The 72,089-nt window shown below is 44.1% G+C and overlaps 1 protein-coding gene across 1 annotated transcript; it reads left to right on the top strand.

The window, feature by feature from the left end:
- The first annotated feature begins 36,637 nt into the window (after positions 1-36,637).
- TNFAIP8L3 (TNF alpha induced protein 8 like 3) lies at positions 36,638-70,907 on the top strand. The gene is made up of 2 exons (XM_040969258.1): positions 36,638-36,695; positions 69,446-70,907. Exons 1-2 carry the CDS (start codon positions 36,644-36,646, stop codon positions 70,006-70,008), a joined length of 615 nt encoding a protein of 204 aa, XP_040825192.1. The 5' UTR covers positions 36,638-36,643; the 3' UTR covers positions 70,009-70,907.
- The last annotated feature ends 1,182 nt before the right edge of the window (positions 70,908-72,089 follow it).

The raw sequence follows: 72,089 nt of genomic DNA, 5'->3' as shown, positions 1-72,089 counted from the left end.
TGAAGCATTCCAGGACTTGTGCAACATAGAAAGACTGGAGCACAGAGGTTAGAGTGGGATGGAACAGCTTAGCCTGAAAAGAGAAGCTGATGTTTATAATGAAGTACTTGGAGACAGGAGAAGAAAGAAGTACCTGGCATAAAATAAATGCAAGGCTATGGGGTAGTGTGTTTGAAGCAGGCTCTGGAGACTTCCAGCCTTAAGGCCCTGTTAATGCTGTGAAACCATTTGGTCTGGCCCAACTGCAAGCAGAACTGAGAATTCAATGCATCTATAGCAGGCTGATTTTTTAATCTGATAATTTGTATGACCCATCAATGCCATTAAAAATATCCAGAGGCTCTCAGTAGGAAGAAAAACCCTTGGCAGGAAGACAAAGGGATTTGGGAAGAAGGATTGCTGGGAGTTGTGAATTGAAGAGATGGAATTAAAAATTTGCACTTCTTTTGTGCTTGTTAATTTCGACTGTTTAGACAATCCTTTTTAAATTGTAATTCCATCTATAAACTGGATACATGAATTTGGAATTTGTAATGATCATGCTATTCATAATTTTTCAATAGCTTCTAGTTGCCTATGAGACAACATTTTAAATGTGTAATATTGTCATTTAAACCCCTATTCCAGCACTCTCCTTTGCAAGCTTTCATCCTTGTGGGGAGTTTCCTCTCTCATGAAATCAGCCAACGTACTGAATGTTCTGCATCTTTGCCTTTTGGGATATATATTCCATGCCTTTATGGACTTGAAAATCTTTGTTTTCCTTGAAAACTCCCTTCCCTGGAAGCCCTAGGCCATAATGATATCCTATGTATTCCTGTAGTACTTCTTGCCATATCTTGCCTTGCCTTCACTTTGCCATCTCTTCTTGTTAGTGCCCCTTTCAGCTGTCTTCCCACTACCTGACAAGTTCAGTGAGGAAAGAAGTACCTCCTGCAGTGCCTAGTTTGTTGCCATTTGCTAGTTCGCTGCAAATCCTTCTGTGGTTTTGGTGGCTGTCCCTGTGCCTGAGCCATTTCTCACACCCTGAGCTTTAGTCAGCCCATTCTGAGCTTTAGTCAGCCCATTCTGAGCTTTAGTCAGCCCATTCCATGTAACTAGGCATTATTTACACTGTTGTCCCTTCCCATCCTTTGGTTTATTTAAAAATATTTGTTAGATATTTGGAAGCAGAGTCCATTCCCCTTGCCTGTGACTGTGCCATTGGCTAGGACTTTGCTAATGCTTGGCAGTTCTGCCTTTAAGATTGCCATCTTCTCTTCCCATATATTGGGAATGCTGACCGCAGGTGCTAGGGCCTCCAACACGTAAAGTATACTGAAAGGCAAAGTCTGAGATCAGTCCTTATTTGTAAAATTCTTTATTAAGATTTTTCAAGTATGTTAAGTAAGCTTGTACTTAAACTCCTATTTTACAGCAACTTAACAAGAGATCACTGGGCCAGAATGTTACTTTTTAAATAATTTCCTCTTTCAGTCTTGGACTCAAAAGTTATTCTTGGCCATTTTTTTCTCCCTCTGTAAATAGGCTACTTAACTTTCATTTTTCTGGGCTACTTGCTTCTCTCCTTGAGAAACATGGAGTATTTAAGTATCTTCTGACGGTTTGTGGGTTTGCCCCTCCCTGTCACTTCACAGTCACCTTTCTCTATATGACAAGAGAGAACGTTCAGTGGAGAGTGTTTGTTAAAAGAACAGGGAGCCATCCAACTAGGTTCTTTTAAATCCTGGGACACTTTCTCAGTGGATTTTTGTGGGAATATGTTTTCCAGTTGGTTTATTCCAGGCTCATTTCTTTTGGTCCCTTCACGAGATAAAAATTCAAAACAGGAATGTAAGTAAAGTTCAAAAATGGGAGCAAGGTTTATTTAAGGAGAAAGTACACATTCGGATGTGAGTGAATGCAGTCCCCTGAGAAGGCTCTGGCTGGGAGAGAAAGAGAGAGAGAGCAAGAGGTCTGCTAGAAGAGTGTAAGCTGCCCTTCCTGATCCAGTGAGCTCCTTTATGGGGTAGGGAGATAACGCTCTTATTGAATGTACAAATGGGATGGAGTTTGGGTGGAGTTCACGCACATTGTGTCATCTGGGAAAGTTTTCATGGTGTCTCCATGAAAGATCAGTGTATACATGTTCGTGGCATCTTGGTGCTTAAGGAGACTCAAGTGCATCATGGGAAAGTCAGTATGCTGGATTGGCATGTGAGTGGGTGGAACTACAGTACAACTCTAGAGACTGAAACTGTGGAATATTTTACAACTCTTCTTTGCCTAGTCCCATATCAGTTTAAGTTCCCTTCCCACCCCCATCATTCACCAGCTCCTTGAATCTCTCAGAGCCTCCTTTCCCTCATCTTTAAGATAGGGATAGCAGATGTGTTTGAATATGAAATGAAATAGAATATAATGATAAAGTGCCTGACCAGAGGTTTGGTATCTAGGAGGACTTTAGGAAATATAAGCTCTTTTTCTCTACTTCTACCTAAACAATATCTTAGAATAACCACCCTGAAACTATAGTGTATAAAAAACTTGATTGATTCTTGAAAAAATCCAGATTCCAGGGTCCCAAATACAGAGTCTCACTTAGTTCTGGGTAGTGTTACAATCTACAATAGCAAAGACATGGAAACAATCCAGATGTGCGTTCAAGAAAGAGTGGTTAAAGAAACTGTGGTACATCTACTCCATGGAATATTATTCAGCTACTAAGAAGAATGAAATTATTCTATTTACAACCAGGTGGTCCCAACTGGAGATCATTGTGCTCAGTGAAATGAGTTAATCACAAAAGAACAAATACCATATATTGTCTCTTATATAAGGAAATCAACATGGAAAGTTTAACTCCAATGGTCCAATCCATACTGTTTTTTGATTGTTTGTCTTTTTAGCTATATCCCATGTGTTTTGATGTTTTTTATTTCAGTTTGGTTCATTCCAAATAATCTCTTTTCTCTAGTCAAATTCATCTTGAGCTAATGAATTATATGATGGCATCATTTTTCCCAAGAAACTTCTGTGTTTCCTTTTTGTCACTCACGTATTGGTTACTCAGTGGCACATTTTTTTTCATGGTGCTGTAATTTGTTGTTGATTTTGTTGTTGTTGTCGTTGTTGTGGCTGTTCTAACTCATACCAGTTGTTGGCCTTGATTCATGGCTTCTCACTTATGGTAATGTATAGTGTTGGAGTACTGGGGTCTATCATATACAGACATCAGGGTATAATGGAACATGCAACCCTGCATCCAGATGAAAGATGGATTCCCAATGAAACTGTTGGACATGTGTAAACAATGGCATGCTAAACTGTCTGACACTGTACCAACAATGTCAGGTTACACTTAAATAAGAGACTGATAGAATTATGATTCTGTATGAAGGGCTACACTACTGTAATTAAACAGGGAAAATCTGACAGGAGGTGGGAGTTTGGAGGGGGAATCCCAGCCTATACAAAATTGCATCACATAATTCAAAATTCAAAATAAAAATATATTAAAAAAAGAAATCTGCCATGTTGGGCCTGGTGCAATAGCCTAAGTGGCTAATCCTTGCTTTGCATGTTCCAGGATGCTATCTGGGCACTGGTTCACGTCCTGGCTGCCCCACTTTCATCTAGCTCTCTGCTTGTAGATTGGGAAAGCAGTGGAGGATGGCCCAAGAGCCTGGGACCCTGTGGACATGTTGGAAACCTGGAAGAAGACTCCTGACTCCTGGCTTCGGATTGGCTCAGCTCTGACCATTGTGGCCACTTGGGATGTGAATCAGGGGACAGAGAATCATTCTGTCTTTCCTGCTTTCTGTATATCTGACTTTCTAATAAAAATAAATAAAATCTTTTTTAAAATCTGCCATGTTAATCAGAAAAAGATTCTAATACAGGTGATTGGCAGAGAGACCTTACTTCATAGTCATAAAGGCATGCAAAATAGAAGTTGAAGAGAACCCCTAAGATTGGCTCATCCAACACCTACACTCCATTTTACTGATAGAGGCACTGAGCTTAAGTGATCTTACCCAAAGTTATACAGGAGGCATTTGCTGCACCAAAAGGTTACCTCACGTGGTAACTTTGAATGTGCCAAGTGGCCACCTCTTCTTCATCAGGAAATGGTAGCTTTCCTGGTTAGAGTGGAGGTTGCCCTTATAACTCCTTGGCAATGACTCAAGCTTTCAGCTTTCTTAGTGGAAAGGCTGTCTAGAATCTGTTTCTGCGAGGATTCCTATTATGTCATAGTCAATGCATCCATTTCATAACCTTGTTGAAAGTATCTTCAGATTCAGGGAAAAAAACTCCTTCAATCATTTCTTTGATTCTATCTGCCCTTACAAATTTTTAAGCATTTACTTTTTATGTTTATTTGAAAGGTAGCGATAGATAGAGAGGGATAAACAGAGGGACAGATCTTCCATCCACTGGTTCACTACCCAAGTGGTCAAAATGGCTGGAGCTTAGCCATTTTAGTTTTGTTTTATTATTATTGCTATTTTATTTTGATGATCTTTACATAGTTAATTAGGGCTACAGGAAAGTGGGTGAGACGATTGTTTTCACATTCTCTTTTTTCCTTCCTGTTTCTGGGGGTGAAGGAGAGATAAGAGGAGAAGCTACACCCAGCCTCCCAATCATCCCATGGTCCGCGATATGGGGCATACTTCGAGGGTCCTGCTCAAGTGTTTTTCATAGTTCAACAGTTCTGAATTGCTGTCAATCTTGCCACTCCAATCACAATGAAAGCTCTCCAGACTACTGGATGACATAGTCCACCCAAGAGCCTTCATTTGCCCAGGTAGTCACTGCCAACTCTTGCCTGAGGTACTTGATCCATTTGTTCTGTCCTCCATCCTTGGTTATGGTACCAGGTTTCTTCTGCTGGCTCCAACATACTGCCATACCCTCCATGTGCATCTGGATATGCGGTCCACTGCTCCATCTGAGCCACTGAGGAGGCTCAGCTTTGGCTTATGCACTCCTCGGTCAGACCATAAAATCTACACTTGTCTCCATGGTTGGAGCTCTGAATCCAGCAGTTTAGTTGGGGGATCCCAAAAGAAAACTCATCTGAGGTGACCCCAAACCTGATTCTTGTGTGTGCTTGCCAATATAGGGTCTGGCACAGGCTTGTACACACTGTTAGTTGCAATTGCTGGGTCAGTTCTGTCTCCAGCCCACTCTTTTACTCAAACCAATGGGTGTTACAGCCCAGCATGATCCTTCCCAGTGCACACTAGCCCCGCTCCCCCACCACCACACACACACACAAACCAGCGGGAGCTACAGCCTAGTCAGAGCTACCTGTGATAACTCCCACCAGGCCCATCCCTGCTCGGGTTTCCATGCTTGCCAGTATGTCCAGCAGACTGGTCCAGTCTGTCCCACATCCCATTCAGCTGTTACACTTGTCAATGGGTACTGAAGCCTCATTCAACCCAACCAGCCCCACTATCTGGCCCATACCTGAGCCAGCAGGTACCAGTCTCTGTCTAGCCATGCCTGCCACTAGTCCTGGTTCTCATGCTCACCAGTGGGAGTGGCAACCCAAGAGGGAAGTGCCCACTGTTTCCCTAATGGGCTTACTCCCACTCCTGGATCTTGCACTCTCCAGGTGGTACTATAGTTTAGCTTGACAGAGTCCCTCCCACCCCTTGCCAGCACCTGCCAGCTGATGCTGCAGCAAAGCCCAACCAAACCATACCCACTTTAGCTTATACATGCACTAGTAGGAACAGTCATCCCAGCCTGGCTTTTCCTTGATTCAGCTCACACTCGGGCCAACATGTGTTGTAGCCCTGGCCGGACTGGTCTACCCCCAATCCCAGCTCTCACTCTGACCAGCGGGAATAGTGGATTAGGGAGGCTCACCCCACCGTAGCCTCCCTCCCGGGTTTGCCCTGTCCCCCCAATCTCATGTGTCCTGGTTGAGCACTGTGGCCCAGTCTGGCATGACCCGCCTCACTTCGGCATTTGCCAGTAAATGTTGTAACCTGGCCTGGCCTGACTCAAGTTGCAGCTTGTATCAGTGGGGGCTACATCTAGCCCAGTCCAGCCATCCCTAATGTGAACTTTCTGGTATTGTGGCCTGTTCTGGCATGACCCACATACTACTCTGGTGTTCAGATTTGCTGATTGGTGACAAGACCTGACCCAGTCTGGCTTGCCCCAAACCTGAGCCAAATGTATGCTGGTGGGTATTGTTACCTGGCCTAACCTGTGCTTCCTCCTGTCTTGGTTCTCACACTTACCTACAGGGACTGTGTCTCTACAGAGAACCAAGTTCCCCAAGCTCCTCATCAGAACCTCTCCCAAAACCAGATCTTGTGAACACCAGTGGGTCCATGGGTCAGCCCTACTTATTCCAGCTTCTGTTCTAGCAGGAATAGTGGCCTTTCTTGACTGGCTCTTACCCATTCTGGTTCTAACTGTGTAGTGCTACAGCCAAGCCCAGCCTGTTCCATACCCATACACAGCTCACACAGCACCATAGTTTCTTTATCCACTCCTCTCTGGACGGGCATCTGGGTTGTTTCCATGTCTTTGCTATTGCAAATTGTTCTGCTGTGAATATAGGACTACAGATTCCTTTCTCATATATGCAGATTTCATTTCTTTGCATATATTCCCAGAAGTGGGATAGCTGGGTCATAAGACAGATCAGTTTTCAGTTCTCTCAGCACTATCCATACTGGCTTCCATGTGGCTGTATTAGCCTGTACTCCCACCAACAGTGAAGAAGTGTAACTTTCTCTCCACATCCATTCCAGCAGGTTTTGTTCTGAATGTAGAACAATTTTACTGGAGTTAGATGGAACCTCAATGTGGCTTTCATTTGTATTTCCCTGATAGGTATAGAGCCTGAGAATTTTTTCATGTCTATTAGCCATTTGAATTTATTCTTTTGAATAATGTCTGTTCGACTGGACAAGCCTGTGGTGCATACTGGCAAGCATGGGAACCAGGGTAGGGGGCAGAACTGGTGGGGGTTAAGGGGAGTCGTCCCAACTAGGCTGCAGCTCCAACTGGTTTGCATGAAGATCGAGTATGAAGTGGATAGAATCGAGCTGGACTACAACACCCGTTGGTTCACAAGGAAGACAGGGCTGGAAGCCGAATGGACCCAGCAATTGCAACGACCAGCATATGCATAAGCTGATTGGTGTGACGAACGGTGTTGGAGTCTGTACTAGCAAACTCACTCAAGAATCAGATCTGGGATCAACTCAGATGAAGTTTCTTTGGATATCTCTCCAACTGAACTGCTGATCTTGGAACCCCAACCATCAAGAGACTGTCAGCCAGTGGACTCTGAATAGGTTTCATTGCGGTTGGGACAGTGAGATTGGCAGCAATACAGAACTGATGAACTATCAAAACTGTATGAGCAGGTCCCTTGGAGAGCGCCTCATGTTGGGGATCGGGGATGGGTGGGAGGTAGGGTGGGGCTTTTCCCTTTGTTACTCCCCTAACCCCAGATACAGGGCAAAATGATTATATTAGTGTGGAAATAATGATATTACCCACTTTCACCCTGTAGCCCTTGACCCTTTGTACCCTAATAAACTAAGATTATTAAAAAAAAAAAAAGAAAAGAAAAATGTCTGTTCATTTCCTCCGCCCATTTCTTCACAGGGTTGTTTGTTTTGCTGTCATTGAGTTTCTGAGATTCGGCTCCCAATTCCTATAAACATTTAATCTACAAAGCTTCATATCAATGGTTAATGGATTAAGGGTAGAATATAGGAAATGGGCTCAGAAGCGGCCTTTGAGTGTGTACTAGGAAGGTAGTTCTCAGGAGCTAGTTGGTTATAAAGGAATAGTGGCCTTTCTAGATCAACCCTCACCCATTCTGGTTCTGTTGGGTGTTACAGCCTAGCCAAGCCTGGTGAGTTGGTGAGTTGGGCCTCTCTGTCACTGCTGCATCCCTCTGCATGTGATCCACTGTCCACCATCCTCATCAGATGCTAGAACAATGGGGTTGCCCAGGCTTGAACTGTGACTCTCCAAACCTACGAGCTGAAATAAACTTCTCTTCTCAGGTTTTTATTATACTATCTTCCAGATGCCCTCATTGTCTACATCCTATAAAGAAGGAGCACTCCCTCCACCTTCCTGCCTTATTCTCACACTTCTCTTCATGACTCCTAACAATTCCCAATACCTTTCTCTCCAAAGCAGCAGGCAGGAGGGTTACTCCTTCCTCACGCTCCAGGACCCCTTGTTCTGCCATCTCTGTCTTCCTTATACCCCTGACTTACTGCTCTACAAAAGTTCAGGGCTTTGTCCCCTAAATCCCTTCCCTGCTCCCTCTCTCATTCAACCAAACTCTCCAGAGAAACATCTACTCTTACAGCTCCATCACCTCCCTAACCAAGATGGGCTACCACTCTACTCCATCCCTTCCCCCAACAACACTTCGTCCTGAAACCTGGGCCAAACCAATAGTGACTTTTCCTTCTGGCTCCTAGGAGACTTCTGCAGCTTCTGACACCTGTAATGGCCTTCCTGAAGCCTTTTCTCTGGCTTCTGGAACAGGATCTCTACTCTCCCCTCTCCTTTCTTTTCCTCTCCAACCAATATTTCTAAACCTTCCAAGAGGGCTGAGACCCCAGATTGTCCCCCAGACCATCAGCTCTCCTCCTTGCCCCACTTTTCCTGGATGATCTCACCTAACTCACTCACTCATCACTTCCCTTCCAAGGTTCCACAGTGCCTCTTTTGGCTTTTAGCATCTAGTCTTCTCTAGCACATCAGATAGGCAAAGCTGGCATTTTCTAATTCTAAGCAACAGTCCTTGCAATTGGTTTTTTTTTTTTTGTCAGCTTTTAAAAATTAGAAATCACCAATAAAAATGACATATGTTTGCAGTCAGGTGATTTCACCTTCCACCTTACTGTCACTGCCAGTTCAGGACACGATTTGTTTGGATTATGTCAACAGCATTCCCAGGGGCTAGTCTCTTGGCAACATGCTTTTTAGCTGTCATTGGAGGTCCTTCCTGAAACACACGCCTGACCATGTTATTCTTCCACTCTAAACTAATACTCAGATTTCCCACAGGATGCTTGCTCCAATGTTAATAGCTGATGAAGTAACCTGTGTTAAAAGGAGGGAAAATTAGTGCCCATTGACATCCAACTTATTGACAAACAATAGGTTAAACTCAGTCTAAACAAGCTTCTCCGGAGTCCAGCACAGGATAACAGGCACTTTTAATCTCCAAGAAAAGGGTTTGTAAGAGTATTACTTCTCAAATTCATTTGACCTCAGGAGTGTTAATTTTCCAACAGCTTAAGCATTTCAGGAAAGATACTAGAGTGGGCAGGGAAACAAAATAAAAAGGGTCTAGGACTCCAAGACACAGCCTACAACAAAGCTGCCCAGGAAAAATACCTGTGATGGACTACTAGGTAAGTATTAAGCTACCTGAACTTCAGGGATATTTGCTAGGACAGTTAGAGTCCAATACAAAATGCATGCCAGTTTTTACAGAGAGAGAGAGAGAGAATGAACACATCAATGTTCTGTCTCCCCACCATGTAACAAAGTAAAAAAAAAAAAAAAGAGAGAGAGAAAGAAAGAAACAGGTTTCAGGTACAATTTTGGTTAGAGACTGGACCAATAGAACACATAAGTGATGAACTGATGCACACTTTTTACCTATACAAGTTGTCCACACTAAGGTTCATGTTTCTCCCCCTACAACACATCTGGCAACATCTGGAGACATTTTTGTTACTGCTAGGAAGGTGCTTCTGGCATTTATTTGTTAAAGATCAAAGATGCTTCCAAAACATCTACAATGCATAGAATAGATTCCTTCCCACAACAAAGAGCTGTCTGCCTTGAAATGTCAGTGTTAAGATACGGAAACTCTGACTAAACATTTCATATATGTTGCTGACTGACAAAGCCCAAAAAGTTCAGAACAAACCAAACCCACATTCTTTAATGGAATAAACAGCATCCTTAAAAATTCTGCTTTATACCTTTAATGCTTAAAAGAGCAAGAACAGCAATGGCAAACAAGTAGCTTTTGGTGGGCAGAGATGATGAGCCTTGGCCATTTTTGGGGGGAGTGAATCCAAAAAAATATTGGCCACAGATAAAGAATTCAGTTTGGCAGGACCTCAAAAGCAATATATGGTGGCAGAATAGAAATTCCTCCTGAATGAATGCCAAACCTTTCTGGTTTCCTAGTAACACAATTTTCCTGAGATTCCTCTCATATTTGAATTTGCAACATCTCTATACCTATTTTAAATCAAGGCAACAAAAGAAATTTTAAAAAAAGCTAACACAATCAGAGCTTCTAGAGAAAGAAAAAAAAAAAAAGAAAGGACTGAAGGACATCTGGTCTACCTCCTGACTCCATTTTCTGGACATGACACTCCTGTTTTAGCATCACATGATGCAGTGTGGGGTGTCACCCCTGTCACAATGATCCCATAAGAGAGCCTGGCACAAGGCCCAGTGGCTAAGTCCTTGCCTTGCTCATGCCAGGATTCCATGAGAGCACCGGTATGAGAAAGATGGAGGTGACACAATAAAGGGTCCTGGAGTGTGAGGAAGGAATAGCCCTCCTGCCTGCTGCTTTGGAGAGAAAGGTATTGGGAATTGTTAGGAGTCATGAAGAGAAGTGTGAGAATAAGGCAAGAAAATGGAGGAAGTGCTCTTTTTTTTCAGGATATAAACAATGAGGGCATCTGGAAGATAGTATGATAAATACCTGTTACCAATCTCTGCCACAAAAAGGTCCCACGTCAGCACCCTATAAGGTAGCCCAGGAGGACATGAGAGACATATTCCAGAGGAAGTAACATCTAGCTAGGTAGTTAAGCTGAGCTACAGATGGTTTCATTAGGTAATGGGAATGTGAGAGTGTGCAAATTGCACAGGTGCACTCAGGCACTGCAAATAGCTTGGTGCAACTGACTCAAGGGAGGTAGGGGAGGGGACACTGGGAAGGGGAGTCCAGGCTGTGGTGAACCCTAGGAGTTGTATAAAGGGTTTTGATCTTTAGCTGATGGACAACAGTGATCACTGAAGCTGAGAAACAGTACAATTAGATTCATCTTCCAGAAAGTCAACTGTGAGGGGGAGTGTAGAGGATAGCTCAGGAAGAGTGGAAAGGCCAGAGGCTGGAGTAGGGGCTGGGTAGCCATCCTGCCTGCCTTAGGAGCACTGTGGCAAGAGGAACTGAAAGAAGTAACTGAGAGATGTTGGGACATTTTTGCCATTTCCCATAATTTCCATTACCTCCAAAAGCCACCCTCAAACAGAAAGTCAAATTTAGAATAGTGTGTTAGCTATTTATCTGCAGTAAAGAAGTAATCCCCAAAAGCCCTGCGCCCTTTCCACAAGCAGCTTACTCCCTGAGCTCCACTATATAGAAAATTTAGTATCCAACTTGGAGAAACAGGTAGTCATGGCAGAGAAGACCTGGAACTGGGGTATTGTGGGAGACACCTCTGGATCTCTGCCTGCTTGGCCTATGTGAGAGGTCACAGGCAGTGGCACATTGTGTCCCAGGGGGAACCTCTGACAATGATTTCAGCTGAGACCTCACTGTGGCCTGTTCACTAGTCATACAGGTGAGAGCAGTGGATTGCACCCCAGTCTCTCTTCTCTGTCCTTGGGTGAACTGTGATAAGCAACTTTGAGAAGTCAGGTGCAGCCCACATTATCTGCCAGCTTACCTGGTGTGTGTGACCCATAGCCTACCTGCCAGCCGTGAGTGTTGTATGTGACCTATGATATGATTGAAGAGTCTAGAGAAGTTGACATACCTTCGAGCCAATTACAATGCTGTTGTTAGATGGGAAGACTCTAGGGAGATGCCCCCCTCCTTTCTTCCCCTTTCTTAGTCTATATAAGTTAGTGTTTGTATTACAATAAATGGACATGCTTGCATTGTATTGTATTGTATTATATTGTATTACATAAACAAACCTCAGACTATCTCCAGTAATTCTTACTGCTGAAGAACACCATTGCCTCAATCCCTCGGTGGTTTCAGGGACCTGCTAGACAGGAAACCCCAGAAAGGACATGAGGCACAGACAGAGAAGAGGAAGCAAGGAGAAGTGGTCCAAGTTGAGCAGTGGATGGATAATACAGCAGGAGTGTATGTACCAGGAGAGAGATCCATTGAGGTCAGAGGAACCAGGACCACCTGTCAGAAGTCCAAGTGCAGAAAGAAGAACTGATAGTCCTGGGAGAATCATGTTGTGGGAAGTTACAGAAAAGAGGAAGGGTGTGAACCTGCTGGCAATATGAACCATCCTATGATTCCCCTAACAAACAGAATACGTCACATGATGGCAACTGGAGTGTGACTGAGAACTGCACGTAGGTGAATGAGAGAAAAACTGGGACACAGGATCCAGGATCTGGAGGGGATCACAAGATTGTCAACCCCCTAGGCTTCATCAGGCTGTAGGAATAGGTAGGACAAGGGAGAATGGAATTCTAGGAAATAACCCCTAGACTGCAGGAAAAGAGACATCTGAAATTTGCATCTGAATTACACACATCTGGGCTTTGGTACAAGAGTTCAGTAAAGAAAGAACTCTGCTGAATTACCATCTTCTAGTAATTCAACTTTCAAAAAAAGTTTGAAAACAATTGGCATTGTAGTTGTCACTTAGGAAGCCAGTATTGTGGTGTGGTGGTAAAACTTTCAGCTGCAATGTCAGCATCACATTTGGGCCCCAGTTCAGGTCCTGTCTGCTCCACTTCCAATCCAGCTCCCTGATAATGACCTGGAAAAAGCAGTGGAAAATAGCCCAAGTGTTAGGGCCCCTTCCAACTATGTGGGAGATTCAGATGAAACTCCTATTTCCTAGTTCCTGCCTGGCTCAGCCCTGGCCAGTGGGACCCTCTGGGAACTGACCTAGCAGGTGGAAGATCTTTCTCTGTCTCTGCTTTTCAAATAAAATTCTGACAAATTAAAAAGAAAAGTAATATGTAGTCATTCCCAATCCAGTTCCCTGCTAATGTGCCTGGGAAAAAAGCAGAAGATAGCCCAAGTGTTTGGACCTCTGTCATCCATGTGAGAAATCTGGATGGAGTTTCAGGCTTCTGCCTTCAGCCTAGTGGAGCCCTGGTTACTGTGACCATATTGGAAGTAAGCCAGCAAAAGAGGATTTCCATTTCTGTCTCCTCTTGTCTCCGCGTAACTCTGCCTTTCAAAAAAAATAATTTTAAAAAGAAAAAGAATAAATAAATTCTACTGGTGGGAGTTTAGGCATCATTAGGTTATCAAAGCCTACCTGGTGGCAGACAGAATGTTTTGTTACCTTCCAAATCACACACTGCTGGCACCTGTTTCCTTCCTTGTGCCACAGGTACCTCCATGCAGTGTCTGGGAGATCACACCTGTTAGGACATCCAGATCCCCTCCCAAGTGGAGAACCTCATCAGCTCTCCCTGAGGAAGTGGACTCAAATGAAACAGCAACAGAAAACAGATGAGACTTTCTGAGAAGAAACTGCACAAATCTATTTTTGTCATTACTCCTGGAAATTGGGGACAACATACCCTGAGTTTTACATCTAGAAACTGAAAGAAAACAAATAATAGCTTAGGAAGTTCCTAATGTACTGGAAATCTCCAAAAAGACCATAGGAGGTAAAGGTGGAAATTTTTCAAAATACCACCAGCTTACCAAAAAGCAATTTTCAGTTTGAATGTCCTGTGGAAGTTTTCTTCTATTACTTCCATCTCTATTTTAGGTTAACTGGCTCAAACAGCATCATCTGGATTAAAATGTTTTTTCTTTCTTTTATCATTATTTATTTGTGTGTTTGTTTTATTCTTTTGTAACAGAGCTTTATAGACTCTGGGGTATTCTCTTCCCCGGTCACAAGTCCCTTCCCCTCTTAATGCCCTCTCACTGATTTTCCTTACATCATTACAATAGTATAGCTCTTCAAGAACAGTCATATGTCAGTCATTCTATTTAAGTGTATCCTGACATTGTTTTTTTAATTGTATAAATTTTAATTTTGATAATTTTTACATATTTGATTAGGGTATGAACGGTCAAGGGCTAGAGGAATGTTTTCACATTCTCTTTTTTTTCCTGCTGTATCTGGGAGAAGGGGAAGGTAAGGGGAGAAGGCACACTCAGCCTCTCAACCATCCCAGGGTCCCTGATGTAGGGCATACTCCAAGGGCCTTCATTGCTCAAGTCATTTGATAGTTTAACAGCTCTGAATTGCTGCTGATCTTGTCACTCCAATCACAATGAAATCTGTTCAGACTCCACTGGCTGACATAGTCCACCCAAGAGTCTCTGTTTGCAAAGGTAGTCACCACCAACTCTGGGCTGGAGTAGTTGATTGACATGTTCTGTCCTCCATCCTCTGTTATGGTACGATGTGACAGTTGCTGAGTCAATTGTCTCTAGCCCACTCTTTTATTCAAACCAATGGGTGTTACAGCCCAGCCTGATCCTTCCCAGTGCACAAGAGCCGCCCCCCACACACACACACAAACCAGTGGGAGCTACAGCCTAGTCAGAGCTACCTGTGATAACTCCCACCAGGCCCATCCCTGCTCGGGTTCCCATGCTTGCCAGTATGTCCAGCAGACTGGTCCAGTCTGTCCCACATCCCATTCAGCTGTTACACCTGTCAATGGGTATTGAAGCCTCATTCAACCCAACCAGCCCCACTATCTGGCCCATATCTGAGCCAGCAGGTACCAGTCTCTGTCTAGCCATGCCTGCCACTAGTCCTGGTTCTCATGCTCACCAGTGGGAGTGGCAACCCAAGAGGGAGGTGCCCACTGTTTCCCTAATGGGCTTACTCCCACTCCTGGATCTTGCACTCTCCAGGTGGTACTATAGTTTAGCTTGACAGAGCCCCCCCACCCCCACCCCTTGCCAGCACCTGCCAGCTGATGCTGCAGCAAAGCCCAACTAAACCATACCCACTTTAGCTTATGCATGCACTAGTAGGAACAGTCATCCCAGCCTGGCTTTTCCTTGATTCAGCTCACACTCGGGCCAACATGTGTTGCAGCCCTGGCCGGACTGGTCTACCCCCAATCCCAGCTCTCACTCTGACCAGCAGGAATAGTGGATAAGCAGGGAAGCTCCCTGCAGCCTCCCTCCCGGGTTTGCCCTCTTCCCCTGTCTCATGTGTGCTGGTTGGGTAATGCAGCCCAGCCTGGCATAGCCCACCTCACCTCAGCATTTGCTAGTAGTTGCTGTAGCCTGGCCTGGCCTGGCCTGTCCCAAGTTCCAGCTCATGCTGGAGGGGTCTACAACCTAGCCCAGTCCAGCCATCCCCCAGGCCCTGCCCTAATGTGAACTGGCTGACATTATGGCCCGATCTGGCACGATCCACATATCATTCTGATGCTTGGATTTGCCAGTGGGTGATACGAACTGGCCCAGTCTGGCTTGCCCCAGATCTGAGTCAAATGTATGCTGAGTCAAATATTAACTGGCCTGGTCTGGGCTGCTCCCTGTCTTGGTTCTCACACTCACCTACAGGGACTGTGTCAAGTTCCACAACCTCCTCCATCAGAACCTCTCCCAATACCACATCTTGTGCACACAGGTAGGTCCATGGGCCAGGCCTACTCAGTCCACCTCCTGTCCTAGTAGGAACAGTAGCCTTTCGTTGTGGCCCTCACTCATTTTGGTTCTTACTGTTGGGTTAGAACAGCCCATCAAGCCTAGTCCAAACCCAGACATAGCTCATGCATGGCTCAGGAGGAGCCGAGACCTAGCCCAGACCATCCTACACCCACCCTGATTCTCACGATCATCAGTGGGTGCTGGAGTCTAGCCCAGTCTGACACACCCAGACTCAATCCACACCTGTGCCAAGGGAAATTGCAGTCATGTTCAGACCAGGTTACAGCCCCACTCTAGCCTCCATGCTTACCAGTGGGAACCAAAACCCAGCTAGGGCATCCCCTTAGCTCCCCAACCAGGCCTGATCCCAGCCATAGCTCTCACTCATGCCAGTGGTTGCTCTGACCCAGCTTTGCATAGTCTGCTCCCACCCTTGGCCTTTGCCTTCAGATACTGCAGCCTGGAGCCTGGCCCAGTCAGCCCCCAGTCCAAACCCCGAGTCCTCTCCCTGGCAGGTGTTGGAATCTCTCATCTGCCCAATCTGCTCCCATCCCTGGCTCATGTGAAATAGTTGGTGTGGCAGCCTAGGCCAGCATGATCTGTGCTCCAGCCTGGTTTCTGCACTTACCAGTGGGCTACAGACTGCTCAACCCTGCCTGGTCTGCTCTCTTCCAAAACCAACTCACACACTTGCTAATGGATAGAGCTACACTGTACAGCCTGCCCAACAACCAAGCCTGGACCATGTGTTCATCAATGGGAGCTATGACCCACCAGGGTAGTTTCCCAGGTTTCTCCGTTTGGGTCCTCTCAGACCCAGGTCTCATGCATGCCAGCGGCTGCTTGGCCGTTACCTGGCACAGCCTGCACCATATGTCCCAGTTTTGTAAGAGCTGGTGTGGCCCAGCCCACCCCACATCCTGTTTTAGGGTGCTCATGTGGGTTCTGCAGCCTGGATTGTCCCGCTTGTTCCTAGCCCTAGTACCTGTGTGCAGCGGTGAGTTCCATGGTCATGCCTAGCTCAGCCCAATTTCACCCCAACTCTTGAGCTAACTAGCAGGACTTGTAGTTCCATAGAGTAGGGTCCACATATCCTCGCCCAGAATCTACCCCTGGACCTAGTTCTCTTGCACGCTGGTTGGTGTCATGGCCCAGTCTAATGTGACCCATCCCCTGTTCTGACACTCACTGTCAGGTACTGGGATCTAGCCCTACCAGACAGGCCCCCAGCCATAGCTTTCACATGAAGTGGCGTGTGGTGGTCAGCAATGTTCCGTGATAACAAACCCAACTCTACTCACATGTAGGCTGGTGTGTCTGTCTGACGCAAACAGATCTTCTGTTCTCTCCCCTCTAAACCTCCAGGTCTCAGTCCCCTTGCTTACCTGCAGGTGCAGTGGCCCTGCCATTGGATATCCCTCAGGATTGATTCAACTACACGTACAGTGGCCTTATCTATGGATGTCCTTAGGCAGTAATTCCATACCCTTAAGACCTGAGAGCTTGCCACAAGACGGCCAGCAGGTGAAGCCCAGCACCAATTGGCGCTCTGGCCACCCAAAATCCCAGAACAATCTGCTCCCCACATAGCAGCAGTGGATGGGGAACTATGATCCCCAGCCAGAAGCCTGGCCCAGAACAGGTTCCCTCAGCCACCACCATGTGGCTGTGGGATCCAGATGCCCACACCGCTACTCAGACTTACCTGGACTCTACCCACTAACATGGCCAAGTGTATCCTGACATTTTAAGTATTGACAATGACAGAGTCCAGCATTAAATTGTCAAGACATATTTAACAGTTTCATTAGGAGTTCACATTTGATTTGAAAGCAGAGATGCATACTGCATTGTATCTTCACATCTATAGGTGACAGTCTCGATTACACAGTCACTATACATCCCCTTAAATGAAAGCCATAAAACAAAATCAAAGCAGGAAGAAAAATAGAAAGTTAAATAACATGTTACTAAATGACCAATGCACTGCTGAAGAAATGAAAAAGAAAAGCCTTCTTGAAGAAAATGATACTACTGTGTGACCTATGTGTCACAAAAAAAAAAATTACTGACAAAAAAATCACTTTTTTGAAGAAATGAAAATAAAAACAAAAACATCAACCCCCTGAGATGTAGTAAAAACAGTACTGGAGGAATAGTCATAACATCAGGTGCTTACAAAAATTTGAAATATCTCAAATAAATTATTTAATATGTATCTCAAGAATTTATTAAAAAAGAAATAATGAACAGGGAGCAAGAAATTCTAAAAATCACAGCAAGAAAAATGGAATTGAAATTAAAAACTACAAATTGCAACAATAGAGAGCCATTTTTTAAAGATCATGAACAAAACAAACTTTTAGCAAAACTAGCAAAGAAAACCAAGAGAGTAAAACCAAGCAGAATTACAGAAAAAACAAAACATCCTAAGAAACTAGTAAAGATCTTCCATCCAATGATTTGCTTCTCAAGTGGTCGCAACAAACGGTGCTGCGCTGATCCAAAGCCAGGGGCCAGGAGTTTCTTCTAGGTCTCCCACATGAGTGCAGGATCCCAAAGCTTTGGGCTGTCCTCGACTGTTTTCCCAGGCCACAAGCAGGAAGCTGGATGGGAAGCAGGGCCACTAGTATTAGAATAGGCGCCCATATAGGATTCCTGTGCGTTCAAGGTGAGAACTTTAGCCACTAGGCTGTTGCACCAGGCCCCTCTCTCTGGTCTTTTAAATTTCACGTTGAAGCCCAGAGCTAAGCAAAAAGAAGCTCACACAATGCTGTGTCTGGGGTATTTGTCCACTGTGCATCCTGCACTCCTCCAAAATTTGGCTAATGAACTACCACTTTCAACAAGCCAAAGACTATATAAGTAGTAGAGGCTAATTGAGAACTTGAGGGTCTTAAGGGAACTATGGGGCAAGACAGTGGTTTGATCTTTTCTTGGGCCAATAGAATCAAGGCTCAGCCATGCCAAGAGGTCACTTGGGCCCCTTCTTCTAGGTCTCTCATTGTTGGGGGGAACTGGCTGTAACTAGCTTTCTGTCTCCAGGCCCAAGTACCCTGAAGGATTCAACCACTGTAAGAAACCAGGCATTAGAAACATGAAAAAGAATGAAAATACCACAAATATAGTCTCTCACTCCCCCTCTCTCCCTTTCTCCTTCCTCCCTCTTCCTCTCCACCTGTATATTCCTCTGCCTCCATCCCTCTCTCCCTTCCCCTCCTTTTACTTCCTTTCCTTCTTCCTCTCTCTTCCTCTCTCTTCCCCGTCCTCTCTCCCTCATTTCTTCCCTCTCTCCCTTTTCCCTTCCCAATGACCCTTACTATCTTTAGCATTAGGGATATCCAGAGCAGAGGAAATGCAGTCCTTTTTTTCTGTCTTTCTCTCTCACTCTCACTGTACCTTTGGGATTAGGAATATCCAGAGCAGAGGAGCTGCTGAACCCAGAACCCTCACTACCTGGGTGATAACATCTACAGCTCAGCTCATAGATGCCTGCAGCCACAAACTTCCTATTAGAATGCCCAATTGAGAACCTCTCTCTAAGAGACAGACATGTGCGGAATGAACATTTGGAGCAGATTAAGATGTTACTTGGTGGCCTGGCATGGTGGCCTAGCAGCTAAAGTCCTCACTTGTGCATGCACCAGGATGTTATATGGGGGCTGGTTCTAATCCCAGTGGCCCTGCTTCCCATCCAGCTCCCTGCTTGTGGCCTGGGAAAGCAGCAGAGGACAGCCCAAAGCTTTGGGATCCTGCACCCATGTGGAAGACCAGAAGGAAGTTCCTGGATCCTGGCTTTGGATCAGCACAGCATCCCATTGTGGCCACTTGAGAAGTGAATCAGCAGATGGAAAATCTTCCTCTCTGTCTCTCCTCTCTGTATATCTGACTTTCCAATAAAAATTTAAAAAAAAAAAAAAGATGTTATTTGGGTTGCCCATACCCCATATTACATTGTTGGGCTTGAGTCCTGAATCTGCTCTGGTTTCAACTTCCTGCTAAAGTATACCTTTGGAGGCTGCAGGTGATGGCCCAAATACTTGGGTACCTGCCCCCACGTGGGAGACCTAGAATAATTTCCTAGCTCCTAGCTCCAACTGGACGCTGCCTTGTAGGCATCTGCAGAATGAGTCATCATTTGGAAGATATCTATCTTTGTCTTTCTACATTTTTTATTAACTAAATAGATTTTCTTTTTTAAAAATCTGTATGCTGTCAACTAGGAGATCCTTCTGTATACAGTCAACTAGGTGTTCCTCTGGAGAAAGGTCTGGTTTCGTACAAAAACTTTATCATTTACAAGCTATGTGACCTGAGCAAATGCCTAAACCTTTCTGAGTTTTCATTTTCTCATCAATAAAATGAGTACAAAGACCAGTGGTGCCTATCTTACTGGAAATTGGGGAAGATAAAGCTAAATCTTGAGAGATGTCACTGTGGCAGAGTAGGTAAAGCCTCTACCTGTGGCCTGGCATCCCCAATGGGCACCAGTTCAAGTCCAAGCTGCACCATTTCCAATCCAGTTCCCTGCTAATGTTAAAGGCCCTGGAGAATGGCCCAAATTCTTGGGCCCCTGCACCCATGTAGGAGACGTGGAAGAAGCTCTTGGCTCCTGGCTTTGAACTAATCCAGCCCTCAGTAATTGCAGCCATTTGGGGAGTGAACTAGTGGATGAAAGAGGGTTTCTCTCTCTCTCTCTCTCTCTCTCTCTCTCTGTTAACTCTTTCAAACAAATCAATCCTAAAAAAAAAAAAAAAACAAAAAACAAAAAACCTAAATATTGGTACAGGTAAAGCACATACCAAGTATCCCACGAATTTCCTAAGGCCAAGAGTGGGGACCCTGCTACAATAACCAGATGGAAAGATCTGCCCACAATCACTCTCATAGCTCTTTGGTGTGGTAGCCAAGGAAACAGGCCCAAGATCAGCAATGCACAGAAAAGATAGTGGAGAGTACTGCAGTGCCACTTGCAAGTGGCACAGAAACAGAGGCTAAGGTGAGCCACTTGAGCTGCCTGCTCCACCCTTGTGCAGGGGGGTGGGAGGCAGGCACATGAAAGCTATGGAGAATTGACAGTTTCCAGGCTCTCATTCAATAAAGCTGGGGATCTGGCTCTGCTTGGCCAATGCTCATGAACCAAGCTTTCCAGTCACGTAGCCTGGGGAGTAACTGCTCCCCCCTACTCTGCCTCTGTGACTTCCTTACTGCTACCCTCTCCACCCATCTAAGCCTCGAACTAGCTCTCAAACTCACAAAGCCGGCTCTCCACTTCACCCTGCTGCTGCCTTTCTTGGCATGTCTGTGTCTGTGCAGCTTGCTGGCTTACTTACAGCTCTCCGTACACTTGTCACCTTAACCAAAGGAATGTCTTGTACGCCATACAGAGTCCTAAATGTGACTTTTCCCATCCTTCTCCAGTTCCCTTATTTTCTTCACAACACTTTATACCAGTTGGTTCACTGCACACTGTGAATGAGTTTGTTATCCCCAAGTCCTATAACACTAACATGAGGGTACTTTGTTCATTCCAGCATCTCCAAAGTCAAGCCAGCCACCTGAGCATGTATCTGCTCAATAAAGACTTTTTAGATTTATTTATTTGAAAGTAAAAATTATAGAGAGGGAGAAGGAGAGAGAATCTTGCATCTGCTGATTCACTCTCCAGATGGCTATAATAGTCAGGGACAGGCCAGGCCCCAAACAAGAATCTAGCAGCTTCTTCCAGGGACCCAAACACTTGGAACATCTTCCATTACTTTTCCCAGGTGCATTAGCAGAGAGGTGGATTGGAAGTGCGACAGCCAGGACATGAACTGCTGCCCATAGAGGAGGCTGGCGCTGCAGGCAGTGGCTTTACCTGCTATGCCAAAACTCCGGACCAACTGCTCAATAAATATCAATGGATTTGAGCTCATAAGGAAATTTCTAAATTCTTTCCTTTGGTATGTGAAGGATACCAGAATTCTGAATTGGTTCCAGAACTGGCCAGGACTAATCCAGACACCAAGAAGGTCATAAGGACTAGTTAGAATGAGTTCAGACCTTCAGAAGAGGGGATTGAGTTGAGACAGGGCAACATCTCGTCTTGAGATTGCCATTATAACTGCTTCAAATACCTCTCCTAGGATAATTTTATTCATATTGATTCAGTGACATAAACTACTGTTGGTGGACTTTTAGGCACTATGGCTGGTAGGAGTGGTGTCAGGTCTGACTCAGCCTAGTGACTAAGCCATTTCATAACTCCTCATTAGGCCAGCTCCAGTGGTAATCACAAGATCATGTATGCAGGTAAGCCAGGAGAGAAGTGAGAATATTTACGTCCTGGCTTCAGCAGTTTCACAGATAGGAGAAGTAGCCACATATGGTCATGTCTCAGAGGTGCAGTTCCCATAGCTGTGTCAAGGCTTCTCTCCCTGGTGCTTAAATCACTACCTCACCATGGAAGCAGCCAGCTGGGTGCCAGCACAGGGAACAATTCATGACACACAGTCAAAGAATGTCCAAGCCCCACCCACAAGCCCAAGGTCACAGCGCTTGGCCCATCTGCTCATGACCGAATCCATTGAGAGGAATTATTTTGGTATATGAACATATTTCTCTAGTTCCTGTCCATATGTGGGGAGAAGTGGTACACATCTCTTGTGTGACAGTGCCCAAAAACAAGCAGGCTGTCAGCCTGGTGACTGACAGAAGCCTCTCCCACAGCCGGGACTGACATCCAAGAGGCTTTCCTGGGAGTCTCCTTGAAGAACAACACCGTTCTCCAGTGGAGGGTGCTGCACAGCAGTGACAACATGAGAGAAAATAGAAACCGAAACACCTGTGCTGAGCCTGTGGGCTCAGGGAGAAGCAGCTACCGAAGAGGCTGTTCCTTTGCAAAAGTGTCACTGTCCCTCTCCTACGGCCCTGCCTTCCCTGCTGACTGGAGCTGAGGCACTGAATACCTCCTGGGCCGCACCTCATCACAATTAAACTACATCCCCATGGAAGAGTTGCATCTACACAGCATTCACGTGCATGGGATTTGATCTATACCTTTTGTAAAATAAATCATTTAAATGATAAAACAGCTATCAAAATTAAGCAAGATTTAAAAATGGTGCATGAAAGACCTAGAATATCTATGGCTGGGAGACAGTGTGTGCTCAATAAAGACTACTTTGCTTAAGCGCACCACTGTTTTACTTACTTGATATTTTTATTACTTTCCAGTGATTAATAGTTCTTTTTAATTTATGGGCTAGATTTCCCCTTTTCGTTTTTTCCATTTTTTGTTTCAGAGAATTTGTGTTTGCTATTTTGGTTATAATAAAGTCATGCATTAGAATTAGCCAAGTCTAATAGTAGTTTCAGGCATTATAGTGGCTTTAGGGACAGTCATCCCCCCATTAATGAATACTTCATCTTGTCCTAAAAAGAATTTTTGAGGGCTTTTCAAAAATAAATGTAGCTGGATATACAGAAAGACTTTATTGTTAAACTTTGGTCGCAGGTTGGCCCTAAGCCTCCAAAAGTCAGCAAAGGGGAAAGCTGAGCAGGTAAGGCTTGCAGAATTGAAAGATTCCAGCTGTTTCAAGGGAATGCAGTTTTCCCTGCACTGAGGTCTAGATGTGCTCTGTCCAGCCCTCAGCAGCTGCAGTCACCACTGACTGTGATCCTGCCTGTTGGTACAAAGCAGCACATCACACCTAAGAGCTACTCAAGAGAAGTCCAACTCTAGTGTGATCCAAGAGTGGTATTTTGCTTGTCAAAGATGTTAATGAAACTTAACTTTGTTTGATTGACTACAGATGTGCAACAAACTAACTTCAAAACCTACCAGCTTAAAACTGTTGTTTTATTTGGCTTCCAGATTTGTGGGACAGAAACGTACACAGGACACAAGAATGGCTTATATCTGTTCCCTGATATTGGAGGCTCCCCTAGGAGCAATAAGAAGTTGGCATCTGGACACATTTTCATTTATCTGTCTGAGGGTTAATGTTGCCCATTGGCTGGAACAGGCACATTCACAAGCAGCCTCTTCACATAGCCAGGGTTGCCTCACTGCAGGAATCTGGGTTTAGTCAGAATTCCTACATGAAAGCTCAGAGCTCGAAAGGTGAATAGTCCAGAGAGCGAGACAGAATCTGGATAGTCTCAAAAATTATGGGAAGTCCCTTTCACAGCTTAAGGATGGTTACAAAGCAAGCCACAAGCTAACTCAAATTCAAGGGTAGAAGACATGGACCCAACTTCTTCATAGGAGGGATGTTAAAATCACATTGTAGAAATCACATGGATGGGAGACACTGCTGCTATCATTACTGCAGTATATGTCTCTACTTTATGCAGCCATCCATAAATACTATTTCTTGAAGCCAAGCTATCGATTGTAACTAGGAAGACCCAAGGGAACAAAATGTCCTTCTGGTGCCAAACACTAGATGGAGGGAGTGTTTGCTTGATCTAAATAAGCATGTAGCAGATTTGAGAATCACAATGACCTTAAGATAAATGGATCATGAGAACGCAGGTCCTCCTGTGTGTCTCAAGCTGCCATAACAAAACACCACAGATAAAGTGTCTTAAACAACAGAAATTTATTTTTTCACTGTCCTGGAAATTACAGGTGAGTGTATTAATATGCTCCATTGTTCATGAAGACTGTCATCTTGAATGGCAGACAAGCACCTGTTCTCTTTTTTGTGCAACTGCATACACACACCTGCACACAAACAGGCAGACAGACAGCACTCTCACATGTCTCGTCTTATAAGGACAATAATCCCACCAACAGGCCTCACTCTCACAATACTGTCCAGCCCTTTGAGATAACCCTAAAAAAACCCCATCCTCAAAAACCACTCCAACAGGACTAGAGTTTAACCTATGCATTTCATGATTGGGTAAATACATTCAGTCATAATGCCATAGTTATAGATATGCCAGCATTCAGTGCAAAAATGATGTCAATCACTAGAGATTTCCAAATGTCTGTAGTCTTTAATCAAGAAAACAAATCACTCAGCCATGTGAATTTTTCACTTTTTTTTTTTTTTTTTTTTTTTGCATCTCAGTCTTAGAGTCGGAATGCAAGCCAGAGACTGTGACACAGATATAAATAGATCCAGAGCATCATTATATATAATTTGGAAAGGGTTTCACTGGCATACATCTGTAAGCAGCTCAGGAATACTTTCAAGCTGTGTTTACATGATATTAAACATCTGGATGAAAACTAAAAAAAAGTAATCAATTTGGATTGGAAACAAAACAGAAGTATAAATCTCAGGGCACTGGCCCTTGGAATAGCGAATGCAGAGCTGATCCTCACACCCCAGGAACGAGACAATGGTGCATGAGAAGGGCCACTGAAGTGGCCAATGGGGCCACTGTGTAGAAGAAGAGACTTCAGAAAGAGAACTCCATTATGCAAACATAGGATGAGAACAGAAGAAATCAGACTATGAAAAACAGGAAAAATAGAAATCTAAAGAACAAACTGCTACAACCAAGAAATTTGAAGCTGGAAAGCAATGATTTCAGTTCAAGTAAAAAATCCAAAATACCTAAACTGTGAGTTATTCCTTTTCTCCTTAAGTTTGAAAACTGTCATTATATTTAAGATTGATTTAAGTAAGAGAATACAATAAGTTTTGTAGTAATTTTATATTAATATACTTGCTGCTTCAGGAGCTTGAGGTAATGGTCTTGATACAGTGGGTCAAGTACCAGCATCCCTTATGAGTGCCATTTCCAGCCCTTGCTGCTTCACTTGCTTCCAATTATTTTATTTATATAAAGTGAACACATTTCACATATTTCACAGTACAGATTTAGAAGCATAACTATTCTTCCTATCCTACCTCCCTCCTGCCTACATATGAACCATGCCTTCAACCTTTTCATTAATTTTCATTCTTTCAGGTAGAAACCTTTGTAAAATGTGGTAGGTATTTAGTGTTTGGGTCTCTAAAAAGAATACACTATATCCAGTGTCATAAATTACCCCAAAACTACCATTTTCTCTTGCTTCCAGACAAAAGTAAAATAATGAAAATTTCTGGGGAACAGAAATCTGACCAGAGCACAACATGGATCAAATGTTCTGCTCCATGACTTTGAGAACTCACCAAGGGCAATGTGCAAGCAGAAATCTAGAGGCATCTTGACCTACAGGCCTGGGTTTGATACTGCTGTGTTAATACCACTATTACTATGGCCCTCCATGTATACAAAAACTACTTCACAAACACTAGCGTTCCAGTAGTCTCTGTTAAGGAACCCGGTCCCTTGAAATACTTTAGTTCTTCTTTCCACATTTTTGGAGTTCTCTGCTCCTTCCATCAATTCTTGTAACAATATGACTGAAATAAGGATTTGAAGGCAAGTTGTTTGTCTCAGAGGTGGCCCCAGGAAACAGCAAAAGGACATAGTGAGACACTGATACAGCCAATTCTATTCTGTTCATGGGAAGCTAGAGTTATCCCAGTGGGGCTTGTGTAAATCCGCATGAGGCTATCCCATGTAAAAGCAGGGATCTTAATTTTATTCCTAGATTCTGTCCATCACTCTCTGAGGGCAGAATCTGGCATTTCAGAAGCTAGCAGGTATTTAATGTCAAAAGTAGCAGGGCTGTGAGAATGTGACTAAGAGTCAATGTGGGCATGGACAGTAGCCACTACACTATGGTTCTGATACTCCACTTCTCACTCCTGTTCTCACACCAAGCAGGAGTTTTAAGTAAAGACAGATTGGACTATTATTGAGAACCCAAGAGACTCTCTTTGAGCTAAAAATGCCTCTTTTGATAGCATGGAAGATGGCATGTATCCTAAAAACACTCAGAACTAGTCTTAAAAGGGGCAGACAGTACTTGACATATTTAAGTCACTTATAAAGTTCATAGGTTGTTAGCACAAAAACCCAGGTGTCTTTACTCCAACATGGCAGAAATTACCGAACAGTTAGTTATCCAGAGGCAAAGCCAAGATGTGAGCTGCAGAGTACAAGGGGGAACACGGGTATAAATTCCCATGAGGATAACTCAGGGGAGAAGGGCCTGAGGCCAAGCCAGAGTCAAAACCTCCAGCTACCACAGCAAAGTGTCCCAGATGGCAGGGAAGAGACAAGACTGCCCCTAAGCTAGCATGAGAGGGACAAGTAATGTTCATACTAGGGAAGTGTCTACAGCAAAATGAGAAATGAAGAGTGACAAAGAGCAAGGTGCAGAGGAATCCAAATGGAGTGGATGTGGGGCAGACCTCTGACCAATCTATCACTGTTCAGATTCTAGCTAGCTCCTTGTTTTAAAATGCATCTGGGGCTCTCCTTTGGTTAGGAAACAGAGCAGGATAGTGAAAGGGAAGGGCTTCAGACACAGATGAACAGTGATTGAGAGTGCTTGAGCTCTGGCTTGGGTATAGCTGGATTTGGTAGGAGCTACAGAAGTGTCTGTTTCAGGAGAGAACAGTTCTCTTGAATAAGGTCACGGTGACACAAACATTACCTTGCAATAATGTTATCCGGAAAGAGTTTCAATAACTTTAACTACTCACAAATGTCTAGATAACCACAAATTTGCCAAGATCTAAAAACCAGATAAGACTGACAAAGGAAAAAGTTGTTGCAACACTGAAGCTTCCATGGGATGATAGTTTTAACTAAAAAACAAATTTGATTGATCCAGCCATAGCATGTTTCCCATGCTTGTAGTAGAGTTTCAAGGCTCAAAATGTTCACACCCATAGTCAAGAAGCCAGGGAAGTAACAAGATGAAGGACTAGGGTCCTACCAAGAATGCTACGAATTGGGCCTTTCCTTAGGAAGTCCAAAGGTTCATGGCTCTCAGGGATCGGGCCCAATATTTAGGGCTCTCCCAAGCACTGATGGCTTTAACTAGGCTGAAAGTTTTTAAACATTGAAGGGAGGGATTAATTAAAAGTAATGCTATCAGACAGGCGCAGCACCAGCCATTGCAGTCACTTGGAGAGTGAATCATTAGATGGAAGATCTTCCTCTCTGTCTCTCCTCCTCTCTGTACATCTAACTTTGCAATAAAAATAAATAAATCTTTTTTTTTTAAAAAAAAAAAAGTAATGCTAAAGGAAGACTTGGTGGGGAAAAAAAATGTTAGCTACAGACAGGAGAGGAATGTAAAGTTTGAAAATTAAGGAAAGAAGATGAAGGAATGGGGCCCAGTACAATAGCCTAGCAACTGAAGTCCTCGCTTTGCATGCACGTGCCAGGATCCCATAAGGGCGCCGGTTCATATGCCTACAGCCCCGCTTCCCATCCAGCTCCCTGCTTGTGGCCTGGGAAAGCAGTCGAGGATGGAACAAAGCCTTGGGACCCTGCACCTACATGGGAAACCTGGAAGAGACTCTAGGTTCCTGGCTTTGGATTGGCTCAGCTCCAGCCGTTGCGGCCACTTAGGAGAATGAATCAATGGACAGAAGATCTTCCTCTCTGTCTCTCCTCCTCTCTATATATCTGACTTTCCAATAAAAATAAATAAACTTTTAAAAAATCTTAAAAAATAAAGAGAAGATGGAGGAATGAAGGAAGGAAGGGAGGTAGGGATAAAGGGAGAGAAGGAGGGATGAAAGCAGGGGAGAAAAGGGAAATCTTTGGCTGGACAAAGAAATTTAGAGTCAGTCACTTCTTGTTTTGGACAATTCCATCCCAGGTAGAAATGATTACTGGAATACTGATGAAGTAAAAAGAGGAGAAAGATGAATACTGAGGAGAGTGATTTGGGAACTAAAGGTAGATTAAAGATTAAAACTGGATATAATGAAGTAAACAGAAGGCCCATAAAAGAACATGGTAATATGATAGCAGATTTGAACAAGAGCCAGAGACCTGGGTTCTAGTCCCAGCTCCAACCTTAACTTGGCAGAACACTCTCTTTCTGGACTTGTTTCTTCATATCAAAAGTGATGGGGTTAGACTAAGTGACCTTGAACATTCCTTTCTCCTTCTACAGCTCTCAGTCCAACATAGATATTACGAAATCAGAGACTTATAAATGGAACCTTCTAGACTGAAACATGTATTTAGCTTTTCTAAGTACAAACTGCTTTGATGAGAGAAATAAAAGCTTCCATTTAACACTTGGCGAGCAATATTTGTTCTGTAAAATAATTAGCAAGTAAGCATTATCGAAGTGGGTTGTCACATAATTGCCAAGAGAATTAAAAGAGCAAAAAAAAGTCAGAAGACTCAATTTTCCCTCCCCTAGATCAGAAAGGAGATTAACACAAACCATGGGAGGGTGATTAACAAACATAAATGTAAAAGGAGAGAGCTAATATCCAATAAAAAGAATATAGGTCTAGGGGTCAAAAGCCTTGAAACACAGTCCCAGCTCTGCCATTTGCAGGACTTGAGCATGCAATCTCCCTTCTGTCCTCTAATTTCCAAAGGAATCCAAAAGATCTTTATCATCCCACAGTGACCTCTCCTATGGGCAATCAGTTATAATCATTAAAAAAAAAAAAAAAAAACACCTCTCTTCTTCCTGTGTGTATACACCAAAAAGGAAACATTTTATATATATTTTCAAAGGAAGTAATGTAATGCAGGGAACAGGCTACACAGCTAGCTGGAGATCTGAGAACCAGAGGTTAGTGAAGCAATTTAAATATTGCCAATAGTAGGCAGTCACTCCCAGGCTAGACTGGAAGCAGAAAGGGGCAGGGATAGGATATTAAAGCCCAATGGTTACCTTATGGAAGCTGGAACCATTGGGTCTATCTGGTGGGGGCTATCTGGTGGGGGCCAGAGGTGGAGCTGAATAGATATTGGGAAGACTATCTTGGTTATCCCCTCTCCCCACCCCTACCTCCAAACCCCACCCACCTTCTGCCAATGCCTCCCATGGGTTAGATCTAGCTAGAAATAGAAACCAGTGGTTCAGGAACCTGGTGAATGCAATACAGAGGTCAGCTCCTTGTGAATACAGAGAGAAAAAAGGAAAGGAATGCATCTGAGGACAAGTAAGCCAGGGCTGGCATGAGACCCAAATTCCACTTTTTTTTTTTTTAGATTTATTTAGTTTTACTGGAAAGTCAGAGACGATGAGAGACAGAGAGAAAGATCTTCTGTCCATTGATTCACTCCCCAAGTGGCCACAACGGCTGGAAACTGAGCCTATCCAAAGCCAGGAGCCTGGAGTCTCTTCCGGGTCTCCCACATGAGTGCAGGGTCCCAAGACTTTAGGCTATCCTCGACTGCTTTCCCAGGTGCCGGAGTCCAGCTCCAGCTGAGTTCGGAACTCACGAAGGGTGCGTGGATGAGGCGCAAAGAAAGAGACGGACCACTAGTAACTCTTCATCATCATAATGGACCATGCACAAAAGCTGTCTGCTTTATTTATACAAAATCAGTCAAACTCTGGCTCAGACTTTTTACATCACGGTCAAGTGGGTGTTTCTAAAGATAACTCTGCCATTTGTTTCACCTAAGGCTAGGAAGTTAACCACCTGGTGCCTGGCTAGGAAAAGGTTTTCAATAGATGATGCATATCAGTCAGTAGCACATTCCTACCACAATTACTTTACAGCTTGGTCTTGAGACAGTCAAGGAAGGAAGGGACCTAAAAGATCAAAGAAAGAGGGAAAGAATAGATTCCACTACACCTGAAGACAGAGCACCCTTGATTAGCATAGGATCAAAAGGTGAGTTCAACACTCTTGATTAACATATTGCCACAGGATGCAGCCCTAACAGCAATAATAGCTCTTTGGCTAAAAACGGCACCAGCAACATTAGCTTCTAAGTTCCTATTGATATTTAACAGTAACTCCGCAGAGGCAGACAATGCCTAAATAGATTACAGAATACTCAGCGGGGTTGTCCGGTGTCCGTGCAAAGGGAGGCAGAGCTGCATTCAGGTGTTGTAGAGACATCCGCCAGGCCTTGCCACACAGCGGGAAGTTCCTTGCGACCTTGCCTGCAATAGAACGATACTCTTCACACCTTCCTGTCTTCCACACCCATCACACGGACCCCAGCACCCAGGCCACAAGCAGGGAGCTGGATGGGAAGCGGGGCTGTAGGCATATGAACCGGCGCCCATATGGGATCCTGGCACGTGCAAAGTGAGTACTTTAGTCGCTAAGCCACCGTGCCTGGCCCCCAAATCCCACTTTCTTAGAACTTCTATCCATTAGTCCTGCATCAGCCCCGTATCTGAGTCCACATTTGATGATATCCACACAGTTGTGCCCTGGTGGCTTTTGTTTTGATTCTGTCCCTGAGCCTGACATTCAACTTTCTCAAACAGAACAGCTGGCAAATCTTTCACCAGTTGGTGAAAAATCATCCCCATTCTCTGGGAGCTCCCCAATCTGTCTCCTTAAAATGTAGCACCAAAAGTTTATAAAGTCCCACGTGTTAATAACATCGACTCCAATGCTGGAGGACTACTACTATCTTTCTTATAGAAACCTATACAGCTGTTAAATCATGTTGATCTTAACTAGGACCCACACTGTCTTTTTCTTGTAATTCCAAGTCTTCTCTGACCTGTTCTAATAAGGGAATATGCACAGCTGATAAACACAAGTATCAAAGCAATTACTGCTGCAATTAAAGCTGTTTTGTTGTTTCTTTAAAAGGAAAGAAGGAGAAAGAGACGGAGAGAGGGAAGAAGGGAAACTAGAATAGGCCTAAGTTCACGGCAGAGTTCTCTGTCACCCCACTAGAGACTCACTCCAAGGCTACGAATCAAGGTTTACTGGGGAGATTTTTCAACTAGTTCAAGGTCTGCCTAGCAGTAAAGAAAATACGTGAGACTTCATCCTTAAATCACAGACTGTTTCTTGCAGCATCTGTGGCATTCAGTTCCATTCACCTTGTACTTGAAAACGGAGAGTTCAAATAATATTTACAAATTGATGTTAAACAGAACTATATTTATTCATACACCTAGTGACTATCTGAATAAGGTTAAAATGGTCGTTTTTAGCAGAACATGAGATGAACTCACGCTGGCTACTTATGATCACCAATTTCTTCATTAGCTGTTTACAAACATGTTTGAGACTTTTGCTAGAAACAAAAGTGTCACTAACCAGTTATCTCTGGAATCCATTCAGTTTTACCACTAGAAAAATGGGGCAGCCTTACCCCTGGCCAACCTTTAAGTTCTCTCCCATCTTCCTAAAAAAACAGTAAAGGCTCTCGTTACGGCTGATGCCTTGTAAGCTTGACTCTGTCTTCCCCCTAGTCGGGAGAATATTAAATCTTGTTATGCCACATGGATGTGTAAGGACCCAGAAAGATGGGAAGGTGCTTGGCACACTTAGAGTGCACCCATGGAAGCTGTGTGAATCCATATAAGAGCCTCAATACAGCAGCAAAGTCACATTCTGCAGTCTCCAAAGTGACTGGAGTGCAGGGGAGATGAGACACCATCTGTGATCACAGTGGCTCCCAGTAGAGCAGAACTATAATCCTGGTGCTGCAATTCAAAAAGCTTACAAGTAACCTCTACGAAACTGGGCCAGGGAACAATACAGTTTGGGCCCAGGCAGGGTCTTTTTTCTTTTTCTCTCTCTTTCTTTCTCTTTCTTTTTCTCTTTCTTTCTCTCTCATTCTTTCTCTTTCTTTTTCTCTTTCTTTCTCTCTCATTCTCTCTTTCTTTCTTTCCTTTGTTTCCTTGTTTCTTTCTTTCTCCCTCTCACTCTCTCCCTTTCTCACACACTCTCTTTTTTTTCATCTCCCCCTCTTTCTCCATTTCCTATTCCCTCTGAAACAGTGTGTTACATTTACTGTATCTGTGCTAGCTACATAGGAAGCAGTCCTATAGTCAGCTCATGAGAACAGAAGCTAGGATCCCAGAACAACCTAAAGTCTGTGCTGTCAGCTTCCTCCATCTTCCACTTTTTATAAATTGTATGGCTTATATTTGGTACACAGAAGACATTCCCACAAAGAAAGGATGGTAGGACTCTTTCTGCTCTTCCAAACCTACAAGAATGCTCTCTGCAGTTATGTGCAAGAAAATTCTTGAAGGCCTAAAGTTTTGGGATATACAAACATAATGCAAGTACTCATATTCTGTTCGCTGCAATTTTCTGTCTTATTTTTCCCCTGTGGAAACCAGGGAGGCTGCTGAAGCGTCAAACACTGATTAAACATGTGTAGAAAGATTTAGACAGGAGGATATTTACTGATACTATTATAGCAGAAAAACTAGAAATAAACTAAATGTCCAAAATTAGAGAAGTATTTAAATATATGATGGAACATCCATCTAGCACATTACTCTGCAGCTATTAAAAATCATGTTGTCAAAAAGCAGATGAAATAATATTCACAACATATTGCAAAGAGGAAAAATCAAGTTATCAAAACAAAATGCTATACAGAGGTTCACTTTTTGAAAAATATATTCATGATAGCAACTGTTACAGTTATAAATGGATTTTTAATTTTTTCTCTTTTACTTCTATGTCTTTTTCTATAGTGACATGTATTGCTTTGGAAATGATGGGGCGGGGGTAATAAAATCTTATTTTTGCTACAATAAAGAAATAGGAAAAGGGCCCTTCATTCAAGGCCATCTTGCAGCATATTGCTCACTGAACAGATAGGACACCAGCTTGGAGCCTGCTCTCCAATTCCTCTACAGTCCCAGGGAAGCCACCTTAACTAAGAACCATTCCTATAACCACAGCCAACCTCCAGACAAGCTATTGAAAATGGGGTTGTCCTGGCTGCCCTTCTATCCCCTAAAAGTCCTAGAAAAGAGGAAAGGGCAGCAGCAGGGCTGGTAGATTTTGCAAGCAGAGTAGCCACCCTAGCATAGGAAAGCAATCTCCCTGCCTCTCTGCCTCCTCCCCTGCCGCACCCTAGGTTTGCAGACAGCTCTCTTTCCAACCCGCAGGAGGAAGACAGGCAGATGAGTCATAGCCCTGGCTCACATCAAAGGAGTATTATTGTGTTAGCAGAAATGGATCTATTTTATTATCTATTTCTTGACACCTTACAAATAGATACATTTTTCCCACAAGACAGGCAATTGCCTTATAAAGCCAACAATTTGTTTATGGAAGTTACAGGACCAATGAAGATAAGAAATGAGTGAATCAGAAGAGCTGCCAGGCTGTAAAAGATGTAATGGAAACATTGAGGAAGGTGGTTTGCAATCCTCAGACCCTAGATTCAAGCCTGCAAAGTGATGCCATTCTTCCAAAAATACACGGAAGAACTACACAAATCCTTTCCTCTTACCTCCTTCCTAAGAGCTGTGTTTTTTATTTTTCTGCCTGCTTGCTTGTTTTTCTCAAGAGAAAAGGCTGGGGTAGTGGGATTCACCACTCTAGATTTCACTGTCTTTCATGGAGGTAATGAACTTAGGGTACTATTTTAAGAATTTCCTTCTCTTACACAGATTTTTCCATATTGGCGGGATAGATAAGGTATTTTTTACTGACATTCCTCATTAAACTCACACACATGCCAGTAGTCATTTCCCTTGTCTTGCTGTCCCATGACAACAGATTGCAAATCACAGAAACTTGGACTGTAGACATTGTTTAGTTTGGATCTCTCTTTCCCATTGTTTAATTTTACATTCAGTTTTTCATTTTCTGTGTGCCTCCTTTTGTAGAAAGGGACTGCTGAAGGAACAGATACTGTCTGATCCTCTCAGACTTCCCGGGACATTTTGGACAGTATTTCTTCCTCTCTTCTACTAAGCCACGAACTCATCAAAGACTCGCCAACTGACTGGCCTGTATGTATTGTAATTTGCATTCCCAGGGCTTCATTTACTAGTGATCCAGTTCTAGCACATGTGCTCCCCTGTTCTGTTTAGGGTTTTTTTGTTTTTTGTTTTGTTTTCTGGTGTTAGGTTTTCCCTGGGTTTCTATCTCCCTCTCTTTGTAACTAATAGCACCTGTCATTTAAAACATACAAGAAGCAAAAAAAAAAAAAAAAAAAAAAAAACCTTCCAAAAACTGCAGGGAAAGGGGCTCTAAGGGAACAGCAAATTTCACATTTCCTGTTGTTGAGTTTCACCATGGCCTGTAGCGGAAACAGTATCTTTTCAGTCAAATATGTTGCTATGAAGTTATCATCATTTTTCCTGAAGTCTGCAAAGCTATTATGATAAACATTCTAATGATTCCAGTTATTTGGTTTTTAAGCTTTTTTAGTATGAACTTGCATCCAATTTTTGCCCTTACGTTTTTTCTCACTTAAAGATGAAATTTTAAAATATTTTGTTTTTCCAGATGAAACCCATTATATTCAAGTATAAATGTTCCTTCTTTTATCAAACATGATCTGCAAGAGTAATAGCTTCCAAACTCATGATTTCATTTGCTTCCTTACAACTACCCAATGAAGACGCCCACACCTGAGGAAAAGGAAGGAGGGTAACTATTTGCCTAAGCACACTACTAGTATGGAACTTTTGGGACTATCTTGCGTAAATCCATCGAACTTTCAAGTTCGGAATCTGGGCATGCAGAAAATGTTTTCTGAGAACAGAAGGTATATTTGTATTAAAGCTGAGCCCACACCTTCACAAAGAAAATTCCCCCAGGTGGACCAGAGGCCAAAACTCCCTTGGGATTACAGACAACATCAGACAGCACTGATTTCAAGTCCTAGCTCACCCACTTACTGGACTTGAAACCACAACAAAGTGATCCACTCTGAGATTCAGTTTCCACTTGTGCCAAATGAGACAGCAAGTTGAATTCTACGAAATTATCAACTCTCAACCACCCCCACTCACCATCCCCCAAGCAAAAGCATGTTCAAATTGTTCAGTTTATATGAATCATTGTACAGATTAAAGGAATGTGCACAGGAAATGGCAAACTGGTCTTTTTAAGTCTTTCTCTTCCCTGACCCACCTCACACACATGCACACACCCAAGACCCAGAGTTTGCATTCTCCGTGCACGCTTTATGTTAACAAAAGGCGCTTGAGGCAGTGTAAATGCTGGAGCCATCACTCCAGAAAAACTGCGTGGATAATCAAAAATTAACAGCAGAGGTCACACTGCTCCATTTATTTCCCCTCTAGTTTGGTCTCTTAGTAAACAAATGCAGAAATATTCCCTTCCCTACCCCCAAAAGTAGGAGGAGGATGGGAGGGAGAGCGGGGATGGGGCCGGGAAGGAAGGGAGCCGAGGGAGTTGGACGCTGAGGAAGTTTAGAATTCTAACTCAAAAGGTTTTAAAATCAACTGTTGCCCCAAGGGGTGAGCAATGAGGGACGCAAAGTGGCAGAACTACTTGGTTGGTAGGACAGGTCTTATCCACCACTGCTGGCTTCATCTGCCCCCACCCACACCAGGGGAAGGAGCAAGCAACCAGGGTGTGTGCCCAGTCAAGTTAACTTCCCCCCTCGCTAGGTGCCAGACCCTCCACTTGAATTATCTTACTCTCAACATGCCTACAAGAAGGAAGCTGTCGTTTTTGCCTCCTTCCCCCGCCCCCCCTACCCCCCCGCTTTGCCAGAGAGGAAACAGACACAAGGAGTTCTAGTCTAGAGCGTCTGACAGTGGAGACAGGCTCCTAACCGGCGAAGCCTCAGATCTCTGAACACTCGGGACCTCTACCAATCTTAGATGAATAGAAGCACTTTTCCCCCCAAAGAATCCTGCAAACTCAGCCACACCGGAGGGAAGGGGATCAGCCTCACCAACCAGCACCAGTTCGACTCACTCCAAAGCTCCAGGCTCTGGTAGGGGAGGAACAGCGCCGCCCCCGGGGTATTTAACCCAAGCCTGGAGCTTGAGGGGCCGCTGGACTCTCCAGCTCCACAGTGCTAGCGCCTCCCCCTTTTCAACCCCCCTCCTCCAGCACACCCCACCCTCCACCCCGCGCTAGCCTTGCTCACTAGCCGGTGCAGGCAGCCTGGCACCGGCTAGTGAGCCTGGCTCTTGCCTCTGCTGAGCCGCCCCCTGACCACTGCTACCGCGCACTGCCCAGCCCGCGCCACCCGGTTGCCAGCAGAGTGTACCCCGCAGCAGCCCGAGCCGGGACGCCAGTCCGAGCACCCTACAGACGCCCAGGGGTCCGTGTTCACGCAGCCAGCGGCATGGATTCGGATTCCGGGGAGCAGAGCGAGGGCGAGAACGTGACTGCCGCAGGTAACAACCCCCTCTCCCACGTTCCCTACCCCTCCGCCAACCCGCCCCCGGGCAGTCGCGCTGGCAAGGCTGGAGCTGGGGAGGAGGGAAGGCCTGGGCAGGAAATCTGGAGTATTTCTCGGAGCTCCCAGGCGGGAGGCCAGTCCCCAGCAGCAGCCGGGTCCCTTCTAGGCCAGTGCTAGGGACCGCTCAGGGCAGAGTTTCCTTTGGGGTTCCCCTATCCCCTGAAACTGGGGCACTCAGAGGAAGAGGAGGTACATTGCCTGGCGACTCTAGGCGCTGAGGGTCACTGTAGGGGACTCCAGTCTCTTGCGCTGGGTGGGAGCTGGGAAGGACTGGGGAAATTTGTGTCCCGTAGTTTGTTGCAGGGAAGGTTGCACACATTTGCCTTCCGAAACAACTTTCCAAGCGCCGGCCAGGTCCGAGGACCAGGGGTCACGAGGCAGAGCAGGTGTCCAAGGGAGTGATGGGGACATGGAAGCAAAGGCCCAGCAAGAGGCGCCGACAAGCAGGGGACCCCAAGACAAGAGGGTCCAGAAGCATGAGCCGAGGGGATCCCGGAATTCAGACACAGGCACACGGGCAGATTTTACCTTCTGCAGGCTTTTCACAATCAATAGTTTTCGAAGTGGATGCTTATTTGGGAAGAAAATGAGTGTCCTCCCCTGCCTTTCCCTGATAGTAAGCACCCACAACCTAGGTCAACTCAATCACTAGGCTCTGCCCACCTCCACCTGCTGCTCGTATCCATGCACCTGCCCAGGTCTCAGGGTCCCACTGGCAGTGGCACAGACATGTGACCTGCTGACTGGGACCTCCTACTATAGAAGGAGGCCCTTATTTTGTATCCTCTTCTCCCAGTTCAGAGCACAGGGCTCAGGGGTGGGGACCAAGCAACAAGAGGCACCGCCATTCCAGGCATGGGTGTAGGGAAGACAGGTTCAAAAATCAGGCAGGACAGCACCTACTGCATTATTTTTGCACTTATCAGTACCCTTCATCAGGCATAGCACCCTGCAAGGTAGGTTCATCTCCATGCTGCCTAGGCTCAGAGCGGGGAAGTAGGTTTGCCCACATCTCAAGAGCCTGGGAGGAGCCAGGGTCCTTAGTACTGGGCAGTTGTAACCAATACCTTAGAGGTGGATGGGAGGGAATGGACAAGTTGATGGAAAAGGAGGTGCCCTTTGTGAGGATACATGTGCGCACACACGCATGCATATGCCTGTGGCCAGGACATCCTGCTCTGCTGAGCTGTGTGAAGAACCTTGCATGCCTGTTTCTGTGTTAAGCACTGAGCATTTGCCTCACAGGTGACTTGTGGAACTCTCATCATTTAAAATGTCCAGAAGGTGATTTGTGTTTATCGAAGTAAATTATTTTCAGAGCTACACCTGTCACTCTCTCCTACTGGTTGAGGTTAAAGGTTGCAAACAAGAAGGAGTAAAAGGAGGCCCAGGGAATGGGAGAGGGGGGAGAAACTACAGGATTCTATGTATTGAGGTGAAAATGGGGCGGGGAAGTTCTTACGTACTCTGCCATCTTCCCTCCCAGGCTGTCCTAGTGCTCACTTCCTCCGTATATATCCATGTCACTTTGGGCCAGGAGGCCTCTGCATAGCTGATGGCAAACACTATCACTGAGCTCAGGTGGGTCTCATAAAGGACAGAGCAGCCAGATTTAATAAGCTGTCACCTACAAATAATTTTCACAATTGTTTCTTTCTTCCTCCTGTGCTTGAGTCTCACAAGTTGAACATTTACTTTAATGCCATGAGCCATTCTGCTAACTGGCACTTATTCTCGCTCACTCATTAGTTTCAATCATATTCTCCTTAGTGACAAAGTTTCAAAACTGAATGCTAATTCACCACTTTGCTATGGTTCCATCCTGTCACGCCAATTTTCATGTTGCAGATTCAGACACAGGTTAAATGACAGGAGTGTCACCCATAGAGAATGACATGTGCCACTATAGAAAACTCGGCGCTTATCTGTGAACATGTATGTGTGCAAGCCGGGAAAGACAATGGGGTCAGTGGGGCCTCTTGGACTAGTCCTGTGTGTGCCTGTGTATGCCTACCTCATAGTGAGCTGACTTGTCTCTTCTCCACACCCTTCCTTTCCTGAACATAGGAAAAATCTCTGCTATCAGATGTTGTAACGATGAAGCTATACTTTGGAATCAGAAAGACCTTAGTTTCAATCTCCACTTTGTGGGTAAATTTTTTTAACCTCTCCAACCTCAACATTCCCCTCTGTAAAATAAAGATAACAATGCCACATGATCAGAAACCAGCTCATGAAAAGTTCTGGTCATAGTTCAGAAATCATCATTTAATGATAATTGCTGTTTGATTGTGATCTAACTAGGTCATGTGGCATAAGAATCCTGCTAAATAAACCAACCCAGTGTTGTATTAAATCTAAATCACTAGGTGTGCCTAAAACAATCTGTGGTGCTGTAACTACCACATTGATATAACTGCCTAGAGTGTTTTGTTTTAAATGTTCCCCTTTTCAATCTCTTAACTCTAACCAGTGTATGTGTGCATATACATATATATTTGTTGGGAATTATTCTCTTATTTAAACTTTTAAATTTCCATTTTTATTTGAAAGGCTGAAAGAGACAGAGAGACAAAAATCTTGCATATACTGATTCATTCCCCAAACACCTACAACAAACAGGGCCATGCCAGGCCAAAGCCAGATGCCAGGAGCTCAGTTCAGGTCTCCCAGACAGGTGGAAGGGACCCAATTATTTAAACTATCATCTGTTGCTTTTCAGGGTATACATTAGCAAGAATGTTGGATCAGAAGTAGAGTAGCCAGTGTTTAAACCAGACATTGTGATATGGGATGCAAGTGCTCCTAGTAAGGGCTTAATCACTGTACCAAACACCTGCCTTTGATGGGGAGATTTTACATTCATTTGTTTTCATCCCATCTTCCAGCCAAGACATGAAGATGAGGACATTTCAACCTGCTGCTTTCACCCTCTTTCCTCCAGCTCTACATAAGGTTTGAAAACAAACAAAAGAAGAGCAGAGTACACTATACAATCCACTTGCCAACCTGGAGATGAGAGGAATTTCTTCTTTCATTCCACTTAAATGAAAGACATGTCAAACCCTTCCCTTCTCCTCTCCACCCCACTGGTAAATCTTTTCCCTTTAAAACGGCAAGAGGTTCATGAGGAGATGTTTGCCTTCTCCCTTCCCACTTCTGCCCATCATGATTACTTTTCTGGTGCCCTGTTATCAGGGAAGTAAGGAAATCTTCACAATCACTAACTATACTGTACCCCTTGCAAGTGCCTCTTCCAACAGCCCTCCTGCTGCACTGGCACAGATCTTTCATCAAACAACACCATATAGCAAGGAATGAGGGGTGTCTGAACGGAGATTTACCTTGATCTGCATTTTTTATTTTTTAGAAAGCACAAAATGATGTGCCTTTCTGTCATTTTATGGTTCTTTCTATGATTAGGGAAAAGACAAGGTTTATGGAATACTGGATTCATTCCAGAGACCCAACTTGGCAATCTTCCTTCTGACAAACCTACCATCTATCCCTCAGAAACCCAACAGCCTGGTATATTAACTTCAGAATGATTGAATCTTCCCTAAGAAGTAACATGAGAAAAAAATATTAGCAATGTCAGCCTTTTTTCCTTTATTTCTCAGAAGACCACAAGGCAGGCTGCCCTGCAAAGGGCAGAGAAGCTCACTCCACCCACAAGCAGATAGTCCAGTGCAGGCAAGCTGAATGGGATTCCTTGATCCTGGGTAGGTACTGCAGAAAAGTGTTTCCATACGATGGATGTGGGATTTGACAGAGGAAAATGAACTGGGAAAATCAAGGCCCTGCCCCTCTACTCTACCAGGTTTCTAAGAGGAAGCAATATATCCTAGGTGACAGACATAACTTGAGGAAAAAAAAAAAAAACACACAAGTAAGCAAGGAGGCAACTGGAGTAGAGGGCATACATGGGAAGGGTCCTGGAAAATAAAACTAAGTGAGTATAGGGAGTGTTAGTTAAAAGATCATAATAACTTGGTCTGGATGGTGTCTGGAAAGCTTCCATGATTGGTGAACAGAAAAACATAGCCGAATGAGAGCTGGGTAGAGCCTTTCATTTCTCCATTTCTACCTGATGGATAAATATAAGGCCTTCTTGGGCTCTTCAGCCACCAGGGTTTGGCCATGTCAGAGAGGGTAGTAGCACTAAGGCAAGGCAGAAGAGGAAGGATACAAATGGCATTTAAGAGAAATCAACAACAGAAGTTGGTGACAGACTGTGTGGAAGTGGTGAAAGGAGAGGGAGAGTGGAAGGGGACAGTAGCCTGTTGGAGTAACGATGTCCAGGAAGTCAGGGAAGTATAAGAGACAGGATCCCTAGTGCCACACTCCTCTCCATCCTTCAGGTTCTTAGCATTGCTGGTTTGATTAACAGTTCTTTTCCCCTTTAGACAGATAACTCTATGGGCACATTGGTGCTGAAAGAATGTCAGATTTGATAGTTGCTGATTCCCACTGTTAGATCCACACAGGCTGTTGAGCAAACTGCTGACGGGCAGATTGACGGTGGGGATGGCCAGGGGAACAATGGGCCATTTGGCTATTAGTCAAATGCTCATTTCTGGTTTGTGTTTATTGAAACTTGCATGAGCCTGTGCATTGTCTACACAGTAAGCTGTGGCTGCTCTGAATGGCAGAAACTAGTCATGTGCTTCTTCGTGTTCCCCAGATTTTATGGGGAATAGTAAATGAATGAGCACCTTGAGGAGTCTCCTGAGAACTTTGCACTAAAAAGTCAGACAAGCAGCCAAAAACCTGTCCTGTGGAGTAGAACTGCCAGAGATTTCCTTTGGTGTTTTGTTTTGTTCCAGCATTTTAAGATTTCTTGTACTGTCTTAAACTTGGTTAAGAATTTTGGACAGTCTGTCCTGTACTCTAGGACTTGAACTTGGATGGAGAGACAAGACATACCGACAATCACAGCCTAAGCCTGTGCCTAACGCCTCCCAACCTCCCTTACCTGGCACCATAGCCTCACTACAATTCCATTTATGTTCTTCCTTGATACTAGCCACGTACCACTGTCTTTGAGAGCTATTCTTATACAGGGCTATTGGCTGCCTATGGGAAGTCTAAATCTTTTTTGTTTCACTTTTCCCATCACTCAGGAGCCCTAAACATGGTGACAAGTTATTGGATGGATGGATGGTATTTTTTTAAGATTTATTTATTTTTATTGGAAAGGCAGATATACAAAGAAAAGGAGATACAGAGACAAAGAGCTTCCATCTGCTGGTTCACTCCCCAAGTGGCTGCAACAGCAGGAGCTCATCCAATCCGAAGCCAGGAGCTAAGAGCTTCCCCCAGATCTCCCATGCAAGATACACAGATAGTATTTTAAGATGGTTTCTCAGGAAGCAGAGATATAGGTTAGCATGCATGTTTGCTTGGGCCCTCTTGGGATCAATATCTATGGAAAGGAATGGATGGCAAGGGAGAAGAAGGGAAAGGAAGGGAGCTGGGACTCAGGGTACAGAGCTGGACTGGGGCAGCACACCAATAGCCTCCATCATGCCCATAGTGAGTTCTGAAGCTGGAAGGACCCTTTAGAACGGTTCTGAGTTGGGAAAGAAGATAGACCTTTTCAGCTCTCATAGTCATAAGATGACAGGCCTTCTAACATGTCACCTTGGGTGAGTCTGTGCCTTTCAACTGAGGACTTCTACAGTCAGAACTCCAACCAGTTTGTAGAGGAGAGTTCTTCACTTCTGAAGGAGAGTGCAGACAGTACATAGCAGCATGCAGCACAAGTGGCCTCCACAATTCTTCAGAGCTATTTCACTTGGGACACTAATCCTGTCTACCAGCAGAGTTTAAGGGGTAGCTGTTCAGCTACCAACTTTTTTTAGACCACTTTAGGCTATTGGGATTGCCTTTCTGGAACTCACAGACTGTACTCAACTATTCAATCCACACAACCCAAAGATACTAGTAGGTCACTGTGGTGTTGGATGCTATGGGAATATACAGAAATGGAATCAGATATGGTCCTGCCTTCAGGGAGAGAGAAAACACTCCGCCCTAAAATGAGTCTGAAGATTGAGCAACACCCAGAACAAACAGTGCAGGATTTGGAGTGTGGGACAAGGTAGCTGGAAGTTCTGGTAGAAAGGCTTCTGGAGATAGAGAATCTGTGTTGAGTATGTATATATAATTTTCCTATGTTATTTTTCTCCTTAAAAAAATAGCACCTGCTTTCTCATTTGTCAGCAAAACTCAATTATAGTCACACTTGCCATTAGCACTTTTCGCTAGCTGGTTTGTTCTCTTCCATTGACTCTCATTTGAATTCACACATAAATCTCTATAAAGACACTATATAAATAATTTGTATTTCGGTCCCTTGGCTTCTGATTCTTCATGTAAAATGCCTATGTAGGTGGGTGTTTGGGCTGTATTCAATGCAAGTATAGAAATAAAAAGAGAATGAGAATGTAAAAGATAAATTCCCTCTAAAAAAATCAAATGGAGAAAATACCTTTCCCCCATTTTCCTTTCCCCCACACAGATTCCTTTAAAAAGCTCACAGAAAATGGAATCAAAAGATCAAAGTATTTGGGAACAAAACATTTTGTTACTCATATATATTTTTCCGTGGTATACAATTTCCATTAACTTTCTGAAGACTCTCTCCTTCCCATTTATTAAGACATGCCAAAAAAATATTTTATTAGACATCAGAAATGTTCTTGGGGCAGGCATGGCGGTTTAGCAGGTAAAGCTAAACATTCTGCAACACTGACTCCCCATATGGGCACCAGTTTGTGTTCTAGCTGCTCCACTTCCTATCTACTCCCTGATAACGAAGTAGGAAAAGCAGTGGAAGATGGCCCAAGTGTTTAGACCCCTAACATCCACATGGGAAATCTAAACGGAGCTCTTGACTCCTAGCTTTGACCTAACCAACCCCAGGCTGCTACGGTCATGTGGGGCAGTGAACCAAAGAATGGAAGACTTCTTTTTCTTTCCCTTCCTCTCTCAGACTCTTAAAAAATAAGTAAATTTATTAATTTAAAACAAACAAAAAAGAACCTGCCTCCTTAAGGCAGTAGGCAGTGCATCAGTCTCAAGAAAAAAATGAAATCATCTTTTTAGACAACTGTATGGCATAAAGTTTAAGGCTGCTTTAAAACAATCTTTGTGTTCATATTGAGTTTCTTCCACATCATTGCTTGGGAATAAATTTGGGTCTGCTCATGGAAAATCTACCAGGGCGCAGACTATAAAAATGGAAGGTTTGGCAGCACAGAAAGTGCTAGACACACCCTAATAGAAACCAGCATTTTATAACTCAGTTCTCTGGGAGATACTTCAGTGGTGTCCAATATTGCTTAAAACTGTTGAAAAACCACAGAGACAGCCGCTGGCTGTTAGGTTGTGTTTCAAAAGTAAAATACACTTTCTGTGAAACTGTTGTAGCCCCTAAAGGAAGCATTTTAGCAATATGCAGCTTTATATTTCACTAAGTGGTTCGTTTATACTGGTTCGTTTAAACTCCCAGTTTATATTTTTATGGTTCAAGCATCTGATTTCACACAAGGGAGGAAATTCTGTAAAAAATCTGCTGCTGTTGAGCAGACACATCCCACATTCCTGAGTTGGGGCCCAGGGATCTACTAAAAAGGTAAGCATAACTGGGGGAGAATACAGGAGGGAGGCAGGGGCACTGTCTCAAGCAGCAGCTCTTTCCTGCCACGTTTGAATCCTGGTCTCTGGGTTTCCTTTCATTAAGATTGAGAAAATCAGAGAGGAAAGATTGGTTTGGAGATTACAGAATAAGACAGAACTTAAGAAGTTGTAGTAAAACAAGATGATAAATGGTACAGATGATCTTTGCCAGTCAAAGACCAGGCAAGGATGACGGGTATTGAACATAATCCTAATCACGGGACCCTTCTGTTAATTACAGCATTAATTGTATCTCCACGAGGCCCTACTCTAAGCTACAGGCATTCCCGACATTTGCCCAATAATGCGTGAACAAGTACAGACTGACCCTGCTCCAGATCCGGGGCTGGTGAAGGGTGATTTAGGAAGGCAGAGGAAAAGCAGACTCTGAGCCACTGCTGGGAAAGAAGGACTTGAGGAACCCTAGAGCCCCAGGCTTCATTAGGGTCCAGGGGCCCTGGTGAAGACAGGAATGCAGGAATGTCTAGCCAAGGTCAGAGAGATGCCAAAGACAAAACTACCTTTTTCAGGCTGTATTTAAGCTGAGTCCTAAGCCCTATATTCACCACAACCTCTTTTTTTTTTTTTTTTAAGATTTACTTATCTGAAATAGAAAGAGAATTAAAGACAGAATTCTTCCATCTGCTAGATCATTCCCCAAACCTTCGACTGGACCAAGCTGAAGCCAGGGGCCAGCAGGAACTTCATCCAGGTCTCCCACAAAGACAGCAAAGGTCCTAGTTAGTACCTAGGTCATTTGTCATTGTTTTCCCAAGTGCATGAAGTTGGATCTGAAGCAGAGAAGCCAGGACCCAAACCAGTGTCCCTATATGATGCCAGCATTGTAAGCAGCAGCCTAATTTGCAGTGCCATAATACTGGCCCCTCAATCCAGCAGTCAGACTATTTCAGATGTAGAACCTCCAGGACATGGTGACTCAAGGGGGAGAGAAAACTCAAAGCCAAGAATTTGGCAACTGTGAAAAGAACTTCAAGTGCAGAGCCAGATGACTTGGGTTTAGGTTTCCAGTAGTCTCTTAACTACTACTTTTTAGTAACATTATTTTCTCACCAAATGAATAAAAAAGTCATGGTGGAATATATGAAAACAGCACAAGGAAAATAAAATTGTACCCTAAGAGTGAATGCCTTCTTCCAAAGCAGAGAATGTAGTCCAAAAGCAATCCTGGAAAGATCCTAGAGAGATCTGCTGAGAGAGGGAGAGAGAGAGAGAGAGAGAGAGAGAGAGAGAGAGAGAGAGAGAGAGAGGAGCTGGGCAGGGGGAAATGAGGCAGATCTTCTGAGTTTTCTCTCCTTCCCTCAAAACATACGCACTTTAAAGAAAAAAGAATCTGACTTACTGTGGGTATTGAAATGTCAAAAAGACAGCTCTTCCCTCCCCTTCCTCTGACCCCTTCTACGGCGTTCCTGACCTCTCCCGCCATCCCTCCTCCTCCTGGAGGCTTCTCCACTCAGAGGTGAGCACACATCCAGCGCCCCCTGTGTGCTGCCCAGCAGCACCACTCCCAGGGCAATCCAAGAGCCTTTCTCCAGGGAACCCTCAGAAAATGGTCACGTTTTTTTGAAGACCTGAGAGGCATTTGGTAGGTTTCACAGATGCCCAGTGACAAAGGCAAAAGTTAGTCTGCTTTGGGCTTAAATAGGTACTAGCTTCAAAACAAAAGTTATATATGCCTCTAATTTCACATTCGTGTTTTATTGTTCTTTAGACTGGATTTTTTTTAAATGTAAATTGTAAGAAAACAGGCATTTGTCCATCTGTGTTAGACCTCTCTCCCTTTAGAAGTTAGCTTCCTAATTCATGGACACAATCCCAATCCAGCAAGGCAAGCAGAGTTAAGTTTATACAGGTCAATGTTCAGAGAGTCCAGAACAGAATCTGGTAGGAAATAAACCTTCACTTTCTTGACTCCTCTTTTTTCTTTTTGCCATTTCTGGATGCATGCATACTTCCTTAATTTCTACCCTGCCTCCCTCCATAGCTGCTTTTTCCCTACTATGCACGCTGAGGTGGCAACTGCCACCTTGATGTTAGATTCCGACAGTTTTCTCAGCACTGAGCACCAAACTTTCTTCCCAACATCTCTGCCAGCTGTCCTGAGGAGGCTGCTTCTCATCCATACCTGGGCCGTGGCCTTGCCCTCCAACTGCTCCACTCCCAGCTCTGCTGGCTGCCTCCACAGCCCCAAGCCACCCAAGGGCCCCGACTGACAGCCCCAAGTCACCAAGGGCCCCGACTGACAGCCCTAAGCCACCAAGGGTCCCGACTGACAGCCCTAAGCCACCAAGGGTCCCGACTGACAGCCCTAAGCCACCCAAGGTCCCCTGGCTGCGAAGGCAGCAGGACAGTGAGTCTCTCCCTACATACGCAGCCACGAGCTGCACACCATCTGAGGAGACTAAGCACAGGGGTGAAATCAGCTCCACCAACACCGACAAAGGCAGATTTCCTCAAACTTAAAATTTCCCCCGAGGGGAGAAGACAGGCAGAGACAAACTAATCAGCTAACCTCAGTAAACCATTGCGGTATCCAGTCACAAACATTATCGAACTACTAAGCGCGCAATGATATCTCCACGCAGTAGAAAATCACTCCTCAGCTTTTCCTCACTGTCCCAAAAGTGTGAAGACCAGCTCCTCCCGAAACAAAGCGCAAAAGCGCCGCGTTTTTACTCACCACTTCGGAAGTCCGTCGTCCGGGGTCGCCAGCGGCGAGGTGAGGCGGAAGCACACCCTGCGCGGAGGCGGCACTCCCGCCTTCAGAGCGGACACTCTCGCGAGATCAGAGGGCAGGGTCCGTCTGCGAGAGCGGCCTGCGAGGGCAGGGTCCGCCCGCAGCGTCCCAAGGACCTCCTGCTAGGTCCGCAGCTCAGCTTCCCAAGTGGCCACTAACAAAATTCCTTCATTGAAAATTTAATGGTAAAGGGATATGTCCACATTATCCTGTTGTGTATGAGACAAGCCCAATATGCTATAATCTCCATCTTGCCACACCAGGGCACTTCAAAACATAGATAGAAAAAGAATGGAAAAGATAGTTTTAGTGCAAAAATATTCAAAGCCATATATAGTTTTCTTATTATTTGCATTGTCAGCAAACGTTTTGAAGTACCTTTGTGTGTAAATAAATGCACACACACACACACACACACACACACACATCCCCATACGTACACCTTCCTATGTAAATACTGCAGAAGGGGAGAAAATCACATTCACTAAATACTTAAATGTTTACTACTTGGGAGAGGAGTGGACATGTGACTAAGCAGGTTAAGCTACTCTCGGGATGCCCACCAGCTGCTTCCAATCCAGCTTCCCACTAAGGTATCTAGGAAAGCAACAGCAGATGGCCCAAGGACTTGGGTCCTTGACACCCACATGGGAAATTCAGATGGAGTTCTGGCTCCTGGCTTCAGGCTGGCCCAGAACTGGCTTTTGTGGCCATCTGGAGAGTGAGTTAGTATATGGGATATCCCTCTGTTCCTCTTTTTCCCTCTCATCTCCCTCCCTCCCTCTTCCTTCCTCCTGTCATTTTGCCTTTCAGATAAATACATAAAATTTTAAAATATTTATTTGGAAGGTGAATGAGAGAAAGGTAGAAACAGAAGGAGAGAGATCTTCCATCTACTCAATTTACTCCTCAGATAACCTCAACAGCTGGGCCTGCAGCAGGTAGAAGTTTGGCCCCACACTCCCTACTCCCCAACACTGGCTGTAATATTTAAAGAGGTGATAAAAGACTGTGAGAGGCAGAATGATTGAGATCCAAGTAAATTCTTGAAGAAGCCAGACAATGTGGCAAGAATGCTAGGCAGCAAGCCTAGTTCACTCAGTTTGTTCTGGAACATTCTCAGCTGGGTTTTCTCCTTATCCTGGGGTGGGGAGGTAAGTGATGGGCTCAGGTATGGGTAACAAAGGTCTCTTCCCAACTATGTTTAATGTTTTGTTTTTTAAAAAATTCTTATAAACAGCTCTGCCAAATTGTCATAACCCTATAAGAATGGCTGAAGTATGAACAGAATGAAGAGTGCTGACTGGGAGACACCACATAGGCAGTCACATTTCAAGTTCATTGTCCATTCCCAGAAACTAACCAAGAAGCAAAACTCTTAAAAGCTTCCAGAAAAAAAAAGGGGGGGGGGGAGTGGGGTGAGGCCCTGCTAATGTGTTACACACCGAAGTAATAAGACTGAGAGCTGGATGACTGTGACACCAATGCCTTCAGTCCTCATATGAGTGAAAGCATCAATCCCAATACGGGGCTCTGCACCCAGTCAACCATAAGTTCAGCTGTGAGTGGAGTAAGAATTTTCTAGGATGTGTTTTGTGTGTTTTTAAAGTCATATGAGTACCTACGTAATAGCCTCTATTTTGCCACCTGGTTCTTGGGGTGGGTGGCTGATGCCTGTTCTGGACAAAGTGCTCCACTGAAATGGGGAAGTTAATGAAGACAGAGTAATCATGAGATCCAAGAGACAAGAGAGGACACCAGAGAAGGGAATCAGGCTAGAGGTAGAGCCTAGGCTGACAGCCTAGGTTGGCCATGGAGGGAAACGTACTCAGATGCAAACCAGGAACCAAGGGTTCCCAGAGGGGCTTCTGGGGGGGGGGGTGGGAAATGGAAACCCTGGAGTAGTCGATGTGTTTGGATCTGTTGAGAATATTATATTCTGCTGAGGACTTTGAGAGTGCCTTGGCTCTAGACAAACAAAAAGGCAATCAAAAGATAAGCTAGCAGTGTTTAACTCCTGGGGAAAATGAGAGCAACAAGAAAGAAAATGCTGTCTTGTAAATCACAGGATCCTATATGACTCAGTCATAGACAGCATCAAAATCACAGTAATGTCATGGCCATTTGATTTAACTGAATGTTGAGAGAAAACCAAATTGGAAGATGGAAGAAATGAACAGGGAAGAGAGCTTAATTGTCCTCTTCCTTAGTAGGAAGCTGAAAGTGAATAAAATCAAGTACTTAAGCATGGAATTTAAACATATAGAGGTATTTATTCACTGAAGCAGCTAAAGAGGTTGAAAGTATCTTGTCTCCATGGAACTAGCTGGTATTCGAAGGGGCAGAGTAGCACAGGCTGTTTTGTGCCTTCTAAAATGATTGGGTTTGAAGCACCTGCATTACATTGGAAATAAATCTTAAAAAAAAGAAGAAAGAAAGAAAAGCATTAGTTCAGTAAGTTATAGTATGACTAGGTCCCTCTCACTCAGAAAAGGAATGCCAAGTGTGGTTACTATTGTTTCTGATGTGAAAACAAATGTACTTCCGCAAAATGTTAAGAATGCAAGTCATTCATTCATGTGCTGAGGCTGTATGCCATTCAATCCCTGGCTGGGCTGCTAGGATGCAGAAACTCTGCTTCTTGTCCTCAAGGCATTCACTTGCTGGGGGGAGATGAAGTCATCCAGCTAATGGATGACTGATGGATCAGAAAGGTATCCTGGAGGGGAAGTAGTTGTTGAGCAAAATCTCCCAGGACTCAGAAGTCCTTCCAGTAGAGCTCAAGAGCTTGAGTAGGAATTAGGCTGAGTCCAGTAAGGGGGCAATTGGTGTCAGCACAGGGCAGCTGGTTGGGGCCAGGGCCTGCTGGGCCTGCCAGTCTGCAGCTTGATCTGTGAGTGTTGAACCTAACACAGAAAGAGATGCCTGCTGAGCACCTGTTTTTGAGTGAACACAGACCGAGCTAGGTCTGACAGAGAAAGCTTGGAGGTGACTGAAGTAACAAGAGCCCCCCTGAAAGCAGAGAATGTGAGCACTTTGGAGGGAAACCACACAAGGGGAAAGTTGGAGGTTTCAAGGTCATTGGTCCAAGATGATCATAGTGACAGAAAGCAGAAGGAACACGTATTCTGCTGCCAATGAATGGCAGGAATGAGCATGCAGAGAGAGCTTGCTGGAGACAGGGAACCAGTGTGTGAGAGGACAGAGGCAGCCCAGGCACCAGCAACACTCAGGCATGATGCATGCCTGGGGCATGGGGAGGCAGGAAGGGGAAGTGTTGTTTAAATTTTATTTATATGAAAGGCAGAAAGTCAGACAAGATTCCTGTTTGCCGGTCTATTCAGATGCCCTCAACAGGAGGAAGGGCTGGGCCAGACTGCAGCCAGGAGCCAGGAACTCAGTCTGAATCTTTCACTTGTACAGCAGGGACCCAATAACTTGAGCACTAATCTGCTGCCTCCCAAGGTGCACAGTACCAGGAATCTGGATTGGAAGTGCAGGGTAGCAGGGACTCTAACCGGGCACTCTAGTGTGGGAGGTAGGTGACTCAAACGGAAGCCTAACTTACTAAGCCACAGCTCAGCCCCATCCTTAGCATATTTGAGGGATTTCAGCTGCTGACTTGCTTGGAAAATAGTGAAACCTTTTGGTGGCACTGGTTTATATTACCATGAAGTATGAAAATTTTACTTCCAGCCATTTACTGTCTTAGAGACAAGTACTGGGAGAAAATAATTTAGAAAAGAAACTTGGAGAAAGACACACTTCTAAGTAATTTCCACAAAGTCAAGTCTCTCCTGTTAGTTGGCTCTTTCCTCCTTAGGTGAGTGGACCTGCCCTTGAGTGTATCCATCAGAGTGGGGGGTCCAAACAAGCTTAGGAGCCCATTCTTACGGGCTTTCAGATGTCTCCCACCCCCAATCTGCAAACTGCATCCCACAAGGTAAATGCCGACCGTGGTACCAGTGGAGAAGCCAAACAGCCTCACTCAGGTCTCAGACCTTAAATCTAAGGCTTATAAAAATCTTTACTGTAGTGTATAGGTAAGGCATATCATAGACAACATATTACACATGACCCTTTGCTGCCATCCCACATGCAAATTGACTGCCGTTCCAAATATCATTGTACAAAATTCATAATGAAGACAAAATACCTAAGTAGAAAATCCAGCAAGGCGTGGTGTGGCCTATCAAGTCATCTCCCATCCAAAAGCCTCTTCTGGCTTCTCCTCCCTCACATGTTCCCACCTCCCTAGGATATCTAATAGTTCCCTGTACTGTTGTTGGAGTTCCCTAGGTTGTAGGCATTGAACCTCAGCGCCTTCTGGGAGCCTCAGTCCTTTAGGCCTCAAAACCTGTTGCCAGCTTTGAGCCACTTACAGAACCGATTCTGTATCATTTTATTGTTAGCATTTTAGGTTCTGTGTCTACACTCAAAAAAGTGAAGGCTTCCCAAGATCCCATCTTAAGTGCATCTGTCTGTTCACTTCATTGAAGTACTATCATGCTGCCCTTCTGCCAGAGTCCTTGTTAGCAATGTGGGAACCTGTGCCTAGGATTCAGGGTGCCTGCTGTGATGGAGAACAATTTGGGAGCACCACCAGGAAGGATCACCTGGAGAGACTGCTCCTAATGATGAAAATAGCTCATGAGTGAGAAGCAGCATGAGTGGGGAGGCTCCTGGGGGTAGCAGAAGGCAGGCTGCAGAGAGAGGACTACTGCTGAAACTGAACACAAAGGGTGTGGTGGGCGATTATCTTCCCACATGTACCCACCCCAGATGTTCATGATGCTCTCAGGACAATGACAGAGTCCAAGGGGGCCCAGGCAGGCAGCTGTGAGCAAAAAAGCAAGGTGTGGGTCACGTACTGAACAGGGAAGGCATTGGGTACATTCAGTTCAGTGGGCATGTGCGACCAGATAGAACCCGGATGGCAGAGGACAAGAAAGAACATGCTAAAATCATTCCTTCAGAGATTTTCAAACAGACATTTGCTGGATAGCCTCCACCTGACATGTGACATCTTCCTGTTGAGGTCACACAAGTCTTCCAAGCACTGATACCCAAGAATTCAGCAGTAGGTATGGGCAAAGGACCACGGTGGAGCTGAGAGCAAGGGCCTCCCTCCCTGAGATGAGGGATGTGAGGGCTGGCCAGGCCATCACATTGAAAGGATGCTGTCTGCGGTGCCTCTTCTTCCTGGATGAGGATCTGCTGGATCCAGCTGTTGGCACCAGAGTGTCAGGGCATGGTTGACAGCCAGACCCAAAGGCTGAGATTGCATGGCTCTCCTCAGCTTGGGGAAAGCTGGCTTTTGTGATGAAGTGAGCTGTCTTTGGACTTCTCATGCCAGCACATTCTTTGATGGACTTTGGGCATGCAGGCCTCTGATGAGAGGGCTAGCATGGATTAGACAGAGCCAGAGCATCTGCCTGGAGGATTCCTACTGCTTGCTGGCTTATGAAGGGGCATCAGAAAGGAATCCTGCCATGTGTCAATGGACTCGTTTTAGACACACTTCCCTGCAGAAGGCAGCCTGGGTTATTTGCTACTTTCCACATTGACCTTCTAGCAAAACTTGTAAATAAATTGAAGTCCATTAACAGGGGATTGGAAGGGTAAAGGTTACATATGTACATCATCAAAAAGATATTATAGGTGGATGGACATCTGGCCTAGAAGTTAAGACACTGGTTGGGATAGCCAAGTCCTGCATTTGAGTGTCTGGGATTCAAGGGCAGGTTTCCTCTTGATTTAATCTTCCTGCTAATGTGCACCCTGGGAATCAGCAGTAGAGATGGCCCAAGTTGGGTCTCTGCCACCCATGTGGGAGAACCAGATTGAGTGTCTGTCTTGGAGCTTGTCATTTTGAGAGATGAAGAAGCTGGTGGCTGGGAGCTATTACTTTTTTTCTCTCAAACTGATTAATCTTTTCAAAAAAATAAAAAAGGTTGGCATTGTGACACAGCAAATTAACTCACTACCTCTGATGCCAGCATCCCATATAAGCATCAATTCCAAACCCAGTTCTGCACTTCCAATTCAGCTCCCTGCTCACAAACCTGGAAAAGCAGCAGAAGATGGCCAAGGGCTTGGGACCTTGATTCGTGTGAGATCTTGAGGGACTTTCTGCCTCCTTGATTTAGTCTAGCTAAGCTCTGGCTGTTGCAGCCACTTGGGGAGTGGATGGAAGATATCGCTCTCTCTCTGAATCTGTCCCTCTGAGTAAAAGAAAAGAATTGTTTTATGCAGGCAATATTGTATACCTTAAAAAGATCCAAGAGATGCTCCATAAAATCTGTCAGCTATAATAACAAAGCTTAGCTAAATTTTTCATAGGAGCAAAACACACAGTAACTAGTTGAATTGTTTCACATCATTAATAATCACGAAGAAGCTATTATTATAAAAAATGCACTAACAGGGGGCATGCATGGTAGCCTAGTGGCTAAAGTCCTCGCCTTGCATGCACCAGGATCCCATATGGACACCAGTTTTAATCCTAACAGCCCTGCTTCCCATCCAGCTCCCTGCCTGTGGCCTAGGAAAGCAGTTGAGGACAGCCCAAAGCCTTGGTACCCTGCACCCACGCGGGGGACCCGGAAGGGACTCCAGGCTCCTGGCTTTGCATTGGCACAGCTCCCACTATGGCAGTCACTTAAGGAGTGAATCAGTGGACAGAAGATCTTCCTCTCTGTCTCTCATCCTCTGTATATCTGACTTTCTAATAAAAATAAAATAAATCTTTTTTTTTAAAGTACACTAACAGAGACAACTGTAACTTTATTACTTCAAAAGTAAATATGCTGAAAGATATGCAAAAATTTAATGTAAATTACTCTCCACATTATTGAATAACACAGAAGATCTGGCCGAATGGAAAGACTGTCCATGTTTCTGCACTTCAAGTATCATAAAGATACATGTTTACCTAAGATTACCATGGGATATTCATGGCATTTACATGGCATTTACTCAAATGATCCCAAAATTCATATGAAAGTGTAAAGGTAAGAAGAGTTAAGAAGAATGAATTAGAGAAAGATTGCCTTTTGGTCAACTATGACTTACTATGAGTTAAGGTAATTAAGAAACTGTGTATTGCTGCCAAAATAACTATCAGACCAAAAGGACAGAGTAAAAAAACTCAGACACAGACTCATACAATATGGAACCTGGATATTCTCAAAAGGGGGCCAAACAGATCAGTAGCAGACAGATGAACTATTCAATAAAAAGAGTAAATGATGAAGAGAAAAATATTAAGACCTCATGCAATATGCACAAATAAATTCCAGATGGATTAGAGACCAAAATGTCAAAATGAAAACCTTAAAACTTCTGGAAAACACACAAGACTCATATTAACCATGGTAGAAAAAAAAATGTTCAAAATTAAATTTGGGGGCTACCAAACATCAAGAAAAGAATGATCAACTTAAAATATAAACTTTTCTATACGTTAATGTATAAATTTTCTACATGGCTAAAGACACCATGATAAAGTTAAAAAGCAACGCTCCATACTAAGAGGTACTTGTGAATTTATGTGATCAGCAGAGAGCTAGAATTTATATTATATGAAAACTGGATCCTGGGGCAATATTGGGTGGCCATTCCCCATCCCTGGGTGCTGGGACGGTTGAGAGGCTGGGTGTGTCTTCTGCCCTGGTCTCCCTCTTACACCCAGATACAGAAAAAAGAAATTGGAAACTTGCAAACAATGATCACACCCACTTTTCCCTGACCCTTGACCCTTCCCACCCTGACACCCTGATCAATTATGTGAACATCATCTAATATAAAAATTGAAAAAAAATTTAAAAGAATAAGAAAAGAAAATGGAAAGAAAGTCAAATTATCACGTTTGCAGATGACATGCTCTTATGGGCCTAAATGGAGAAAGTCTCTTAAAATTAACAAGAAAAAAGACATACATTTCAATGGGGAAAAATATGAGTAAATTATACAAGTAAGTAAGTTGTATAATTTACCAAAAAAAAAAAAAAAGTAAGCAATTCATAGAGGAGAAAAGTCTGAAAGCCCAATAAATATGAAAATATGAAATCTCACTAGCAATTAGGGAAATGCATATATAAAGATTTATTTATTTTTAATGGAAAGGCAGATGAAATTTAATGAAAGAGGGAGAGACAGAAAGATGAGAAAGATCCACCATCTGCTGGTTCACTCCTGAAATGGCTGCAACAGCTGGAGCTGAGCTGATCTGAAACCAGGTGCCAGGAGATTCTTCTAGGTCTCCCACATGGGTGCAGAGTCCCCCACATGGGCCAACCTCTGCTGCCTTCCCTCTCTACAAGCAAGGAGCTGGATGGGAAGTGGAACAGCTGAGACAGGAACTGGCATCTATATGGGATCCCAGTGCTTGTAAGGTAAGGATTTGCCCATTGAGCCATCAAGCCAGACCTGGGAAATATATTTTTTAAAAGGTATCACTGTGTGCTTACCAGATTGGCCAGATTCTTAAAGTTGGATTGTTTGAGGTGCTGATGAGGAAGTGAAATGTATGCTCTGTTGCTGTGAGTGAAAATTAGTAGTCTCACTAGAGAGCCACTTGCGAATCTGCTCCAGGACGTGGCTGTTGTGTTCTAGGTGTAGAGCCTGGGACCCTGCTGGGTAGGTGCACAAGGAAACATGTCCGGGTGCTTTTTTCGCTTGTAGAAAAGTGGAGAGAAGGTAAATATCCATCAACAGGAATCATGGATATGTATTTATATAAGCAGCTGAGTGACTCAGCAAGTGAAATCTTAAAAGCATGTTGAATGAAAGGTTTCTGAAGGACTTTAGATGAAGTTTAAAATACTGCTATTAGTATATGAGGTTCAAAAGATTCATGGAAAATGTAAATAAAAGCAAAGCTCATTTAAATGCAAAAAAAAAAAAGTTGAAATCTAGGACAAATATGTGGACCTAGGAGTTAAGCTAGTGATGCCTGGGTCTCTCTCAAATAAATACAATTTTTAAAATTCATGAAACAACTAATGGTATATAAATAAAGTGAGCCACTTGTAAACAACAGAAAACTTAGAAATCCATGCATAGTTGTTTTGTAATATGCATTTTTCCTTAAATTTTCTCAAGTTTCCTCATCATGTTGATGCATACTCACATGGAAAGGCACAATTCCACAACCACAGATAAGACAAATACACATAAGCACCTGAAGTGCCTCTTTTCTGAGGAGGTAAAACAGAAGGCCAGGTATTACAAATTGAGCGCTTCACCTCCCTCTGGCTAGTATTAGAAATCATTCCTTCTTGGCAGGGGCCAACCTAGGCTTCGTCATATGATCTTCTGTTTTTGTCTGTGTTTGCAGTGCTTTGTGGTTTTTTTAAAACTTCGTTTTTCCAAGGGAAAAAAGAACCTGCTCAATCTCCATCTGAAAATGGGCAATGCTTCAAAAAGCATTTAAAAAATTGATGTTTGTCATCCTATTCCTGGCACCTCATAGAGCTGCCGAATCCAGTTCTGCTACTTTGCAAATGGCAGATCTGGACAGCAATTTAGTATCTCCCTTTAAAAAAATGTATTTGAGATGTAAAGAGACAGAGAATGTGTGTGTACACTCTCCAAATGCCCACAGTGTCTGGGGCTGGGGACCAAGACCAAAGCCAGGAATCAAGAACCAAATCCAAGTCTCCCATGTAAGTGGTGGGAACTCAGCCTTTTGAACCATCACTACTGCCTCCTAGCATCTGCACTGGCACAGAGCTACTATCAGGAGCTGGAGGTGGGTTTCCACAGCTTCACATGGTACTAGACATCTTAACCAGAGTCTTAACCACTAGCCAATGCCTGCTGCCTTAGGCCCCCTTTGCTTTGGTTTCCTTGGATGTAAAATGTTGCTGCTGATGGTGATGCTAATGCTGATGCTAATAACTCCTTGAGTTGTTGCAAGAATATGACAAATTATTGGTGCATAAAGCACCTAAAAGAGTAGGCACTGCATAGGTGGAATCTAATTGTTATGCCTAAATATGATCTTCCGTCCTTAGCGACACTAGTTATTTGTTAAATGCAGGAGGCATGAGCTTTGTTTAAAGGCAGCATGTAAGTAGGTGTTATTTTAGTGACAGTTGCCCTTCTACTGCAGTGAGACAAAAATATCTTTAGATTTCCAAAATTAACCTGTTGATTTGGAGATGATTCAGCCCTCAGCCCCCAGTGACTTCACACGTATCTGCTTCAGTTAGCTCTGGCAAGTAAAATGATCAAACACTCATTCACTTAGAGCTGGTTGTAACATCAATATAAAAAACAAAAATCAATATGTAACTCTGTGCAGAGCTATAAAATTCCTTCTAAAAGCTACATCTACAAGTTTTGATGAATGTGTGCTATTGTTCTATCACATAAGACTGTCCCTTTGTATTTCTTTTTAAAGATGAAATGTAATTCCTTTCCATTAGATGAAAGTTTAAATTTAGGCCTATTGAATATTTTAAATAAGTGAGAATCACAGTCATTAGGAAAGTAACAGCAATTTTCTGAGTGCAGATGCATTCAGAAAAAATTACAGGTTTTGTCTGGTGAGCTTGGGCTCGATTGCAGCTCTGCTACTTCCCAGCTTTGAGTGAATGCTCTCTATCTGCTGTGTCTCCACTTCCTTGTCTGTAAAATGTTGCTCCTGGTCCTTTTTGTGCTCTAATGTGGTAAAGTTCAGATGCACAATGTCTGGTTCCACAGGAGGTTACCTTTTTCTCTGACAGTGTATTGGATCGAGTTGAGCTATGGTGTATTAAGATACCTAAAACAAGATGACATAATGAGCTGAAAGATTTTCCAGTGTACCCTGCCAGTCTCTCTTCAATAAACCAAAAAATTATTTCAAGGTCCAAGAATAAGGGGAAAAAAAACATGGTCTTCCTCCTGAAGATGGACAGTGCAACCTGTCAAGTATAATTTTGCAATGTAAGATATTGGAAGTGATATAAGTCTATTCCCCTGTAGGAAGCACCCTGTTTTGACAGTCATTGATACTCAGCACTCCAAAATGTCCAATAGAACTGCAACATTTCATTATGTGTGGTTCCCTCCAAACACAAGGATGACTATGCCAAGACCTTTGCCTCTCACAGGTCTGGGCCAAAGGCAGGATTTCAGGAACATCTGGGTGCAAGCTGGAGACACTGTGATTTGCCACATGGCAAAGGGGGTAGGGTCTGACAAATTCAGCACTCCCTATTCTGTATCTGGATCACTCAGCCACTCTTCCGCCTCCACCCCAACCCCACTGCACCTTTCCTGCCCTAACTTAAATAACCCATTCTCTTGGTGGGGGAAGGATCTTCTAAATAGAATATAATCTGGCTGTGACTAAAGTAATAGAGAATTCACTTTAACTGGCTAAACAAGTATTTGCATTTTGAAGGAACAGCCATGCTTATCCTTAGGTTTCCTAATGGGCCAATTATTTCAGAAACAGGAATTTTTTGTTGTTGCTGCTGTCATCTCTTACACATGGAATTGGATAAGATTTCCTTGGGGTAGACAAGAGAGGTCTGAGTTGCAAAATTTGATAGGCCAGAGTGGCCACCTGCACCTAGATGCCCTACAGCCACCTGGAACTCAGAGCTAAACTTATCTGCCCACATGCTGGCTTCTCTTTCCTGATGACTATTTCTGCTGACACCTTTTTAAAATTTTTTATTTACATGAATGGTAGAGCTAAGAGATAGAGAGATCTCTCCCAACTGGCTGCAATGTCTAGAGCTGAATCAGATTGAAGACAAGAACCAGGAACTCAATCTGGGTCTTCCATATGGGTGGCAGGGACCCAAATACTTGAGCCATCTTCTACTGCCCTCCATGACCATTAGCAGGCAGCTGGATGGAAAATGAAGCAACCAGGGCTTGAAACACTTCCCCTCATATGGGATGCCAATGCTGCAGATGGTGGCTTAACTTGGCTGTGCCATAACTCCAGCCTTGTCAGTTGGCATCTTAATGACCCCCACAAACTGCATCTCTATCTCTAGAGCTTGAGCAATTAGCATCATCCTTGACTCATCCCTCTTCTGCAAAGGCCATTCATCCTGTGGGTCCAGAGGATCAGACAAAGATTGAAATCAGAGTGCCTTATAATTGTCTTGTTCATTGACATGACTTCCTATTACCTTTAGGAAACACACAAGGCAAATAAAAGTGTCTGAAATCTAAATTTCAGGCCATCTGAATTTTTGCATAATTCATGGCTCATTGCTTCCCAGATTTGACTGATTAGGTCAGCACTTTTATAGTCTGATTAGAAAAGCCCCACCATAAGTGAATATGTGAGCTTGGTCTTGAAACCATGAACATGATCTTCCATGACAAGTGAATCTGTATGACCAAGAACATATATACTGATGCTGAAATAAATCAGAACTGCTAGAAAGGAACAAGCCAATGATGGACATGCTAAACACCCCCTCCTCAGTCTCCACCCCAAGAATATCACACCAAAAAATTATATATCACACCATAGTCCTACAGGACCAGTCTGCATGTTACTATTAGTAGAACATAGATTATCCCATGACCAGAAAGATGGAAACATACATAGAGATTCTAATATTTTCACTCTATGGACCCTGCCAGGGTACCTTGTGAAGGCTGCTACCCTCTCAACCACAGCACCTCACCCACACACCCCACAAGCTGCTTGCTTCTTGCTGCAAGTGGTGGATATCTGGTCTCTCCAGAAGCCAGAGTGAGTCCAGGGGATCTTTCTTCAATGCAGATCATTGCTTTGGAGAAATGGAGGAGCCAGACCCCAAAAGTCCTCAAAGATGTGCAGGGTCAGCCTTTGGTCAAAAAACTCATTCCCTAGCCCTCCTCTGTCTTCTAAGTTTTACTGTAGATACCGTTTAAAGTATTACTACATGTCTTTGTTAAGTCTCAAAAACGCCATCTCAAGTCTGAAAGGGATTGGATCAACAAAAGGTGCTTTTCATGAACTTCTAAGCTTTGAGCTTTTCTTTGTGTAGGGAGAGGAGAATCCAGGTCTGTGCTGGTCCTCAGCTCAATGGCACCATCATTCCTTAACAATTACATTTCATTCTACCTCCTCCAGCCCCGTGCTCTTTTATATTCCACAAACATCCAAACAGCAGTTTTATAAAGGAAGCAAAAATGTCTTCAGTGTAACTTCCCTGGAAATGCCTCCCTTAGTCATTCAGGCCACCCCAACTGTGTGACATTTATGTTTCAAAACACCACTTGAGGTTCCTTAATCATCTTGTCTCCACAGCTACCTAGGGACAACCAAGAACCAAAGCAAGGGCCTTGTCTGCTCCAGGAGGCATGTATCATTGTCATGGGTAGCCCATCCTGTGGACCATCTCACCTCTCCAGCAAACCCCATCCTACCACACACTTAGGGAATACAAAAGGAAATTGGGTTGGAGAATGGATGCTACCTTTCTCCCCACTGGCTCACAGCCTCTTATCAGTAGTGAAGGATGGAGCCCGAGGCCCATGACACATGTCTATTCTGCTTTTCCAAGTGCATAAGCAGCTGAGCGGGAGGATGGTTGCTCATCATGGAAATTCTAATTCAAAATTGTTTGTGAGGCTACTCCACCTCAAGGAGGTTTGCTTGAAGTGTTTTCCTGACAGTTTTCATATTGCTGGCTGTGTACCAGAAGCCTTGACGTGGAGTCTCCCCAGGGTTTTACCCTACCATGCCTACTTCCTTCTACTCTGGATCCCCCATCTTAACAAACAGTGCTCGCTAAGCACTACATTATTCCTCCCCGGGTACCATCTCCACACTTCTGCTTAACATTTTTATCTAATTCCCTGTCCTGTCCTTTTCAGCTGTTTACGGAAGTGGGCCTATTTGTTGGCTGTTACAATCATTTCCAATTTTCTCATTTTGACACAGTTATCTCTACTTACAGTCAACTTTTCCACACACTCCTTAGAAGTGTCACAAGGGAGAGAAGTTGCAGAACCCTGTGAGTAAGCCAAGAGCATACAAGCCATCCCTGTGGCCTGTGTCCATAGTTAAAGCACTCTCCTGGCTTGCAACAGCCGGCTCAGAGCCTGTCATCTTTTATAACCGTCATCTGCTTTATTTTTCCCCCAAATTTTTTACCTCGTTCTTACCGTGCTCATGTTCATCTGCCCCTTTTCAGCCCACTCACTCAGCTTGGTAAGAGTTTCCTGCTGTTTGTCACCATCAGCTTGGCATTTCACCATCTGGGAGAGCCTGTTTTCTAGAAATCTGAAAACATCTCTTGTACTTCCAGCTGAACATCATTTAGAAAAGCAGTAACTTCCACTGGTCCTAGCACTTTTTCACGCAATAAAGTGCGCAGTGAAGTTCTCTTATTTTTTCTCTCCAAACTAGTGACTACCATTGTCACACTGTTCTCCCAACCTTTCTTCCTGAAGGTTCTAAGAATACTTCTTATTCTCAGAGCACTGTCTTAGCTTGTCCACTAGTCTTGATAGGAGGAAACCCTGTATTCTCCGACAAAGCTTCCTTGGTTTGTCTCAGTGTGCTGGTCAGATGAGCTAAATTATATAGCTGCTTAATGACATTTTTATCTCTATGTTCAAAGAGTCTGGGATACCATGAACAATTCAGTAACTTCCCTGGCTGGAGAATGGGAATACTGGTTCAAGCAAGGTTTCTCTGGCCAAAAGCGATTTCGTAAGGCTCCTGGTAAAAAGCAATAGGAGACATAAGAGAAATAAGAGATATATTGCTGTTTTATCACCAACAAACATGTGTCCACTATGAGGCCTGTATCCCCACACTCCGGCTCTAAACTTGCAAAGCACAGTTCACACTCTTCCTCAATCCACAGTGTCCCTGCCTCAGGGGTCCCTAGATGAGCCATTTGCAGAAGGCTGAGACAGAAGGATGGTTGAAAGTGAGTCCATGATCTTTTTAAAAAAAAGATTTATTTTTATTGGAAAGGCAGGTATATAGAGAGGAGGAGAGACAGAGAGGAAGATCTCCCGTCTGATGATTCACTCACCAAGTGACAACAGCCAGACCTGTGCCAATCTGAAGCCAGGAGCCTGGAGGTCTTCCAGGTCTCCCATATGGGTACAGGGTCCCAAGGCTTTGGGCCATCCTCAACTGCTTTCCCAGGCCACAAGCAGGGAGCTGGATGGGAAGCAGGGCTGCTGGGATACTAACCGGCATCCATATGGGATCCCTGGCGCATTCAAGGCAAGGACTTTAGCTGCTAGGCCACCTCACTGGGCCCTTGAGCCCAAGATCTTCATGAGCAAGATAGCTTCTGAGTACAAGTGCTCCCTCATGGCCACCCTTAGATTGTGTGCCCCAGGGGGTTGTAAAATATTGTTGTAAAAAGTATATTCTTTCCCTCCATCCCATGCCAATATGTGGCAAAACACATGCCACAGGAGGGAGTCCGGGGCAAAAGGTATCCAGTAAGTTTGGGAAGCTGTGGACTGAACAACACTCCACAGGTGTCTTTACTGCAGGACTCCTAAAAGCCCTACCAAGCGACCTGTTATGAGGAAACTCCGAAGGGCAAGCCATTAGAGACAGTCATCTGCAAACTCACTAAACTCACCCCAGAAGCTACTTTCCTGGAGCATCATGCAGGACTAACGACAACTGGGATGCATGTTGGGGCATGGCACCTTCAGTGAGTGGGTCCCACCCTGGCCGTAGCAGAATCTCTTCAGGAACTGGGAGAATCTAAGGCAGACTGTGGGGATCTTTTGGTGGCGGGGGTTTGTCATGCTTTTTCAAAGCCCAATGACTGTCACGGGCCATGACATCTGGATTCCTCTGTTCTGGACAAAGGATCTTCAAGACAAGAGAGGGACTGACCCTACAATCCTGCTGCTCCCACACCCTGGGAGTTTGAATCTCACATTCCCTCCTTGGTAAATAATAAATTGTAATACAAGAGAGGTGGCTGGCACTCTATCAGGGCTTTTGCATCCTGGGGACAATTACTGTTCTATGTCTGTGGCCTTGGAAATCACTTCCTAACAGTAGCTATCTTCATCTGCCTGCATTCAAATCCATCTTCAGAGCCCTCAGGGTTTACCTCAGCTGTTCTAATTCAGGTCAGCTTGGGCTGTTGCACATGTTTCTAAATTTGAACTCACTGTCTATATCTGGTCTCTCTACAAGATCATATTTAGAGCTAGATCCAAAGGAATACTGTTTTTTGAGGGCTTTCCCCCCTCCCCACTAGTGTCTAAAACAGAGAAAATCAAATAGTACATGCACAATAATTACAGAAAAAAAGGAGGCAAAAGAAAGCTTAGTCTGAAAAGGACCTAAAAGGGATTATGATGGACTCTAGAACTGAACAGTAGTGGAAGGACAGTAAATATGGCAGCCTGTGGAGGGAGTGTAGTGCTTACCCTGATGAGATGGTAGTCTCCGAAATACTAATAGCATCTTCCACACCTTGAAATGTTTTCTTCATTACTTCTCCTTTCTTCATTCTTAGGGTAAATGATATATTTCAGCAATAGAATGACCAACTTGTTCCCCATTTGCCTGAACTTTTACAACTAGTAGCAATGAAAATCTGGGAAATTTCTTATTGTTAGGAAATTGGACAGTTGGACATTGTGGTATGGTAGTCCCTGGCTAGGTTTGCTCCAAGCTCTTTTCTCCATAACAAGAAGGGATTCAAGGAAGAAAGAGAGAGGTTGGGAGAGAGTCAAGGTTTATTTATAGGCAATGTGAAAGTACACACTCAGAGATGTGTGAGTAGGCTCAGGAGGGAGAACTACAATCAATAAGATTCCAGGCCTTCCTTTTACACCATCTGGAAAAAGGGGTGGCTTCTGGAATGGGGTTTAGTTGAATATTCAAAGAGGGTGTGGCTTGGGTACAGCCCACTTCCTTTCCTTTTCTAAGAAATTTTGGAAGTGTCTTGGCATCAGGCACATGATGGAAGTGTGAATATCAGTCATAGTAATTTTATTTAATGAGATTATAATGAACTGAAGGTATCATGGGAACACAGCCTGCAATCATGTGGGATATTTTTAGTTGACATCAGTTTTCAGCGGTATCATCACAGAAGTGGTTTTCACTATACAGAATGAAAAGGGTTGGTGACGCACAGAAAGGGAGTTTTGAATGTGCAGGAAGCAGGAGATTTGGGCATCACAGGCCAAACTGCCACGTCACAGACTGGCCTGCTATATTTCCTGAGATGGGTAGACTGAAAGAGCATGGCAGTACGGACAAAGCCAGCTCCTCCATATCAACATTACCTTCCTGCCTGCCACAACTCTACTCAGAAGACAAAAAGAGTTCCTTTACCAAATAAAAGTAGGAAATATCACATTGCATTTGGGCCACCTGGATTAGCTCTTTGATGCTGCTGAAACAAATGACCAGTTAGTGGTTTAAAACAGCAATTTATCATCTGACATTTCCAGAGATCAAAAATCTGAAATGAGATTTCCAGGCTGACAGTAATGCATTAGAAGGGCTCTATCATTTGTGAGCACCATTTCCATGGCCTTTCCTAGCCTCTACAGGTTGCCTACATTCCTTGGCTCATGACCTCTTCCTCTCCATCTTCTCCAACCTCTGCTTCCAGCATCACATGTATTCCTCTGTCTCTGTTGCCTCTTTCTTTCACTTACGGTTATAATTGCATTGGGTTCTCTTGATAATCCAGGATAATCACTCCAAACCCCAGATGCATAGCTCATGCAAAATTGCCTTTCTCAAGGAAGGTAGCATACTCCTGGGTTCTGGAGAACGAGGATATGGACACCTCAGAGAAGCCATTCTTCTGCCCTACTGTACCCACCACTCCTCTCTGGAAATTGACAGAAGACCTTAGTGTATTAAAGGGATAATTTTAAAGTCTCAAAGACAGGAATCTCACTTTTTTTGATCCAGTGTTTTCCAAATTTACTTAACCAAGGAAGTTTTCTTTCTTCCCAAGGACATCTTTTAACATACCACTAGAATTCTGCTGCCCTTAGAAAAGAGCAGGAATCAAACTGGTGTACACACTTCTCATAGTACCGAGATCTGCCATGTAACATGCCAAAAGAGGTTATAGTGACCCAACTTACAGGCCCCAATTTATCTTTCCAACTTCAGTACCAACTCTCTGAACATTTAATTGCAAACCCTCCACCTGAACTGACTTGAGGTCAAGGCCGAGTGACTCTCCCTTCTCACTGCTGCTTCAACCATGAAGACCTTGTTCTTGTTGTACAATCCCAGGATATAAATTATCCTAGGTCAAACTCAAAGGATCATGTGAAACTCATTCTGGCAGTGCCTTTTTCCAACAAGGCACCATAACTCGGTCCTGCCCACTGCCCATTTAAAGGTACCTTATCAATAAACTCTACATTTGATCTTTAATGTACCTTCCCCTAAAATGTTGAAATGGTAACTTATCCAGGAGGTGAATTTGAATGCCTGGGGATGATCACTAGAACCTTCTCTCAATTTGAGTTTCAATCCATGTGCAACGTTGGGTTCTAGATAACCATTTTGCATTAGGTTATGTGGGTAGATTAGAGACACAGTTTCAAGGGGAAAAAAGGATAGTCCGTTTTTCAATTTTGAAGGGAGACATTCCTCATGCCATTTTCAGACAACAATGGACATTAGACCATAATAGTGACTATATTACAATACTGAACACACTTAAATGAATGATTTTGCAGATTAACTTGAAAATGTCAATAATACCCCAAAAATCACATCTTTTCATATTATTTTACCCTAAGGTAAAAAATGCTTGTTGCCAAGTTTTTACAATATACAAGGATGCACACAGATTTTGTAGAATTCTTACGGAGTGCTGTGGCATAGCATGTAAGACCGCTGTCTCTGATGCCAGCATCCCATATAGGCACAAGTTCAAGTTCCAGCTGCTCTAATTCCTATCCTGCTACTTGCTAATGCATCTGGGAGAGCAGTAGAATACGGCCCAGGTGCTTGGGCACCAGCATCCAGGACAAGCTCCTAGCTCTTAGTTTGGACCAGCCCAGGTTTGTTGCAGCCATCTGGGGAGTGAACCAGTGGATGGAAGAACTCTCTCTTTGTCTGTCCACCTCTTCCCTTCGCTGCATCCTCTCCATAATTCTGCCTTTCAACAAAATATATGTCTTTTTAAAAAAATTATATGGGGAGATACGAACAAAAGCTGCAATGACTACTGTCTTGGAACACAGTGGTGCAAATACTGGTGGTAACAAGGCCAGGGGTCGGAATCAGGCTAGCCAGCAGGGCTTCATCTTAAACAGTAATGTGATAGATCCTGGGTGCAAAGTGAGGCTTACACACACACACACACACATCTCTGCTCTCACAGTGCTACACACAGCCCTAACACTTACTGAGGGGATCCATTGCCTCAGTGTAAGTATATGCCTGCTGCATTTCTAGAGTCTTTAAAAGGAATTTCTCAAATAGTTAGCAGCTGTGGCTACAAAGGATTGACTCTTTCCTTCATATCCCAGAACAAATCCATTTAAATTCCATTGGTCCCATTAGAGCAATCACCTGGGGAGACATGTTCTCATTGCCATGACAGAGCCATTACTCAACTCATCAAAGGTTTTTCTGTGGAATTGACCTCAAAGCATACAGGGTAATCTTCTGAACTTCCCTTGTACTTGCAAATATTTGCTTTTGGAGGACAACTTGGATTTTTAGAAAGATAAAGGTTATTCATACAGAGGTCTGGTGACCATGGTAGATGACCAGACTCAATAGGAACATCATTGGTCTCAGATCCTGTAAGAGCATAAATCAGGAATCCAGAGCTTTCTTGTGGCACAGGAGAATTAGGATATACCATTCATTTATTGTATTTCTGTACAATATGTGTATATTCTATGTTCACCAAGACAAAAGTGAAAAATCCTTGCCGTGTCAGTATCACTTGGCTGTGAAATTGCCTGAGGAACCTGTGGTCTCAGATTGTGGAAACTTCTTGGTCCCCACTGCTTTAGTTCTGCTGATTTCACTGTGGTGACCTTGCTCTGGGCTATAGCCAACTGGTCCCTGCAGTTGGAAGAGACCCAAAAGCAGAAGAAGCTGGAAGAATCCCAGGCTGGGCCAGCCCAGGAAGGAGATGCAAGGCCATTGTTTAAATTGTGTTTAAGTGTTTAGTGGGTTTGTGTCTGCAAAGCTGCTGCAGCCAGTGATTCACCACTGCCCGCTGAAGGAACTAGTCCGATGTGAACAGAGTGGATAGGATCCAGATTGGGGAGGGCCCCAACAAGAACAGAAACCAGTGCGCAGGGCCACTTCTCTGATCATTCTGTCTACCACATCTGCCACTTCGTGTGGCAGAGGGCAATGAATAAGAGCTCTAGGGATTCTAGGGGACTTCCAACTGTCAAAGGACTATTCGTTTCTCTTAGTGCAAATTTGGTGATTCTATTTTACTACTTTCTTCTTCTGCAATGGTTCTCTGGTGTTTTACTCAACAGATACCACTCCACCCTGTGCCCAGAACTGCTAGGTGCTGTGGAAGACCCTGTCTAAAATCCTGTGGCAAGATAAGAATAACAGGCATACATGCTCTAGAATAAGCATAACCAAGGGCTTGCATTTCAAACATAAGCTCCAGCTAACTGGGGACTTTCTAGATAATTTATCAAATCTAGGACATCATCAACTGTAAGATACCATTCTATATGCTTTTCGGAAAGGAAAAAAATGGTGCCAATTAAATTTTAAACTGTTGCTGTTTTGTGACTTGGAATTTTTATCTATATTTATTAAAAGAGACTTTTTGGACTTTTCTACAGACACAATGTGTTACTCTCATGTTTTTTCATAATGTAGAAAATAACAGAAAAATAAATTATGGTTTTCCTGAGCTTTTTTCACAAAGAGCACACTAACGGAGTGCAACAATTTAAAAATATAGATTTACTGATTTATTTAATTAAAATGCAGAGTGGCAGAGGGAGAGGAGGCTCTTCCATCTACTGATTCACTTCCCAAATGCCTATAACCATATAGGCAAGGCCGGCCAAAACCAACAACCAGAAACCAGAAACCAGAAACTCCATCTGAGTCTCCCACATGGGTGGCAGGGACCCAAGTAGTCAGGTCATCTTCTTCTGGCTCCCAGGAACATTAGCAGGCAGCTGGAACAGGAGTGGAATAGCCAGGAATCAAACCAGGCACTCTTGATATGGGATGCAAACAGCAATCGGCAGCTTAATGTGCTATACCACAACATCTGGACCTGCAGCACTGTTAACTTGGAATAACTGACGTTGGTATTTCTCAAACAGAGCCATGTTTTATGGTGCCAAGAACGCTGGCAGGGAAATATTTCTTAGAAAAAAAAATCTCTTCACTTTCTCCCAAATCTCTGATACTTGTTGTATATTTTAACATGCACACAGGAAAAGACAGTCACAGCACAATAGCTCCCTGGCAGTCATGACTGACAGACACATTCTAATATCAACATCTCAAAAGGAGGAAGACACAAGTTAGACATGATGAAATACAGATTCTAAAACTCGGTCAAAAAGCCGACCCATGATCAACTATCTATGTCTTCCCAAATGGGTTTGATACTGGAACTACATTCTTGCCATTAAAGCAAGAATTTGCTCACATGTAATTTCTGTAACTGAATAGTTTCCAGTGTGACAGAGAGAAGAGGAAGTTTGCTGTGACCTGGTAGAGGTTTTCTACATGAAATAGGTCAAAGAAAAATGAGACTCTTACCTATACAAGAGGAGATCACTTCCGGCAAAGGGAAGAGCATGAACACAGTGTCGAAGGTTCAAAGTGGATGAATAAGCTTGCCATGTGCAGAGGAAAGTGGGGTAACCAAGCTGGGGAGGGGTTTGCTTAGAAAATTGCATCAGTTTTTGCTTAAAGAACATAAAAATCAACTTGGTCTTTTTTTCTAATTTGAAATGTGGATTATCAGAGACAAAGACAGACCAAGAGAGATTCCTGTCTGCCAGTTCGTTCGCAATGTGCCTTCAGCAGCCAGGACAAGGCCAGACAGAAGCCAGGAGCCCAGAACTCAGTCAGCCACTTAAGCCATTGCCAGGTCCTCCAAGGAGTAGCACTGGCAGCAAACCAGAATCACGAGCCAGAACTGGAACTTGAACCCAAATCCAGGCACTCTGATAGGAAAAATGGAAGTCTCAAGCAGCAATTCCAACCACTAAATGAAATGCTCATCCCAAATTTAGTGTGTTTTACTCGTAGAAACATAAGAAACAGTTCTCATATTTCTATAACACTTCTTGCCTTTTCATAGGTCCCGATGTTTTCAGTTCCAAGAGTCTTGCCCTTCAAGCCCAGAAGAAGATCCTGAGCAAAATAGCCAGCAAAACGGTGGCTAACATGTTGATTGATGATACCAGCAGCGAGATCTTTGATGAGCTCTACAAAGTCACCAAAGAATACACCCACAACAAGAAAGAAGCACACAAGATCATGAAAGACTTAATCAAGGTGGCGATCAAAATTGGGATCCTCTACCGGAACAATCAGTTCAACCAGGAGGAAGTTGTGGTTGTGGAGAAGTTCCGGAAAAAGCTGAACCAGACAGCCATGACCATGGTCAGCTTCTACGAGGTGGAATACACCTTTGATAGGAATGTGCTTTCCAAGCTCCTGCATGAGTGCAAGGAGCTGGTGCACGAACTGGTGCAGCGGCACCTGACACCCCGGACCCACGGGCGCATCAACCATGTCTTCAACCACTTTGCAGATGTGGAGTTCCTCTCCACTCTCTATAGTCTAGATGGAGACTGTAGGCCCAACCTCAAGCGAATTTGTGAAGGGATTAATAAATTGCTAGATGAGAAAGTCCTTTGAGTGGTCTCCCTCCTCCCAGACTTTGCTGATTGAAAGTTACACTGCCCATTGCCATCTGAGTGAGAATCAAGAAAACAAGAAACCCTTGTCAAAGATGCCTACATTCTGTCCTGTTCCATCCCCTGATGCTGATGCTGGACTGAACTCGGGTGTGTTTATTGCCTGAATTATCTGACACCTGTCCTACCGTCACCTGTATTTGCAAGCCCAAGGGATTGCATTATTTCCAACCAGAAAGGCTGCTTTGTTCATCAGGTGAGCTCAGTTCATCTCATGGCAGGGGAAGGAAGCCTGGACTAGGAGCCTGAGGATGGGACTTGCTTCCCAGCTCCATTTTCCACAGCTCCATGCCCTTTATCCCAGGACCACAGGCTGTCTGCCTACCTCACAGGGCTGTTGTGAGGACTGCAGGAGATGATGTGTGTCCCTGCTTTGGAAAATGATGGTGGAAGGTTACTTAGTATTTCCTCTTCTGAGTGTGAGAGGGATATACATGGATCTGAACTATGAAGCAGCATAGAAAAAAAAGGACAGTAGAATCTACCAGGCTGAGTTGGCAACCTCTCTCTCAGTGTATTGCTTCATGAAATACAACATAATCCAAAAGTGTGGGGGAAAAAGGTTTAAATGCAAATTAGAAGAGTTATGTTTTTTAGGTTTTAGAGCAGGTTTATGATCCTGTGGAGGGAGGCTTCCATGGCCACTGGGAGTTGCCCACCCATCACACAGAAACAAGGAAGCACTGTGCCCCTCCTCCCCTAAGGGGCACCATCCTCACAGGTTTGCACAGGGCATGCACAGGGCAGTCAGGCTGAAAGAACCTTCATCCATATTTCTTAGCCTTTCACAGTCATTTTGTGCTGTTTTCTCTGGTTCATTAATAAATTGAAACTATGCCATTAAAACTAGATGTCTTGGAGTTGTGATTCAAACTAAAATTTCTTGGAGTTAAATAATGGAGTTAAGGAACCAGTGTTACAATGCAGTTTGTTAAGCAAGTGCCTAGACTGTGGGCATGCCACATGGGTGCCAGCTCGAGTCCCGACAAAACACTCCCTGCTGATATACCTGAAAAAGCAGTGGAAGACAGCCCAAATGCTTGAGTCTCTGTACCCACGTGGGAGACCCAGCTGTAGCACCAGGTTCCTGGCTTCAACAAGGCCCAGCCTTGGCTATTGCGGCCATTTGGAGAGTGAACCAGTGGATGAAGATTTCTCTGTCTCTCCCTGTAACCATGCCTTCAAATAAATAAACTTAAAAAAAAAAAAGAATGCTATTGAAAGGAAGAAGAAAACGAAGAATAAGAGATCTGTACTCCAGGTCTTCAGGTAGGCCAGTGGGGAAGAGGCTCCCACACAGACCACGTCCTCTGACTCTCACAGCCTAGCTTGCACACTGAGATGTCTGGCATCTTCTCAAGATCCCCTTAGCCAACATCAGGAGAGTGTATTTATGTCCTTATGACCCCATGCTGCATCAGAAGACTTGGCTTGCCTGCCAAGCATCTGCTGCCTCCACCCTTTCTTCTGCTTCTCCTTTGCCTGATGATACTGTAAAAACATCATCCTAGGTGATTCATCTCACTCTTTGGTCTTTCCCCAGCAACGGTATCAAGAGATGATTTGTGAGAGACCATGGCACAATGTACACTGACCCTCCTGAGTCAGACTCAGCCAGCTCCCATGTCAACATTAGTACAATTTCCGCAGCCACAGAGTTCTTCTGCCCCTAGAATTAGTCCATACAAAGGATGCCCAGCATGGAATGTGGATGAATAAGTTAGGCTCTGTTCTTATATTAAATAAATATGTCTTGTCTCCTAATCTCTGACCTGAACCATTGGGCCTGTGGTGGCCTCTGGTCATTAGGCAGTATTGGTGGGAGCTGTAGGCATCGGGTTCTGCCTCCCTCTACCTGGTAGGTACAGGTCCAGCAGGAGTTGGATTTTCCCACGCAGATTCCTTCAGGCCTGCTTTGGTGTTTTTGTGGGACTTGGGTCTGCTTTTCAACTTAAGAAATGGGTCTAGAAGTTTGTTTTTCACACAAAGATACCAGTACAAGTAACTCAGACCCAAAAGCAG

The sequence above is a fragment of the Ochotona curzoniae genome, unplaced genomic scaffold (assembly GCF_017591425.1).
Source record: "Ochotona curzoniae isolate NIBS_2020 unplaced genomic scaffold, NIBS_Ocur_1.0 scaffold_4701, whole genome shotgun sequence".
NCBI lineage: Eukaryota > Metazoa > Chordata > Mammalia > Lagomorpha > Ochotonidae > Ochotona > Ochotona curzoniae.
The sequence above is the reverse complement of the archived record's forward strand: the minus strand, read 5'-3'. Positions and strand labels throughout refer to the sequence as shown.

Excerpts from the sequence above, each read along its gene's own strand:
- TNFAIP8L3 (XM_040969258.1), top strand. The coding sequence starts at position 36,644 with ATGGATTCGGATTCCGGGGAGCAGAGCGAGGGCGAGAACGTGACTGCC. Across the intron at positions 36,696-69,445 it reads CGAGAACGTGACTGCCGCAG|GTCCCGATGTTTTCAGTTCC; the intron begins GTAACAACCCCC and ends GCCTTTTCATAG.